The sequence below is a fragment of the Micromys minutus genome, assembly GCF_963924665.1.
Source record: "Micromys minutus genome assembly, chromosome: 1".
Taxonomy (NCBI): Eukaryota; Metazoa; Chordata; class Mammalia; order Rodentia; family Muridae; genus Micromys; species Micromys minutus.
Window position 1 is genome coordinate 115,507,508 of NC_137969.1, and position 72,089 is coordinate 115,579,596.

Here is a 72,089-nt window from a genome sequence, read left to right on the forward strand (position 1 = left end):
CGCCAATCACATACATACGCGCGTGCGAACACACAGACAGACACATACACATACATGGCGATACATACAGAGAACAGATTAAAAATAAATAAATGATAGGGACTGTGGAGGAGGAAAGAGTGGAAGAACCAGGACTGAAATACCATCCTCTGGGCACAACCAGACCGCTGCTTTCATGGAGTCTCGGCAGCTGTCCTTGCCTGCCACACAAGATCAAGCCAGCCAACACTCCAACAGGAGCGGGAGGGCTTCATACTGCCCCTTGAGGATCTATGGGCACTTAATTGTTTTTAAGGGAGCGAACAGTCATTTTTCTTTAAAGTTGTTCCCCCTGTTAGGTCAAGAGTGTTCTGCACACAGGAGCACATGAGAAGCACACATTGGATCTTATTATGGTTAATAAAACAGAAACTCCCACAACAACAAAGCCCACAATAACGGCTGGAGGGTCAGCAGCTAAGAGCACCTGGGTTTGAGGCCCAGCACCCACATGGTGGTTCCCATAGGTCTGTAAATCTAGTTCCAGAGAATCCAGAGCCCTCCAATGACCGCCATGGGCACAAGGTACACCCACAATGCACATACATACATGCAGGTGAATCATCATACATAGAAAGTAAACAAATAATTCTAAAACAAAAACACAGAACATGAAATTTGGGGGACAGATTTGGGGTAGATCTAAGGGAGTGAGTATGACCTTGTATGAAATTATCAAAAAGCTAATAGCCAGACAAGATGTGCTGCATGGCTTTAATCCCAGCCTACGGAGGCAGAGGCAGGTGAATCTCTGAGTTTGAGGACAGCCTGATCTACAGAATGAGTTTCAGGATAGCCAGGGCTACACAGAGAAGTTCTGCCTTGAACTGCCCTTTTCTCACCCCTCCCCCCAAAAATCTAATGAACCATTTTTAAAATTAATAAGTAAAATAAAAATTGTTGTCTCAAAAATTGAAGCTACAATGACTCTCAAACCAAGGACTGGATGAACTGCATACATAAAGGATGCTAGTGATGTGGAGTAAAAGCTGTGTGTGTGTGTGTGTGTGTGTGTGTGTGTGTGTGTGTATGAGTGTGTGTGTATGAGTATGTGTGTGTGTGAGTATGTGTGTGAGTGTCTGAGTGTGTGTGTTTTAAATGATAGTGGTGTTTTAAACATTTTTGCATGATTTCTTTTTTTTTTTTGTACAAGGTGTCTCTATGTAGCCCTGGCTGGTCTGGGGCTTGCTATGTAGATGAGGAGGCTAGCTTCAGACTTAGATCCACCTGTCTCTGTCTCTTAAGTGGTGGGATTAAAGGCCCATACCGGGCCTTGTTTTAGACATTTTGCTCTTATAAAACATTTTTTCTATTTGTTTATTTACAAGTTAGAATCCTGTCCCCCCTCCCCGCCCCCTTAGCAAAGATGAATAAAATTCTTCTGGGACCCTGGTTAATTGGTTGGAAAGAGGGGCCTGGTCCCCACCTCTCTCTTGCTTCCTCTGTTGTCCTATGATACTTCTGCAGTGCCGCCTGCCACACCGTGATGTGTGACAGCTAGAATCTGCATGTCCTCTACAGACTCACATTGTAAGTGCTTGGTGTCCAGCTGGTGATACTCTCTAGGGAGGTGGGGCTTAGTGATGGGGCCGGTCACAGGTAGTTATACCAGCCCCTGTTTCTGGCTTTGCTCTCTGTCCCCCTCATTGTCACGATGTGAGGGTCCTCTGCCAAATGCTCCCGAAGGCCATGAACTCTCCCATCTCTCCTTTTACAATGAACTGGAGCCAGAGGCCCCCCAAAACCTTTCCTCCTGTCTTAGGGTTTTACTGCTGTGAGCAGACACCATGACCAAGGCAACTCTTACAAAGGACAACATTTAACTGGGACTGGCTCACAGGTTCAGAGGTTCAGTCCATTATCAGCAGAGGGGGGAGGGTTGGCGGGAGCAGCTGGCAGCATCCAGGCAGGCGTGGTGCAGAAGGAGCTGAGAGTTCTACATCTTCATCTGAAGGCTGCTATCAGAATACTGACTTCTAGGCAGCTAGGATGAAGGTCTTAAAGCCCATGCCAAGGTGACACACTTACTCTGACAGGGCCACACCTTCTAATAGTGCCACTCCCTTGGCCGAGCTCATACAACCATCACACCTCCCTTTATTTGTTTCTGTCAGGTATTTGAAAAAAAAACTTGTCACAAGTTTTTTTGTTATAGCAACAAAAATGTGCAAATGTGGGGGAAGAAAGGGGTTAAGCTAAGGATGATGGGACATTGCCAGCATTGTCAGAGCAAAAAGACCTGGTTGACAGGGCTGGGGAAATGGCTCAGTGGTTGAGAGCACTGACTGCTCTTCCAGAGGTCCTGAGTTCAATTCCCAGCAACCACACGGTGGCTTACAACCCTCTGTGATGAGATCTGATGCCCTCTTCTGAGACAGCTACCATGTACTCATATACATAAATCGGGGTTTGTGTTTTATTTTGTTTTTTTTTTTTTTTTAAATAAAAAACTGAGTGACGAACACTCTGGTCACTAAGCACAGGTATTATCCACCAAAGAACAGAGAATATCTGGTACCAGCCTCTAATGTCATATGTATTTATATGTTGCATGTATCTATACAGCATTCTGTCAAATGTATCCCACCAGATGAAACAAACCTTGTTCATTCGATTCTTTCCTCTTTGGTTTTGTGTTCCAGACAAACTCTTGGCTATAATTGTCATTGCTACCTGGCAGTAAAGGTGGGTAGTCTGACCTGGGGACTGGATATTGAAAACAATTAGAAGAGTTTGTCTTGTGCTTTCATATCAGGGCCTTGGCTAACTCGGGCTCTTAGTGAGTTAGGTTAACATGAACTGATCCTCCAGCACCAGCACCCTGTAGATACTTTAGGTGGCAGAGTTTCCATAAGACTAAGCATTGAGCCTTAACCATTGCAAGCACATTTGCTCGGGACCCTGAGCTGGGTCTACCAACTTACTTTCCCTATGACTCTGTGTGAAAAAATATGTGACCAGATAGTCCGCCAGAGTGATCTCTACCCAGGAGCATGTTTGAAGGGCTCTCTGCAAGCTCCCCTTCAGCAGGCTCCCCATATAGACGTCCTACACCATATACAGAACTGAGCATATGACCTCCCTGTTTGTTCTCTTTGGGATAGCTCCAGTTAAGGGTTTGCCTTACTTGATTCATTGACCTGAAAGTTTTCTGTCTAAGTTCGCTTCTCTAGAGCTACACAGAATAAACTGATTCTAGTCACACAGAAACCTTTTGAATATGGCTGCTGCTGTTTCTGTACAAGCTGGGAGAATTCCTTACAAGGGGTCACTCTTTCTCCTTTAGCCACTTTAGTGTCACAGTGACTTTTATTGCCTCAGATGTAATTGTCTCGGAGGATCACTACCACTGTCTGCTAACCTAGGCCTAGTCCTGGAAGATTTTAGCTTCCATACAATCTAACCTAGGCCTAGCATGTTTCAGTCTCTGAGACTTGTTGCTGAATAAACTCACCCTTTCTAGCTCATTCTGAACTCTGGCTGACAGTCAACTCAGCTGTTCTGACTCGAGACTCCTCTCCGGGCTGACTGATTCAAACCGGCATCTTTCAGCTTTTGACTAAATTGTTGTGCTTGTATTCATACTAACTAACTAACTTTTGGCAATTGTTTGAATCTGGTTCCTTCTCATTCTCTGGCTCCTTCTGTCCTCACCTGTGTCTAGCTTGTTTTCTCTCTGCATCCTGTCTCTGAACAACTGTCCCAGTAAAGCTGCCAGCTTTCCCTTGTTGCTCTCTGTAAAGTAGACTCTCTTCTCTCTGTTCTCATGATAATTTGGGATATCCAATTCTGCCAAATCTTTCTCTGATTTGTCACTTTGTCTTCCACTTTCAAACATGGTGCTTTTGTCTACAAACTAACTTTACCTTCATTGGTTAGGACTAAAGGTGTGCGCTAAGGGTGTGTCTGTATTCTGGCCAGGGGAATTAAAGGTGTGTGCTAAGATTGAGCCACACCACAACTAGAAACAGACCCCCCCCCCCCAGTATACAACACAATTTCAGGGTTCACAGTGTGATCCAATGACCTGTAACATTTCAGGACTTTCCCTTTAACAGAAGAATCTGGGCATGTGGTTTATGTATTATAAGCAGAGGAATAATCAGCCTCAGATGAGAGAAGGATGCTTTCATCTCTTATTATGTGGCAACTGCCAGAACTGTAAAGGTTCTGAGAATTTACTTCCTCATACGATTGACAGTTCAGTCTGCTGTAATACATCTTGAGTGTGCTGGCTGGAGATATCAACACCCCAGGCTAGACAGAAAAGACACTTTAACACTCATAGTAACAGCCAGAAGGCCATCACTTTTAAACAGTGGCTCCTCAGGGCCTTGTGGCACCTCCACACTCAGAGGGTAAGGAGGTAAACAATCTCCAGCCTTTTATGGACTTCTGGCAAACCTGTACCCTTTGCGGGGGGGGGGGGGGGGTGGTGACATTGCTGTTATTATACAGGGCAGCAAGCAAATCAGGTCTTTGCTCTAGAGCAGTGGCTCTCAACCTTCCTGACCTGCAACCCTATAACCCTCATGCTGTGTAATCCCCAACCATACCACCATTTTGTTGCTACTTCCTAACTAACTTTGCTACTGTTGTAATGTAAATATCTGATCTGCAGGACATCTGACATGTGACCCCTTCGAAAGGGTCATTCAGTTTCCAAAGGGGTTGAGTCTCATGTGTTGAGAACCACTGCTCTTTTGGACAAACGTCCTTTAAAAAAGTGGCAAGCCAAGACAGTCAACCCCTCTGCTCAAAAGATGCACTGAAGCATTGGCACTACGGGGCTCCTCCTCTGGTCCCTCCAGCTTTTCCACTAGTCTCCACGTCACTGGACCAGTTATTTCACTCAATACTCCCAAGTTTACGGCACAGGACACCATGTGAGGAGAAAAGAAAGGGGGAGCAACGGTGACATCGGCCCATTATTTCTCTACTTCGTTCTTTTCATTCACATCTATGAAACAGTTTCCACTCCAAATGACACAGATTCCCAAACCCTACTCAAGCTCGAACTGCGTGACAAGTGTGTTGTATGGCACACAGGAGGTAAAAGTTTCAGGTGCCAAAGGACAAAATTATTAAAAGTCGCTCACCACAGTGGCACACATTGTGGTCCCAGCTACTTGGCAGGCTAGAGCATACCCCGTTCCTAGAAATTCAGTGCCAGCCTGAGCAGTGCATCTCCTGGGGAGCCAGGCCCCTTGTATATTGAGCTGGGCTGAGAGAGAGGGAGACACTGTGCATCTGGGTGCAGCCAAAATCATGGTTGGTGGTGAGTGCTCAGGCTAAGAAAACACCACACACACACACACACACACACACACACACACACACACAAAGAGCAGCTTTGGAAAATGGCTTCAATTTATTGGTAGGAACAAAGCTGTTGAATATTTAAACCTTTGGGGAGGGTGCCTGTATATCATTGGCTGAAGCTAGGATGTTGGGGACGCCTCATTTGCATGAGAAGAATTCCAGGTGCTCATGACCTCATGGGGGAAAGGAACTTTAACCTGGCTACTGCTGGCTACATGACCTCCTCTGGTTAGGGGCACAGGGTTTTGTACACTGGGACATGCAGGCCGGGGCTGGGGTCAGCAATCCTACTCCTCCTGATCTCAGGATGAGATTTCCAGGGTTTGGACATGTGTGGACCGCACTTTTGTTCCAGGCCTGCTCTTTTCACAGCTCTTCAGTCCCCCCACACTCCCAAACCCTAGGCTCAGTGGTATAGGCCATGTGGTCCATTCTAACATTAGTACTGATTATTACTGCCACTAGAGTAAAAAAGAGAGAAAGCAGCAGAAACATGCGTTTAGAGGAGGATACAGTAATTCCATGGGTGGAGGAGGCCATTATTCATAGTAAGGAAATATTAAATGGACCCTGGTTAACCTGGGCATTGTACTTCCAAAAGCAGCCTACTCAAGGAAACCTTGTGTTGGTTCTGGAAGTAGTGGTCCCTACACTGACATTATTGTCATCAGAGAACTCATTAGATGTGCAAGCCTTGGGAACCTGATTGGGCCTCTGCAGCTGGGCCTTCCAGGAAGGTTTCTGAGGTACACTGAACTTGATGAACTTAAGTCAGTGCACCTCCAAACTGATCACACACTCATCGTTTCCAAGTAAGGCCAATGCTGCAACTTCTCTGGACACTTTGAGTACTTTTGGGGGGCATGGTGGGGATAGAGGGAGCTTTCAGTGAGAAGGGCTTTGTAAGGAAGGCATTAAAGAAATACATGTAGCACAGAGGCATCCTTTTATTGTCACTGGTATCTTGAAGGACACCACGAGTAAGAACGTGATTTTTCTGGCTGGCTTGTGACCTGGTGTTCTGAGTGCATTCACTCAGATGTCCTTGCATGTCTATAACATGGTTGCTGAGTGCCACATGCCAGCCGTGGCTCCTGATTCCTCTTCCTGGACGGAGAAGCTGAGACTGGTCCACAGAGCTATTTCTATCCCAAGGTCACAGAGACCTCAGACGGATTGGGCTGGCACAGGTCTCTTGCAGCCTGGCCAGAGATCTTTCCTCTGGGGGGAGGAGGGGCCCAAGGCCATCTTCCTCAACAGTGAGGAGTGACAGAGCTTGTAAGATTAGCACCACTGTGCCTCCCCTGTAAAAACAGGACCTGCTCAATCTCCAGGCCCAGTGGGGAATAATAGGAATCTTTATCATCCTTTCCAACAGAGAGCATTTATTTAAAACCCTTGGCTAACTCACGAGGTGAGCTGGCCTGTTACACGCCATCACATGGTATGGAAACCGGTGATTAAATTTAGCAACCCACCTCGGTAAATTCAGACCGGGATGTTTTATAGGCCAGGCCAACCCAGGAGGAGCCAGGGCCTTTGTTCCCAAATCCAAAGGTCTCCAGAAAAAAAAAAAAAAAAAAGGCTCAAGAGAGCAATGCTGTGTTACTTGAACGAACATCTGTCCCCATCAGTAATGTGGCATCCTCCTGACTGTGCAGGGCCAAGAATGCCCCTTCGGTAACAACCCAGGGGATAATTGTTGGCCAGTGGTGCCACTGCCCAGAAATGGGGAGGCAATTGCTCCAAGGACAAGCTGTTTGTTTACTGACTCTAGGGACCAGAACCAGAAAGACTACATGAACTAAGGAGTCGTTTTCCCTATCTGGAAAAAAAATGTTGCAGTTGCTGTGCTAATCCACAGCCTGCTGGGTGAGTGGATGGTAAAGGATCGTCTAGTCAGTAAGCAGGGCTCTGGGTGTATGAGGAGTCGGGACTGCTAGTTTACAGGATGCAGTTAGAATGACGGCCAGATGTTCAGGGAAGTTTCTGTCTGCCTACCTGGGAGCTTTTCTGCTATATATACATATTAAAAAGGACATCTTCTTGTGATATTTTTGGAGTAAAAAACAAGCAAAAGAACATTTTTGTGTGCATTTTCAGAATCTTGTCTGCATGGTTTGGACGGCCCCAGCAAGAGAGAGGTTTCTTGTTTTTAGCTAAACATAGCCTGAGTTTCTGCCCTACATGTGTGTTAGTGTGGCCAGAGATTAGAACAAGCTTTGCTCACCTTCCCCATCTCCCCAGCCCAGGGTGTGCCTGGGAAATGGCATCTGCGCCACTGTAGTAAGCGCTAGGGATGCTCAGGGGCCCAACGCAAGTTCCACTTTCTGCTAGGAGGCTACTGTGGACTCGCAGGTAAGTAAGTCAGTGTCAATGCCACAGTTCCCTCCGCCTTGTGTCACCAGCACCTCCCAGAAAAAGAAATGAATGGCGCCTGAAACTTCAGCCCTGGGAGAAGAAAACGGCTGAGAATGGGAGTTCTTCCAGCTTGGGAGAGAAGGGGGAGTGGCTTTGCTCACTCCTGAATGTTTAACATCTTGGATTTCCAGGGCTATGGGCGATGGGGAGAGGGTACCAGTGCTTTGTTGGCAAGGCTGGGCTTCTCACACCATCATTCCTGGCAGCAAGTTCCCATCTCCCCTGCCTGATAAGGGTCCCCTCTTTATCTCTGACTCCCTTCCCTTTATGTCTTGTTTTTAACTCCTTTCTAGACACAACAGCAATGTCAGTAGGGACATCCTTTGACTGCACTGTGGCTTTTGAGTCGAATGCCACCTTGAGCCACTGTGCTGGTCCTTGTCTGTTTTCCCTTACTATGAGACAGGAATAATGGTGCCTCCTTTCCTCATCCTCGATGACCAAACAAGGTCAGAGCAGCCTGGAGAAACAGGCAGGCATAACCGTGTCTTTATCTTCACTGTTCTTTTGCCTCTTTCAGCTGTTCTCTGCGACATGGCTTGCATCTGTTTCCTACAGTGAGGCAGGTTGTAAGGAGGACTTATGATTGGTTCAACCAGGCAAGGTAAGGTGCTTTCTCTGGATTTAAAGAAAGAACAGTTTCATTTTTAATCTATGGTTAGCCAAGCCTTGCTAACCTTGGTAACCTTTGGCTTCTGACACTGGGAGTCCAGCTGTTTGGCCCTTATCTGTTATGAAGCCCTTTCCTTATAGATTAAAACCTTCTATCTTGGAAGGAACCTTCTGAAGACAGGATGTTTACAGGGAGGTGAAATACTACAGGGACCTCTTTATGACAGGAAGTAAACAACTCAAAATAGCTTCAGGAAGTCCCTGAAGCTGGGGGAGATTCACCAGGCTCCTCCTTCCCCAATAGTAAGTAAACGGTAAGGGCTGCTGAGAGTCACTCTCGTACAAGCCAAACTGCAAAGAGCCACCAAGCAGCTTGGGAGAAGCAAAGACCAGATGAGCTGCATGGAGGAGTCTCAGACCAACTCAGTCATCTAGAAGAGCAACTCTCCAGCCTTCTGAGCTGCCTGTAGTCTGTGCTGTGTGCTCTAGATCTCCAGCTTTTGTGACATGTCACCTATGCTAGGGGTCGGCTTTCGTGTCATAGCTATTGTTGAGTAATTTCCACTCCAGTAAGTAAACGCTCAACTAAACTTCTATAAATAACCCCGATACAACTCACTGGTTCCCTAAGCTGGACTTTGATGGTCTTCACACTTTGGTCCACTGTCCAGTTTCCATCTGGAGTGAGTAGATGTTTGTGTCTTCCTAGAAAAAGTCTACCACACAATAGTATCTCACATACTTGTCTAGTGGGTGATCAGCCTAATAAAGGGACTCAGAGGTGTAAACTACTTTGGCAGTTCACAGGTCGATAGTCAGACACACGTAAGCTTCCCGGGATGATCAGAACATTAGGCTTACATTCTGGGAGACCTGTGTCTGTGGGTCAGTCATGTAAAGCAAAAAATACCAGGACAGATAAAAAAGTAACAGAGATGCTCCCCTGAGCTGGGGCTGTTATAAGATTTGGGGGATTACCACCTGTACCCAAGAGAGGCCTGGCCACCCATTCTCAAGAAACTCAAGCTAATCTGAAAAGCCAAATTAATAGAGGAAATCAGAAGGAGGATACTTATTCAATATGGCTCCACTGGGAAGAGAGAAGAGATGCAGTAAGCCCCTCCGTAAGTCTGTCTTCAGGGGTCTGAAGTGAGGTCAAAGCATAAATAGAAGGCCAAGGATTTGCTGGTCAAGGTGTGGTTCTGCCCACCACTGACCCATCCCTGGGCTTCAGTCTAGTCCTCGAAGGTGGTTTCATGAGTTGTTAGAACTGTGTGAAATCTCTTTCTTAGACCATCTTCCCCCTTTACCTTGCCCATCACGAGAATCCTGTGATATTCCTATATGTTTAGAGCCTAATTCAGTGTCTGATATGGAGATTGAGAGACAGGGCTGGAATATCTTTTTAGAACATCCTCATTCTTAGCCAGGCCAGTTACAGGACCACCACAGCACCTGTACACATTGGACTGTGGGACTTTGCCTACATACTTGAGGTACCTGGAGAGCTGATATTTGCCTATTGCAAATTGTATTCCCCAGGGTTTGTTGCCTCTAAATTCTGGCTGGTTTAGCCTAGAGCTAGTGAGGCACCGGAGGATCATCTTGGGCCACAGTTTATTAGAAAGGAGGAACTGCGGAAACCACAAAATCAATCCAAATTAGCTGAGCAAGAAAAGCTCTTTTTTTGACTTAAAAAAAGTGAGGAAAAGAAAAAACCCAAGTGGTAGACCCAGAAGGTGTAGATTTGCCTCTCATTCATTGCCTGGAATCCTCATGAGAGACACAGGGTTCTAGTTCAAACACTGTTATGACTCCTTGCACGTCACGGAGGAAGCTGGCAGTTGTGACAGTCTGGGCTCATGGCTCCCTTGGTGAGCACTCCTGGTACCAGCAGCCCGATTCTGGGAGTCTTGGTTTCTTCATCTGTGCCCAGTGCTCACCAGTCCTCAGTGACAGCAGCTTGGATGGGCTCCTCCTGATCATGCCCACAGTCCTGCAAACTCAAGAAGCCTCTGCCCTGGAGCCATTTGGCTTCCAAAGCCTGAGCATTTGGTGATGAGAACTTTTTGGCTATTTCTTTGATCGTGGACAGGTCGTATCTCTTTGTATCCCTGCTTTTAATTCCTTTGGATATATACCCTGAAGTAGAATTAATGGCTTATGTGATACTTTTAAGTTCTCATTTACTTTTTACTTTTTATGTATGTATATGTTTTGACTGTATATATATATATATATATATATATATATATATATATATATATATATATATATATATATTATATGTGTGTGTGTGTGTGTGTGCACTACATGTGTGTAATGTCCACAATGGTCATGAGATGGGGTGGGATTGCTTGGAACTGGAGTTAGAGAGAGTTGTGCCAGGTAGGTGCCAGGAATTGAACTCTGGTCCCCTGCAAGAGCAACTGCTCTCAACTGCTGAGACATTTCTCTCTGTTTAACTTTTTGAAGACACTCCATACTGTTTTGCACAGGGTGTGCCCCGTCTAGATTCCCATGAATGGTACACAGAGGTTCAAATTTCCAGGGGTTTTTTACATTGATACTGTGCTTAATCTTCCTTTCTTCTTTTTCTCACTCCTTCCCTCCCTTTCTCCCTTGCTTTGTGTGCTCTCTGTCTCTTTGTACCTCTTTGTCTCTCTGTCTCCCTATCTCTGTCCTCTCCTCTGCCTCTCTCTTTTCACAAGGTCAATTAGCCCAGGCTAGCCTTCAGCTCATAGCTGAGGCTGACCCTGAACTCCTGACTCTCTTGCCTCCACTTCTCAAGTGTTGAGATCAAGGCCTGTACCACCAGGCTCAGATCCTCCCCCATCTTGTTGGGAGTGAAACATTCATTAATTTTTTTGCTTTAATATTACAATGTGTTTTGCATGTGGCATGAGCATTCTGTTGTACATGAGAGGTGCACCAGGCAACCCCAGTTTCCTTCTGTGTTCATCGAAGTCCCTTCTCTCCCTCTGCAGGCAGCAGCAACTTCAAGGGTTCTTCCTGAGGCAGCCCCCACTCAGATGTGTTTATGTCTGTGCATACAACCACAAGCAGGCGTTTGGAGGCGGTGTGCAGCCCCTTGCCCCTCGCCCCTCTGGTTTCTGGTCTGCTGTGGCATGAAAAAACCCCATGGTGTGTTCTCACTGCAGCGAAGTGAGCTATTCTGCCATGATAGGCTGAAACTCTGAGCCCAAATCCATCTCCCCTCCCGTACGTTTCAGACAGCTGTTGTCACAGCATCGTCACCATCATTAATACAGCCACAAAGAGAGCTTCAGCTTTCAGAAGCATCTGGGTTTCAGAATTGCAGGTAAGAGACTAGATCTGTAACACTTAGAGCATGACAGGGCTTGGAGGGTAGCATTTTACATCCTTATTTATTTATTTTTAGGATATAAATATATGGGGCTGGAAAGATGGCTCAGTGGTTAAGAGCACTGTCTCCTCATCCAAAGGACCCAAGTTCAATTTCCAGCACCCACGTGGCAGTTCACAACTGTCTAAAACTTCAGTTCCAGGGGTCTGACACCCTCATAGCAATGCACATCAAAATAAAACTATATAAGTTATTAAAAATGTATAAATATACTTAAACTGTATAGAAGCTTATTAAGTTGTATAGTCTTTGGGTTTGGCTAATTTGTGTTGTTTTTTTTTTAATTTGCAACTTTAATAAATAAATAATAATAGTAATAAATAAATAATAAGTAAAAAATAAATAAAATAGTAATAATGTTTCAAATGAGTAAAAATACTTAAAATTTTTCTTTTGTTAGTTTTCCTGTGTCTGTGTAAGTGTGTGTGTGTGTGTGTGTGTGTGTGTGTGTGTGACATGTGTTCTTGTACCTTTGGAAGCAAAAAAAAAAAAGAAGTCAGATTCCCTAGAGCTGGAGCTCCAGGCACTCTGGCATGAGTGTTGGGGACAGAACTAGGGCTCTCTAGAAGAGCCACAAGTCCTTCTAACCACGGAGCCGCCTATCTTTCCACATGGTGAGACAGAACAAACTGCTAGTCTGGGTCTCTCTTCCTCTTTAAGAGCCACGCATGCCACCCTGGGATCCCTATTCCCATGATGTCATTTGCGCTAACAGCCTCCCGGAGTCCCCACCTCCATACCTTGAACACATGAAACTGGAGGTTAACTTTCCAACCCTTGACATTTTGGGGACTACATTCAACCATAGTGTGTCTGAGGCACACACAATAGCAAGGAAGTTTTTGACTGTTGAGTCAATATGAATGGGTAGATGACCCAGACTTGACATTGTGTTAAGGACCTGTAGCTGTTCTAGGAGTGGAGAAGCTGCCAACCAAGAAGAGCCTTGAACTCCAAGGCCTTAACCCCCCCAGGGCAGCTCCACCTACATTGTCTGTGTTAGTTGATGGATTAGCTAGTGCTTTGTTACATTTAATTAGAAAGTAGATGCTAGAAACCGCTCTTACGCAGGGGCTCTCTCTCTTTCTCTCTCTCTCTCTCTCTCTCTGTGTGTGTGTGTGTGTGTGTGTGTGTGTCTGATCATTACTGTACCTTGAATGCTACGCTGACCAGGGGATAATCTTTCTCCAGTGTGCACTGCCTTAAGAGGATGCTGTGGCTATGCTAAACTCCAAGCCTAACCAGGCTTCAAGTAAAAAAAAAAAAAGTCTTGAGTCTGTTTCCCTCTCTTTATATGATGCTGAGGAGAGCTGGCTCTGGCTCTGTGAGTGCTCTTTTGGCTTGAAACCACCATAGTCATATCTGCTCTGGTCCAGGGTCTCCTTTGGGTTAGCTGCGATCCACTATCTCTAGTCAAGGTTGTCATGGTTTATCATGTTTGGCATGGTGGAAGAGGGAAGAGACTAAGAGAAGATACACAAACAGGGTCCATGTGACCCCAAGGAAGAGAACTGTTTGTGACCTGGTGTGCCATCAAAGCATGGCTGACTCACAAAGTCTGAGTGACTCCAGCTTCCTGCCTATTGTCTTCAGATGCCCAGAATGGTAGCCTGTCCCTCCCATCCTCACACAGCAGCTGGGTGCTGGCCTGGGGCTGCTTCTTTGTCGTGTGGGGTCCTTGCTGACTTGGCAGGAGCATGGTGGCTAGAGTAGTTTCACAAGGTGTGCCCATTATATACTCTGCAGAGCGTCAACCCGAATCATCAAAGATCACACTTTGATGCTGAACTTTGCTCATCCAATACCACTCCAGCCTGCTGATGTCCAAACCGGTACCCATCACCCAGCACCATCTTGACCATTCTGGAAGCTTCTCTGCAAAATCAGGAAACAAGTAATCCAGGTGGAAGAGAGGGAGGAGCCACAGTATCAGAGCTCAGTTCTCTTCCTGTTTGCTGAGCTTGCATGAGTTACCGAAAGCCAGTGGAAGGCATCTGCACTCTTTCTAATGATGACAGAAACTAGGCTAGGCTCGGCCGCCTCCACAGCACATAGAGATGCGCTGTGGTCGGACATGGATTACCGTAGAAAGAGTTCAGGGCTCAGTCCATCTAGTCCCAAACCAGTGCAGACTCAGCAGAAGTGAGCAGATGAGAGCTGGAGTATTCTGGGTTTGCTGAGGGCGGGATGGGGATGAGGAGAGGAAAGGGTAAGTTCTAGAATTTTCTAAGATGCTGGGTCAGCTCCCAGCCTGTCTGGGATGTAGCCTGAAGAGAAGGCTGGGTGATGAAGGAGGACATCTGGCTGTCAGGACACTATAGCGATGGGGTGGCCTTGGGTCAGTATGCTTGGTCAGCCTGGAGGAAAGGGGGAGGGGAGAAGAGGAAGAGGGGTGGGAAGGGCTAAGAGACACTGGCCAGTGAGGTCTATGTGTGTGAAAAGGGGCTTTGGGATTGATTTGTCTGCGAGGATGGGGCTCAGGCAAACAACCCCTGCCATGATGTCTGGGTCCCCTTTTGGTATTGGTCTGTGTTGTGGAGCAGATCCAGCCGGCCTTGCTCCTTCTGTGGATGTATTTTAAGCTCCCGGAACACTGGTATTCTGTGCCCACGTGGACTTACTCCCTGCAAGAGCCTGGCCCCTCTGTGCTGCCCCGCAAGGCAAGGTCACTCCAGGCTGGGGGTTTGTGCAATCCTCAAGTTTGACTGTAGGACAAAAGTCACACGTCCTCTAGTAGCTCTCATGATACCTGCTCTGAAAAGTCTCTAGCTGGTGGAGGCTGGCGCCATCCTGTCCAGGTCTCAGCTGTCAGCTCAGTGTGGGGGACACACACCCAGGACTGTCTGTCATCTGGCCAGGCTGTGGCCACAGCTGTGGTACTGAAGGGCTCCTGAGGCAGGGACCTGTACAGGGCGGCACTGAGCATCAGATCAGGACTCTTGGCAGGAGCCTGTGTGTCTCTGTGCTCACTTGCATAACACTTCCTGTGTGTGTTTCCTCAGTCGCAGCAACCGTCGGGGTCAGTGAGTGACCTTTAAAACCACCGAGAAGCCGCCACTTCTGGAGGTTGGGCTGTCACAGAGCGGCTCCTTCCTGCCACCCTTCTTCCTCCTAGGGCAGCTGCACACTAGAGGGCTGATGGAAAGAAAAGAAAACAACAGAAACCCCTAAAGTTTTAGGCCAAACATGGTGATCCTAACCTGTAATCCCAGCATCAGGGCATAGGGAGCAGGAGGAGGAGGCATTCAAAGCCAGCCTAGGCTACAGAGAAATCTGCCTTGAAAAAGCAATGTGTGTGTGTGTGTGTGTGTGTGTGTGTGTGTGTGTGTGTACAGGAATGTGTGTGTGTGTGTGGTGTGTGAGTGTGCATGAGTGTGTGTTGTGCATGTGTTGTGTGTGTATGTGAGTGAGTGAATGTGGGTTGTGTGTGTATGTGAGTGTGCATGAGTGAGTGTGTGTTGTGTATGTGTGTGTACACGAATTTGTGTGTGTGTGTGGTGTGTGTGTATGAGTATGTGTTGTGCATGTGTTGTGTGTGTATGTGAGTGAGTGAATGTGGGTTGTGTGTGTATGTGAGTGTGCATGAGTGAGTGTGTGTTGTGTATGTGTGTGTACACGAATTTGTGTGTGTGTGTGTATGTGGTGTGAGTGTGTATGTGTGTGTTGTGCATGTGTTGTGTGTGTATGTGAGTGTGCATGAGTGAGTGTGTGTGTTGTGTGTGTGTGTGTGTGTGTGAGAGACACTATCCATTTACCCATCGATGTATCTATAGTCCAGCTTCCATGAATTGTGCATTTGTGTGACTGTACATGGGAACGTCAGAGGACAACCTCAGTGTTGTGCACCTTACGGCTCAAGTGTTGCTTCCCTTGTTTTTTGGGTTTTGTTGTTGTGCTTATTTGTTTTTGTGTTTTAACACAGGGTCTTGCTATGTTGGCTTGACTGCCTTGGAACCAGGGTAGCCCAGAATCCACAGACAGCTGCCTGCACATGCTTCCCGCGCTGAGATTACAGGCATAGGCCAGCGCGCCTGGCTGCTCACTTTGTGTCTGGAATTCTCTCCCACTGGAGCTGGGTTCTCCCTGGGTCCACCAACCAGGCTGGTCACCAGCGAGCTGCAGGGCTCTGCACACCTCCTGAAAGTACAGGAGTAGCGTGTATCCCTGTCTTTTAACGTTTTTGAAAAGATTTACTTTTACTTATGAGTGTCTGTCATGTGCCTTGTCACGGTGTCAACAGAAGCCAGAAGGTGGCCTGGGATCCCCTGAAGCTTGAGTTGTAGGTAGTAGCGAGGCCCCTGGTGCGGGTGCTGGGAACTGAACTCAGGGCCCCTGGAAGAGCAGCGAGCTCTTCTAACCTCAGAGCCATTTCTTATTTGCTTGTTTTTAATCTTTTAAAAATGACATTTATTCATTTTTTGCATGTGTGTATATGTCACAATACACCTGAGAAAGGCAGAGGACAACCTGTAGAGTTCAGTCCTCACCTTCTATGAGGGTCCCAGGACCAGGAATTGAACTCATGTCCCCAGGCTTGCTTGCAAAGGCTTTTTACCCACTAAGCTGTATCAAGCACCCGAATCGATCACTTTTAAGTTTCACTTTCCCCTATTTTAAAGTTCATTTTATTATTGTTCACTTTAAAATTTTATATATGTTTAAGCCTTATTTTTTTCTATTTCAAAAGTATTATTTTTATTTATGTAGAACCTACTGGACAATTGGATGCCAACTGGATAATTTCAACTTCTATGATTTCTATGTTATTATTTAAGATTTTATTCTGCGTCGTTTTAAAATTTTATTTCAATCTAGTGCATTTGTTTGAAAATTATTTTACTTCTTTAAAAATTTACCTTATATTTCACCCCAGTTGCCGTATGCCTCTTTCGGCTCTCCATTTTCTGTCTTCACACCGCTCATCCAGGGATGTGAGGGCTTTGTATTACCCACTGCACACACCTGGCTCTAGTATTTTCCTTTGGAGCTGGAGGATCCATTTTCTCGTGCTCTCTCTGGTGACAGGTGGAACAGTGTGGTGACAGCAGCTGTGATTACCCAAGGGACCCCTTGAGAGTGGCTCTGTTGAGTTTCCTCATAGAGAAAACTGGGAAGGGATGTGATACTCTGACCTCAGAGTCCAGCCTCTCTGTCTCTCTGTTTGTCTTTCTGTCTCTGTCTATCTCTGTCTGTCTGTCTGTCTCTGTTTCTCTCTGTCTCTGTCTCTCTGTCTGTCTTTCTGTCTCTGTCTGTCTCTGTCTCTGTCTTTCTGTCTCTGTCTCTCTATCTGTCTCTGTCTGTCTGTCTGTCTGTCTCTCCCCCACTTCCTTTCAGCTGCTTGTAACCTGCACTAATTGCATGTGGTCTTTGGATGTAGAGAGGAAAGGTAAAGAAGATGTGACTCCATCTGTACAGCTATGGGGAAATTGTCCAATACCTGTGCGTATTTCAGAGAGGTCCTGTATGAAACCTCTCAGCCTTGTTCCTGTGAGCCCAATAAATGAAATGTCTCCAAGCCAGACTCCTGTAGAATTGTGACTTTGCCTGTGGTTGGTGCCCTATCTGTGGTGAGCGTAAGTTGGTTCACCTCTCCCCAGGCAAAGTTACTGCAGTGACTGGACCTAGGATGAAGGACTGAAGGACGGGGAACGCAGCACTCCTGTCCCTGGTGTCCTGGATCACTGAGCTCACAGCACACGTTGTTTAGTGTTTTTCAGCTGCTTCTAGATGACAAGGAAAGACATCTTTACTTACTCGGTTCAGACGCGTGTTGTGTCTCTGAGAAACCATGAGCCATGCGGGGTTGAGGGTGCAGAAGCCTAGGCAGACAGAGAGTGGGTCCTAGGATTCCAGGCCCAGTACCCAGGCCCACTGGGTGCGAAAGGGCTGGAGAAGTACCTTCCATTTCAGTCCTTCCGGTTTCAGCCGGCCTTCCCTGGCATGGTGAACAAGTTCCCACTCATCTCCTAGGGACAATTGCCCCCAGAATCTCCCATTAAGTCAAGGTTAGTCTTGAGTGCTTTCAGCAACCCCGCCCCCTTCCCCTCCTTTCTTCTATAGCCCATCTAAGCACTTGGGATGCAAAATAAAACCAGAAACCTGTAACCTTGATGCTCTCTGAAGCCTACCTGTTAGTAGGGGACATGGACATTAAAGAAGAAGATGGTTTAAAGAGAAACTATGTTAGGGAAGAGGAGAGTGTGGAAAAACTGGGAGAGCTGATGTTTCTGCTGGGGGGCGTGGTGTCTTAAAAGCCAGGGTAGGGGGAACTATTGGAGGAGAGCATCCAGACAAGGAGGGGGCAAGCCCCCAGTCTGGAGGTTGGAGTAGTGCCATGTGGATAGACAGAGGACCTGGAAGAGGATGGGCAAGGACTTCCAGCAGTCCAGACATGGCTCCGAGGGGCAAAGGAACCATTTTAGAATCTGGTGCAGAGGAGTAGGAGGAAGTACGAGGGCCTCGCAGTCTGGAGCAGAGAAACATGAGCTTGCGGAGCCATCTGGCTGTGCTCTGCTCTGCACCGGCCAGACAAGCTTGAGGGTTCCCAGTCGCAGGGTCCTGAGAGGGGCTTCCAGGTGAACTGAAACTGGCTGTGGCTAAAAGTGTCTACAAGGTGGAGTGTCAGACAATGGCAACACATACCCACAGGCCAGTGCGAAAGGACACAGGCAGTGTCATTCTCAGCCTGAGGTACACCGTCAGAATCTGGGAGACTGTGCTGAAAGTTTTAGGATCCAAAGCCACAGAGCCTTTGTGGAATCTCCTGTTCGAGGCAGCAGATTCAGACTCTGTCTAGTCGTTAAGGAGAGGCCAGCTGTCCTCTGTCTTGATGGAACCAGCCCCAGCTGATTGAAGGTGTGTGGCCACAGTCCACCCACATGTGCACTCTGTCCTTTGGCAACATCCTTGTTCTGAATGCTCCTTAATCCACTGAAGCTGACACTCGAAGTGAGCCCCCAGCAGACAGTGGGTCATACTGACCCCGATTCTAAGGGCATGGTGTGTCTAGCTTGCAGAAGGCCCTCGAGCATGTTTTACCTTCTGAATGAGCAAACGTTTCTTCTCCAGCAGCCAGTTCTGGCTCCCAAAGGGTGCCTGTCACAAGTCTTCCCATGGCTGAGAGGATGTCTAGCAGTAAGCATTGCTGGGAGCCAGTTCCCCAGCATGTTTTTATTTTTTTAGCTGTGGGTATGACATACACCAAACTGGCCTTCCCTTTGGCCACGGGGCAAACTACATGGTTCTCTGTCATTCAGAGGGAGGGCTGCAGGGTGCTTCCTAATGTATCACTTGGATCAGCCCTGTGCTCACACTGGATGGGAGGCATAGGTACAGTGTCGAGTTGCTGGGTAGGCTGTGAGGAGGTGGGGGGCGGACAGTTTGCTTCTGGGTCGACTGAGAGTGACAACTGCTGCTGAGGGTTGGAGCCCAAGCTTGGGGGTTCAAGGAATGGCAAGGTAAATGCAGTACTTGAAGACTTTGTGTTGAGGCCCGAAGATGACCTTGAGGGGTCTCTCATGTTTAGCTAGGGCAAACACACCGAGTTACAACATGACAAGCAGAGCCCAAAGGCCATCAGACACACAGTGTTGGACACAGGCAGCCAGGGAGGGAATGGTCCTCTTTTGGACTATCCACAAACCAAAATAGGGAGGCTGAAGATGCACCCCAACAGGGCTGGGGAGAGGGTCGTCGGGCTGTCCAGGTGCTCTCTGCACACAGCTGATCCGCAGCCCTGGTGTGAGCAATCTTCAGCCTCTTTTCTCAGAGAGCACAGTGAAAGGAAGAAGGCTGCAGAAATGCCTGGTGTGCTCAGGACCCCTTTTCCGGCTCATTTACAGAGCCAGGTCCCACTCTGAGACACCCTACATTCGCACTGTTTACCCTTGTGGCCGAATCTGCCACAAGTATTCTGAGACACACGTTTTCACCTTCTTCTTAGTAGAATAACCTGTATTTTTAGCATGCCCTTCTGGAACAAGGGCCTTTTTCCCCAGACTCTCAGAACTAGGTGTGTCTGTGGGCTAAATCTGTGACCGATGGACTAAAATTAGAGTATCATGCCCAACTTCTGGGAAGTAGTGTTTAAGACGAGGGATTCTTCTTCCTTCATGCTGAAGGCAGGAGTGTGAGTGTGATGGCTGGAGCCCAAGAACCATTATGCACCATGAGGCAGAAGCTCTGCATTAATGGGGCTTGGTGGCTTAAATAAGGATGGCCCCCATAGACTCATAAATTTGAATGATTAGTCATCAGAATGGCACTACTTGAAAAGAATTAGGAGGTATGGCCATGTTGAAGGAAGGGTGTCACTGAGGATGGGCTTTGAAGTTTCAAAAACCCACATCATTCTCTCTCTCTCTTTCTTTCTTCTCTCTCTCTCTCTCTCTCTCTCTCTCTCTCTCTCTCTCTCTCTCTCTCTCACACACACACACACACACACACACACACTCAGACAGCTACTTCTTCAGCTCCACATGTACCACCATTATCTCCACCTAATGATAATAAACTAAACCTCTGAGACTGTAAGCAAGCCCTTGATTAAATGCCTTCTTTTATAAAAGTTGTCTTGGTCATGGTGTCTCTACACAGAAATAGGACAGTGACTAAGGCATGGGGTCCAAACACTGTGAAAATCATGAAACGTTATTATTTTTCAAGTATGTGAAATACAGACTTGTATGTTTGGCAAAATATACTAGTTTTGGTTTTTGAAATATATAGATGAACCCTTTTCTAACTAATATCTAATGGACAGCAAACACATGTGCATGTATGTGCATGCATGCAAATGCCACACTCTGACTTCTACATACATGTGTACCCTCATATATAACATGTACACACAGACACAAAAATATAAATAAATGTTTAAAAATTGAATACTGCTGGAAATATGGTGTATTAGTTAGGGTTTCTATTCCTGCATAAAACATCATGACCAAGAAGCAAGTTGGGGAGGAAAGGGTTTACTCAGCTTATACTTCCACATTGCTGTTCATCACCAAAGGAAGTCAGGACTGGAACTCAAGCAGGTCAGGAAGCAGGAGCTGATGCAGAGGCCATGGAGGGATGTTACTTACTGGCTTGCTTCCCCTGGCTTGCTCAGCCTGCTTTCTTATAGAACCCAAGACCACCAGCTCAGGGATGGCACTACCCACAGTGGGCACCCCATTACTAATTGAGAAAATGCCTTTCAGCTGGATCTCATGAAGGTATTTCCTCAAGGGAGGCTCCTTTCTCTGTGATAACTCCAGCTTGTGTCAAGTTGACACACAAAAGCAGCCAGTACAAATGGCTTAGCAGTTAAGAGTATATACTGCTCCTGCAGAGAATCAGTGGGTCCCAACTACCTGTAACTCCATCTCCAGGGGATCTGATGCCCTCTTCCAGCCTCGTTGGGCTTGAGCGCTCACTGCAGAAATCCTGACTCAGACACGCACAATATTAAATATACAAAGCTTTCAAAACTGATTACTAAGAAGGACAGCATCAAAATAAAGAGTTAGACTTGAGTCAGGTTGCCTGACTTTGGTGTTGGCGCCAGCACTTCCTGGCTGTGCATTTTAAAACAGCTTTCTGAACCTCTCTCTTTGTCAGATATACCAGAGACTGGTATACCAGGAATGGTACTGGGAGCAATGGTGTACCTTTGACTGTTTGCTGTGCCCGCCCCCAAGAATTGCTTAGTTGGGGTAACTATTGCTGTGACAAAACACCATGACAATAAGCAACTTGGGGAGGAGTGGGTTTACTTGGCTTACATGTTTCAAATCACAGTCCACTGAGGAAAGCAATGGCAAGAATACAAATCAAACAGGAACCTGTTGTCAGAAGCTGATGCAGAGGCCATGGAGGGGCGCTGCTTATTGGCTTGCTCCTCATAGCTTACTCTGCCTGCTTTCTAATAGAAGCCAGGACCACTAGCCCAGGGTGGTACCACCCACAATGGGCTGGGCCCTCTCACATCAATCAATCACTAATTAAGAAAACACCCTACAGGTTTGCTGATGGCTTTATCTTATGGAGGTTTTCTTAATTGAGTCTCCCTCTTGTCGGATGACTTTAGCACGTGTCAATTTATCATAAAACAGAGATGAAATGAAAGAATATAACTATTTAAAGACATAATACGGGGACAGGGTCAGAACAAAGTGCATTGGCACATGTGCAAGAAGATATCATGGTGAAACTTACCACTTCATAAGCTTACCAAATAAAACAAAACAAAGCAACAAACAAAAAAAAAGCCTCATCAAAAAAAAAAATATGTTGATTGTGACCGATACAGAGAAGACCTGTGATATAAGCCAGCTGTTATCACTGCTTTAATCTGTCTTCTGTTTCTGTAACAAAATGCCTGAGACTGAGCATCTTAGAAAGAGATCTGAGACACATAATTGACCAGATCAAGGAAAAGGCTTATTTTTGTTTACAGGTTGAGAGTTTTCAGCTTACAGTTGTTTGGCTCCATTGCCATGGGCCTGTGGTGGGCATGTATGTGCCTGTAGACCCATTTTCATGGTAGTGAGAGAGCAAAGAAAGAGGGAAGGAATGAGGCTGAGGACATGCCTCAGCGGTGGAGCCTGGCATACCCAAGGTCCTGATTTCATCACCCCAGTCCTCCAGCAAATGCTCTTGGTTCTTGCTCTGTAAATAATTTCACCAGGCATGTGGTATGTGTTTGCAATCCCAGCATGTGGGATGCTGAGACATGTTCTGGTTCATTTTCATTGCTGTTATAGGATACCTTGACTAAAAGAAACTTAGGTGACAAAGAGGTTTGTTTCCATTTGTAAGTTCAGAGTTAAATCCCTTCACTATAAGGAAATCAAGACAGGAACTTAAACAACTAGTCATAGTTCATCTACACTCAAGACAAACAGTGAATTTGTGTGTGTTCATTTGTTTGCATTCTTGTGCTCAACTTGATTTCTCTACTCTTATATAGTTGAGGATCCTCTGCCTAAGGAATAATGCCACCCATAGTGGGATGGGTCTTCCTAAATCAATTGACTTAATTAAGATAATCTCTCCTAGACATGCCCATAAACCAACCTAATGTAGACATTGAGTTGTAGACATTCCCCATTGAGACTCTTTTGCCAAGTGACTCTAGGTTGTATCAAGTTGGTAATTAAAGCTTACAGTCAATACATTTCTTGAGCTGGAACACCCCCTTTTTCTACATATGTTAATGCATAGAGCTGATGATAAGCTTAGGAATGGTATACTTACTGTGGTCTGTTGCCTTGTGTGATCTGAGCATTGAGGGAATGCGGAATTTAGTTGTAACTTTTCCAGTACGTCTATCAAGAGGCCTGCTGCCTTCTTTGTCTTCTATGAAATTTCTGCTGCCAAGGAAGACAGGATTACAGTGTTGTCTGACAGATTGAGATGGTATGGTGTATTCTTGGTTATCAAAAACCTCGTGGAACATGGGGTTTTTACTAGGTGAATATTCACAATATGGGGAAATCATGGCACATACTACATAGTCTCAATTACCTAAGTGTATGCACACTTGCAGGATCTAGAATGCAACATCTAGCTGGGCTGCTTGTGCCTGGGTGACTCTGTTCTTGCCTTCTTGTGTTTTGTTTCCTATAATGCACATATTAAAAAATAAATGAAAGTTTCTTTAAAAACTTTTTTTTAAAGGCAGGAGAATTGTGAATTTGAGGTTGGTCTGGGTTACATTGCATGATTCTTTCTCAACAAAACAAGGAATTAATTGGAATAGGGGGAGAGGAAGGTTCTGGAGTATAGCCCTCTTCAAGAACATGCTACCTAAGACCCCTAAGACTTCCTTTCTTTAGCCCTTCTTCAAGAGGCCCCATCACTTTCCAGTAGCACCATGGGCTGGGAACCGAGCCTTCAACACAGGGCCTTTGGGGACATTTAAGAGCCACATGATGACAGGAGATATACCTCCTCACTGGTGGAGGCTGGAGTCCAGGACTTGTGCTCTGCAGAGGCCCTCAGGACAGTGACATCTTAGTGGGAATGCTCATAGAAGGCAGAGTTTCAGGGCATGCTGTTTTATAATGTCAATCTTGTGAGAACTAACTAGGATCCCTCAGGGATATCACCAATCTTTTCTGAGAGCATCAGAATCTAATCACTGAATTACTTCTTAAAGGTCCTACTCCATCTTAACACGGGCACACTCAGGATCAAGCTTTCGGACCCACCCATGCTATGCAAAACCCATGGTGTCATTCAGGAAACATTGTGTGCACCTTGGTATACCCACGTGGCCTCAGCATCCACTACTGGAAGGCTGTGCTCTGTTGTAGCCCCTTAATGAATGCCGTTAACATCGCAGGAGACAGAAAGAAACATATGAGCAGTCAATGTGCAGTGTTGTAGATTGTCCTGAAGCTGTTTGTGTTTTAATGTTAATTCCTCTTCCCCAAGAAGGGCTGCCCAGTCACATACTCAAGAGGTGACTCCATCTGAACCTTCTAATTTTAATTAGTAAAATAAAGGAAAGTTAGTGACTGGGCGGGGCGAGGGAGGTGGAGAGGGCTGAGAGGTTAGAGGAGGAAAGTGAAGATCGTGGCAACATGGAGTTTCTCAAGGACCAGCTAGACCCAGCTGGAATTGATTGACATTAAATAGTTATGAACATTAAGGATTTTATAGGTCTAATATCTCATATAGAAGGGAAGTTTGTGTCTCTGTCTATTTAATGTAATCTTGTTGTGTAGAGGGTTTGTGGATTGAGAATTGAATATATAAACCTGTATGAAAATCTGTAGAGTTGTATTTATGTAGGATTTGGGGGTAGGGAAACACCCCAGGAAAGAGGCAGAGAACAGGTGGTAGAAAATCGACAGGGAAGGGAGTTGTGTGGGCAAGTTGGGCCGTGGTTGCGGCTCAGACCAGGTGAGGTGCGTTTGGCTCCGAACTAAAACTGGGCCTGAGGAATGAGACCTCAGGACCGATAACGAGATAAAGCTTTATATTTTTCAATACTTACTACAACACAGTGTGTGCAGATGTGCAAGGCTTTCTTTAAGACACGGAGTGACGTTGTCTGGAGGAGGGCCCATCACCGGGATTTACCATACATCCTGAAACGGACATTGCTTCTCATTAGCCTTTCGGATGTACAGAGGCCACACTGCTGATCACTAAGCTTCAAGAAAGCACACCTCACCCCTACCTGGAGAGTCAGCACACCTCACCCCTACCTGGAGAGTCAGCACACCTCACCCCTACCTGGAGAGTCAGCACACCTCACCCCTACCTGGAGAGTCAGCACACCTCACCCCTACCTGGAGAGTCAGCACACCTCACCCCTACCTGGAGAGTCAGCACACCTCACCCCTACCTGGAGAGTCAGCACACCTCACCCCTACCTGGAGAGTCTGAGTCCTCTCATAAACGTCAGCCAGGTGTGGTAGGAATGCCAGGAGTTCACAGCAAAAATGTGAGCTGTGTAGCAACAGTCGATCAAAAAAGCCCACTAACCACGCCAAACAGCAAAATAAAACCTTAAGCTTTAATTTGGTCTGTTAATAAGACTACAGAACCAAAAAGGGAGGGGCCATGCCCAGTGTGCCTGGTGCTGGTCAGTGAACAGGTGTGTTTCCTCATCAATGTGGACATGCCTTTCGCATGCTTGGTTCTTAGAGTTGTGGGTGTCACAGGGTGAGTAAGAGTGTGCAAGGAAATTAAAGGTGGGGTGGCTCTTCTGGGAACTCATCCCTGGGGGTGTGTAACCAGTGGTGATTGGGATGCATATTCAGTTGCTCATGGTCGAATCATTTGTAGACAAATGATGTGGTTGTGCAAACATTCTAAGGATCCATATTAGGAAACCAGATGGACTATAGACATCCTGTGGTAGAATGTTATATGACAGAGAAAGGGGGAAACATCACTTTCTGTGTACCCATGGAGAAAGCTGCCCAGAAGTGTGCTGTTAAGCCAAAAGTCAAAAGCCTGTGTGTGTGTGTGTGTGTGTGTGTGTAGGAAAAGAGGGAAAGATCCAATACATATCCATTTTTACCTGTGCATTAGTTACTTTTCTTTTTGTTGGAACAAAATACTAGACAAAGCAGCTTAAAGCAGGAAGGGTTTTTTTTTTTTTTTTTTTTTTTTTTTTTTTTTTTTTTTGGTATCATGGTTTCAGAAGGATGTAGGTCCATCAGAGCAGGCAAGGCACAGAAGGACAGCTCCATTGTTGCAGAGACAGGTCATCATTTGTCCATGTTACCAACCAGGAAGCAGAGAGACCAAGCTGGAATAACTTTCAAAGACCCATCCTTGGTGACCAACTTTCTCCAGCCAGGCCCCACTACCTAAGAGTTCCACAGCCTTTAAAACAGCAAAGTAATCTGGGGGCTAAATGTTCAAAGCATGAACCTGAGGGAACACTGTAAACAGGAAGAAACCTATACTTGCAGGAAGGCTAGAAAGATTATCAAGGAAGGAAGAAGCCATCCTTCCTCAGCAGGAAGTAGACTAGGGAACAGGAAGTGGAGGAGATCAGCAAAGGCACACAATGCTCAATCAGTCCGTATCATCTGGGGCAGGTTAGGTATAAAATGTCCCCCAAAGGCCTAGATAAATATTTGGTCCCTGGATTATGAAACTGTTGGCAAGTGTTAGAGCCCAAAGACATTAAGAGGTAGGGTCTAGTGGGAGAAAGTTCACTAGGGGAGTGCCCTTCAATGGTTTCTTAGGGCCCTGTCCACCCCCTGTTATCTGGACACCCTGAAGTGAATAAGTGTTCTTTGCCACACAGTTGGAGGGTGTACCACATTGTCACAGACCCAGAGACTGTGAGCTAAAACCATGAACCGAAATAACCCTTTCCTCTTTATTCATTGACTAGCACAGGCGTTTCACCACAGTGTCTGTTGATAAGCCTGCCATCAGCTTGGCTCTCTCCACTGCTTGTCTACCTTGGCTTTTGAGACAGGGTCTTTCACTGAACCTAGGGCTCGACATTTCAGCCAGCAGCCCCTGGATCTCTGTCCCTTAGTGCTGGGATTGTGCCACCATGCCCTGCTTTCTATGTGAGGGCTAGAGATTCGAACCCAGGTCCTCACTCTTGAACGGCAGGCTCTTTACCCACTAAGCCGTATCTCTAGTCTGGTTGTCAGTTTCATGAGACAGGATATCATTGTGCAACCCAGGTTGATTTTGAACTACCTCAGCCTCGTGAGTTCGGGAATTACAGGTGTGCACTACTCCTGGCTCATCCTGGTGTTTTTCACTGCTGAGTATTTACTGGAAAACAAATTTCTTGAAAGTAAAGACCTGTGTCTTTGGCATGGACTGTGTGCAGACCTGATGCCAGATGGTCTGGAAGACTTGAGACTGCTCCAGGGGCATCCATGGAGCCTTCTTTAAATGGTGGGGCCCCGTGCCTTCTATGACCTTGTTCTGTTTCATGGCAGCTATTCCACAGCCCCCTTCTCCACTCCTCTGTCTCAGGACTCCCTTCCATTTCTCTTTAAGAAAACAAAGCCAGGGGCAGGAGAGATGGCTCATCAGTTCAAAGCACTGGCTGTTCTTGGCAGGCACGTTTCGTCTCTTCTCTGGACATGCCTGTTCGTATGCCTGAGTCTAGATTCTAGATTCAGTTCCCAGCACCCACTTGGTGCCTCACAACTGTCTATAACTCTAGTTTCAGGGAATGTGAGACACTCTGGTTTTTGTGGGCACCAGGTATACATGTGATGTACACACATGCAGACAAGACACTCATAATGTATAAAGTAAAAAAATAGATAAATCTTTAAGAAGAAAAGAAGGGAAGCCATTACTGGCCAGGGATGTGGGTCAGAGGCAGAGCACCTGCCCACGGCATGCCACCTTCGCTCTGCTCTGCCTGCAGTGCTGCTAAAGTAAATATAAGAAGTAAATAAATAAAAAGTCTGGCTTGGCACACAAATTACATATTAAAATAAAAACACGTAGCACAGGATAAAATTATGAATCATCAGTAGAAATCTGTGTTCACATGCACACAGGACCAAGCACAAGCTTGTACTTCCCCACCCACACAGCAGGCTCTGTGAGCACACAAAGAAAATCCTTTCTTCCTGCCTACGAAATGGGGCCATGTGACTGCTCACTCTGGAGCAGCGCTGTTGAAGAATGTTGTCAGCTTGCATGTACCCTCCTCATCACATATAACCGGACATCTCTAATCTTTTTATATCACAACTTTAAACACCTATAAGAATGGACATCTTGCCACATGATAAAGTGTTGACACTTTAAAGTCAAAATGTTATGCTGTTTTAAAATGGGGGCCAAAGGGTGCTCAAAGGATGTACTGGCTTGAAAGCCGTCACACTTTAAGTGACAGGGGCAAATTCTGTTGACATCAGACGTGTCTCCTCTCGGTTTCCCATCCCCATTCACTTCCCCAGCAGTCTTCATCCTGATGGGATCTGCATGTTTGCACTCAACAGCCCTGTGAGTCTTCTTGTCATCTTTCCCGAGCTATGCGTGTAAAGGGTAAGGGCAATATTTACTTCGTTTGCTGTGGCGAGTTATTACACTTTTTAAAAAAATGTGTTCTTTTGGGTTGAGGGAGCACAGCAGTTGATGGTACAAGAGCTATCAAAATTATAGACTCTAATTGGAGTAATATCTTAATAGTACCATTTGTTTAATAAGATGTTGAATCTCAAGGAAACCCTAAGATTATAACTGTGGGGCATTAACTAATGTTCTTAGAAAATGTCAGAAGCCATGGAAACTGCTCTGGTCACAGAGAAGCTTCCAGGAAGTTGACACTGTAAGGCTTGTGCTACTGACAACTCCCGTGTAGAGGGGTGCGTGAGTGGAGGGGTGTGTGCCAAGATCTGAGGGAGGGATGTGTGCTGGAGAGACCCTTCGTGGGTAAGACCACGTGCTGCTCTTTCAGAGGACCTGGGTCCAATTCCCAGCATCCATTTGGCAACAGCCTTCTGTAACTGTAGTTTTAGAGGCTCTGAGGCCATCTCTAGTCACTTGGGACACTGCTGCATACACGTGATACATGGTACAAACACAGGCAAAGCACTCATATACATAAAGTAAAAATAAGTAATTTTTTTTAAAGGAAAAACAGGAGGGGGTTTCCGGGTTGTTCGTCTGGGAGAGGGCTTGCCTGGAATGAACTGCACTGAACTGACTGAGCAAGCTCATAATACCAGCTCTCAGGAGGCAGAGGCAGGGTTCTGAGTTCAAGGCTACAGAAGAAGTTCTAAGACAGCCATGGCTACACGAGAAATCGTGTCTCAAAAACAAAAAACCCAAAACCCTTTCTTAAAACCTCCAACCGTTTGTTCTGCCTGCAGAGTGGTCTGGAACCAGAGCTCAGAATAATTGTTAGCAGAGAGACTCGATCTAGTAACTGAAGGGAGCAGATGCAGAGTCCAACAGCCAAACATTAGGTGGAGCTCAGGGAGTCCTGTGAAGGAGAGGGAGGAAGGATAGGAGGGGCCAAAGGGGCCAAAGACACCCTAAGAACACAGTCCGCAGAATCAACTGGTGGGGACCAATATATCAGAGATCAGAGAGCCTGTCAGGGTCTGACCAAGGTCCTTTGTCTATATGTTACGTCTGAGTAGCATGGTGTTCTTGGGAGACTTCCCAGTAGGAGTCGGGGTGAGTCTGAGTCTTTTGCCTGCTTTTGGGACCCGTTTCCTCCCATTGGGTTACCTCCTCCAGCCTTGACGTGATGGTTTGTGTCTGGTCGTGTAGATTTTGTTGTTGCTGTTGTCCGTTCGTTTTGTTTTTCGAGGCGGGGTTTCTCTTTGCAACCCTGATGGTCTGGGAATTCACTCTGTAGACCAGGCTGGCCTGGGCCTCCCTAGTGCTGGGACTCAAGGTGCGCAGTGCAGACACTGGTAGAGTTGCTGGGCTTCTTGTACCTGCTGTCCCGTGCTGGCTGGTGTCTCTCGGAGGCCTGCTCTTTTCTGCGGGAATGAGGAGTGGGGGTCGATGGGGGGGGGGAGGGAGATGGGGGTGGAAAGGAGAGGGAGGGGAAACTGCAATTGGGAAGTAATATATGAGAGAATAATAAAGATTTGTAGCCTGAAATAATTATTATAAATATTCCCCTTCATTTATGCTTAGCATTAACGCTTAGTAGAAGTGGCAACCTCCTTCCTTTGGTCCTGACTCTGATCATAATGAGTCATTTGCCCACTTGGCTACATAACGGAGTAGATAAATAGTTCCAGCCCAGACATTTCCTGGTCAGTAAATCAGCAAGTGCACAAAGAAGGAACTTCCCAAGCCAGGTGAGATGACAGAACCTTCATGTGTCCCCCAAGGATGTTGCTCCTTTGTGTGTGGTTCCAGCCTTGTGTTTTCTCAACATGGGGTAAAGAACCACCCCAGAAGCATAGGAGAGTCAAGAGGGGATGTTTGTCTTTTGCAGAGCCAGGGGAGGTTCTGGTGAACTCCAAGCTCCTTATTCAGCTGCACTAGGAAAGGGTGAATGAGGATGTGACCCTGGAAGCCTGTGTTCTTGAGGAGGACAGATGTGCCCTGGGAAGACTGTCCACATATGTCCCAGAAGAATTCCATGCCCAGAGAGCCAGAAGCCCTTCCCACTGAGAAGGGCCAAGTGAGTTAACAATACTGCACACTTTTGGGGGGGGGGTAAAGAAAAATGTTTTATCGTTGCATAAATTTGGCTTTCCGCATGGAATTGGTGACAACTGGCTGACAAATGTGGGGCCTTGCTTTGGGGTTATGTCTTGAAGGGTCACTGGCATGGCTTCATTAGAGATACTTTCTGGTCTACACATAGTCACAACCCAACACACCCATTGTAAATGGAGTGGAGGCAGAAAAAGGCTGCAGATTAGAGGCGAGCCTGGGGCTCACAGTGAGACTGTCTCAAAATCAACCAGCCTCTCACTCAGCAAACAAGCAGAAGCTGTTTCCTTCTGCACGATTTCAGTGTTGCTTCCTACTGTTCACTGATGGCTTCCTGGGGTTCTCGGTTCTCCCTGGTCTGAGACTCTGAAGAGCTTAGTTTGACTCATACATGAGTGAATGCCCATCATGGGTTCATGCCCACCAAATTCTACTGGTCATCTGGGATTCAAGGACAGAGGAATTGGACCTCAGGTCTTGATGATCAGAAAGACAATCATCCCTTCCCTTCTCTCTCTCCCCCCCCTTTTCCCCCTCCCGTCTCTCCCCCCCTTCCAGGCTGGGCTCTCAGTTGCTGCACAGCTAAGAATGACCTTGAACTTATGATTCCCCTGTCTCTGCTTTCCAAGAGTTCCAGTTATAGACACACACCATCATATTTTATTTTGCAGCATTGAGGACTGAACCCAGGACTTCATGCATGGCAGGCAAGCACTCTGCCAACCAAGCTACACTCCCGGTCTGAGACAGTGTTCTTGACACTTCAAAGTGTTTATCTGTAGGAGGAATCATGCGTGGGCGGAGAGACAACCGCTGCTCACAACCGAGTACTGTGCTTGTTGCTAGGTGAGACATCTAGGATTCATGTAGCCATGGAAGCCTTGTGTGCAGAATGCAGGAGCCCCAACACAGGAGACTTTCAGTCACTTCCTGCTAACTTTGTATAGCTTCCTCATTAGCTGTAGACTGTCTACTTCCAGTGTGGTTTTATGTGTGAGGCCAGCAAATTCCTGTTCTGTTCAAACTACTGTCATATTAGATTTACTGTCACGTACAACTCCGCCAATCCTAACTTAGCCACTTTCTAGCTTTCAGCCTCTCTTGAGATGGGACTGTGTTTCCTAGATTATAGCTCACTGCCTCATCAAACTTTTCATGCGGTCAGGCTTACAGAGTGTCTTAGTTTTATTTCCTATTGCTGTAATTCCACATTATTTAAAAGTAAAAAAGCAACTTAGGGTAGAAATTAACTATTTTAGAGCACAATTGCAGCTCAACCATGGCTGCCTACCAATGAACGGTCTGAGAATCATGTATTTGTTCTGTTCACAAGGCTGGATGTCTCTGCTAGTCTTCAGTATATGCCGGGAGATCAAGGAAGTCTGCGCTAATGCCAGTGAGCTCAGGGCTAGCAGGCCAAGAGCAAGCTTCCTTCCTTTGTCCTCTCCAGGCTGCCAGCAGGAGGTGTGGCCCAGGTTGACTGTGGCTCGCTCTTCCTATCTCAAAAGATCTGGATTAAAGGTGTAGGTGTGTCTTCCAACTTTGCAAGGTTTGGATTAAAACTGCGTCTTCCCACTTCAAATGATTTAAGGCAAAAAACAAAACAAAGCAAAACAAACAAACAAACAAACAAACAAAAACCCCCAAAAAGCCAAAAACACCCCACAATCAAAACCCTAAAAGGGGAACCCAGCTGCTTTGGTTTTAGTGAATTCCAGATGCAGTCAAGTTGATAGCCAAACGTAGGTGTCACAGATGAGTTTAAGGTCATACCTGTTTTGGCCCATCTGTTTTCACGCATGTGCAGTAGGCTGTAGAGATGGCAACAACTTCTCTCCTCCCCAAACCCGCCGGTTTTGTGTCACTTGCAGCAGTACAGAAGCAGAGCAGTGTGCAGAAGCCAAGTGACATCAGATCATCTGTCCTAGCCCCTGTGCATAATTAGTCTAGGTTATTTTAAGTTTGGAGCTTTCTTCTTTCTATCGTGATGTACACACAGCTCCTGTTTCTGGTCTAGTCTCTTCTCACCCTCTCCTGCCACCACACCCCTTCCTACTCCCTCGGAGGGAGGATACTCCGGTGGAGAATCATCATGGATGGCTCAATCATAAATCTGTGTGGATAAAAACAGTTATCTCGAAGTTTCAGCCACTCCGGAGGCTGAGAGACCTTGAGCACGTATCACTCCCGTCTCCTCCAAAGCCAACTCTGAACAAACAGAGGTACCACAGATGCAGGGACTATATGATGTGGTCACTCAGTTCTGAGTTTAGAGGCTTCACTGTGTCAGAAGCCTTAAAGAGCGTCTGTGCTTTCTGGGTCACTTGCATGTGTGGCTGACAGAATGCTGCGACCTTCTGAAGTTTAACTTACTTTGCATTTCTACAGAGAGCTTGCCAGTAGGTTGCATGCAGCAGTTAAAGCCTAGTTCCAAGAGAAGACTTCAGGGCAAGGTTAGAGTTTAGTGGTAGAGTGCTTGCCTAAGAAACCTTGAGGCCTTGAATTTGATCCCTAGCACGAAGCCCCACCCAGAGAAAAATGCATATGGGTCTATTTTCCTCCTTTGAGACTTATGAGGCACATTTGCATATTTTTTATAAATTTGCATATACCTGACACATATTTGCATCTATGTTCAGAAGGTTCTATTTCCAAACGAGGAGATGTGAGCCTCCTTGTAAAGACTGTCATTTGTATTGCTCCTCTTGGACTCATGTCGTTGGCTCGTGCTACGGCTGTACTCTTTCACAAGCTTGTCCTCCATTTCTCAGAAATGCTGACAAAAGTCACCACGGTTGTGAAACTCAGCCCTGAAGGACATCAGGAAAGGCTTCCTGTGAACTGGCAGCTAGTGTTTTAGGTGCTGTCTGTCGACATCGGGGTCCCCAGTGGGTCTATCATAGAGCCCCCTGAGGCACTACTAGTTACTATGTCATACCTTGAACTGTCTTAATGTCAAAGGCTATGCTTATGTTTACAGAGAAAAGATCATATCAAAAAGCTGTATTTTTATAGAAAGGGTTTTCATCTAAGGTCCCAGAATGTACATCTGTTATTCTCCAGTGTGGTCTTAGGGTGATTCACTGGGGCTTAAAGATGATGTTATCAACCTAACGATGCAATTTTATGGGGATGTGGACAAGTTGGGTCTCCTCCATGAGCCTGGATTTTCTCTAGGAAGAGGGTCATTAAGCCAAATGCCAGTGTTCTTCACCCCAGGCATCTGGAATTACCATTTTAATATTTACCGCATCCTTTTCTTCTCTGTATTATTTTCCTTACTCTCTAGCAGAAGTACCATTTTCTGCCTCAGTGTAACCCTGAGCAAAATCTCTCTGAAGCACATGTTTGATATGACTTTTGCTTACACATCACGAATTGCCGCGGTCTTCTGAAACACTTTTAGAAATAATTTATTTTTATTATGTTTGTGTGTGTGTGTGTGTGTGTGTGTGTGTGTGTGCACGAGAGTGTGCCTGCATGTGTGTTTGTGTGCACATGAAGACAAAAAGGGGAAAGGGATTAGATTACTTGAATTTGGAGTAGCCAACAGCTGTGAGCCTCCTGAACCTGGGTAGGCAGCAGCAACTATTGCTACTATAACAGGCATTTCCCAGCATGCCTTGCAGCCCAAGAGAACCAGATAATTATGTTTATTTTTACTCTTTGTGTGTATTGGTGTTTCACCTGCGTGCATATCTGTGCAACCATGTTTGTATGGTGATCAAGGAGGCCAGAAAAGAGCACTGGCTGTCCTGGAACTGGGGTTACAGGCAGTTGCTAGCCACAGTGGGTACTGGGAATGGAACCTGGGTCCTTTGGAGGATCCGCCTCTGTGCTTTACCACTGAGCCATCTTTCTAGCCTGATAATTATGTTTTGAACTACATTTGTTACAGACAAACCAAATGTTTGATGAGATTTCTAAGAACCCCAGCTTTGGTTTGACTCTGTTTCCCAACACTCATCTGACATTTTTTTAATGCCATGGTGACAGTGTCAGAAGGATTCTTTCCACTGTCACAGGAGTGAGTTCCTGATAAAAGGATAGTCTTCTGTCCTGCACGTGCTTGCCTGTCCTTCAGACTTGGGAAAGGCTGCACGAGGTCTTTGTCAGGTGTCAGCACCACGATCTTGCACTGCCCAGACTCCAAGGACAGAAGCCAAATAAATATCTGCTCTTTATAAATTTCCGATCTCTCTCCTGCCACTTCAGAGCCTGAGGAAAAGAGCTGTTATCTCCCCGGGATGGCAGAGCCAGGCACTAGGAGGATGGCAGAGTTTTAGGAACTACAGAATGATTACAAGAGTCCTCAACTTGTCTGTTGATTCCCTTTACGCAGAGAGAAATGAACCATGGTGTCAAGCCACTCCCTCTATGATTTTTTTGTCACTTTAAGCTGAACATAAGGCTAATGGTGGGTGAATCATTGGCATGGGGGAGGGGGTCTCCATGAGGCCAAAGCTGGTCGAGTTCTCATGAATTCTGTTAGCTGGTGTGTATTCTTATACTATACTAATCAGAAAATGCTGCATGAACAGTGGGCATCCAACCACTGAGATATCCAATCACTAGTCATTTGCCATCCTCTGGCAAGTATCTGCTGAGAACGGCAGAGGTTTTCTGCAGAGGTCTGATGACAGCAACATGTCTGACCTCTTCATCTGTTCTCAGTTTGTCTAAACTCCAAGAAAGTGGAAATACTGCAGCCTTAGCTTCCTTATTATCTAGTTGTGAATTTGGTTTTGCCACCGAGGATTAAACCCTGGTCTTGAATCCCTTTCGCAGTAGAGATAATAACTAGGGAAGATAGGAAGATAAGCATTCTGGTGCTCTCACACATAGTCATTAACCTAGCAGTCAGTTTTTCTCCTTGAAAGGTGGAAGCAGTTGGTGGGGCAGCAGGCCTGCAAACATTTAGAAACCACTGATTTAAAACAGCTACAGTCTATATCTTACATATTGGTAAAAGACAAGTGTGACCGCTTCGAATGAGTGAGGCTATCGAATTGAACTCTTCTCCTTATCTTTTCTTTTTAATCAGGAGGTTTAATTTTGGGGTTGTGGGCCACTAGCCCTCCAAGGTGGAGGAAACAGAAGCAAGGAGCAGGAGTCAGCTTCAGTGAGATACCTCTCCATTATTGTTCCAGGGGTAGGGTAAATAAGGGCTCTTAGGGGTATGGGTGGAGAGGGCTGGCTGGCCACAATACAGTACCTAATATCTCATGGGCAGAGTTGATTGGCCGTAACACAGTACCTGATATCACATGGGCAGAGTTGATTGGCCATAACACAGTACCTAATATCACATGGGCAGAGTTGATTGGCTGTAACACAGTATCTGATATCACATGGGCAGAGTTGATTGGCTGTAACACAGTACCTGATATCACATGGGCAGAGTTGATTGGCCGAAACGCAGGACCTAACTATCATGCAGGCAAAAAGCTAGAGTGGAACTTGTGTGCAGTCATGCAGCACTTGCAGAGAGCTCTGCACAAGGTCATCCTCCAAGCAAGGTCAGACATCTGTGCTCAGAGACACTCCAACCGAGGACAGGAAGAGGAAAGGACGCCCCCTGAGAAAGAGTCCGCCATGTTTGAGCTTGGAGAGCTGTCCGAATGTGGATTTTACCTAATAGCAGGGTTCTCCAACAGGCATGCACTAATCTTTTTTCTTTGCTTAATAGCTAGAGATCACAAACAGTGTAACTTTTAGCAAAGGAGTCTTATTTTGGTGTCTCTTTGGAAAGTTGAAGGCCAAGACATCACATTTGGTAGTGGCCTTCCTGTGGGCAGAGTTCTGAGGAAACACATGTCACCGAGGCAAGAGACAGAGAATGCAGGCGTGCATGGGTGTCACCTCTTCCTATAAGGTTACAGATTCTGTGTGGGTGCTAGTAATCAGACCAGGGTCCTCTGGAAGAGCAACTAGTGTTCTTAAGCGCTGATCCATCTTTTCAGCCCTGTGATAGGCCTTTTAAAGAGATGAAGTTAAAATAATACCATTAGGTTGGCTCACATTCTAGTTTTGGTTCAGCTTTTGATGAAGCACTGACAAAAAACAAGTTAGGGAAGGAAAGGGGGTTTGTTCTGTCTGTCTGTTTGTTTTATTATCATTAGGGGGAGAAATATCAGAGCAGAAACTCAAGGCAGGAACCTAGAGGCAGAAATCGAAGCAGTGTCCATGGAGGGGGCTGCTTATTAGCTTACTCTTTGTGGCTTGCTTTAACTTTTTCTTATATAACCCAGGACCATCTGTCCAGGGATGTCACTGTCTACAGTGAGCTGAGCCCTCACACATCAACCACGGATCAAGAAAACGACCCTAGAGACTTACCCACAGGCCAGTCCGTTGGAGACAAGTCCTCAATTGAGATGTCCCCTCCCCCAGAGTGTCAAGGTGGCAGCCACCAATCGCCATTACAGAACATGAAGGAATGAATATAACATCTGTTCTTGTAAAATGAGCAGACGGAGATACGGAAGAGACAGAGAGAAGACAGACAGGCCCTAGAGAGTGACTACACTCACAGTAAACTTACCGCCATGATCCCAGACCTCTTTCTGCTTTGAGAACAGAGAGCTCTGGCGTGTAAGCCACTCAGCCTTACTACAGCAGCTTTGTACACTCACACATGACACAAGGGGTCACAGTGCTGTGCAAGAAGATGTATCTGTCATATCTCTAAGTATATAAGAAGTAGAGCTGATCTACTCTGGCTACTATGTTCTGGAATCTATCCTGGATCACAGGGAGGGTGAAGCTAGGCTTCCCGTGGGCTTTGCCAGCTGCATGGCAGGGTTACTGAGACAGGCCTGTTTCTAAAAGACTGGCAATTGGACTTGAGGGCATTGGGGTAGCTTTGCGGGATTCTGTCCGAGCATTTCTGCTTTTGTGAACAAATACTTCTGCAGGCAGGCCGTTCATTCAAACTGTATTTTACTTATTGTGAAGAGTGGTATTTTGTGAGAACTCATTCCAATGTAATAAATTAACTGTTTCTGACTTACTCTTTAGAAAATATGAATGTTTAATTTTATGGGTATGGATTTTTTTGCCTGCATGGATATCTGTCTGGGACCTTTGTAGTCCATTGCATTCAGTAAGACTAGAGGTATAGAGATTGCAAGCTGACATGTAAATGTTGGTAATTGAACTTGGGCCTCTGGGAGAGTAGCAAGTGCTCTTAACTACTGAGCCATCTCTCCAGCTTGATTTTCTTCTTTTTTGACAGAGCTCTTTTATTTTACTTTTAGGGTCTCTCTCTCTCTCTCTCTCTCTCTCTCTCTGTGTGTGTGTGTGTGTGTGTGTGTGTGTGTGTGTGTGCTTGGAACCAGGCTAGCTGACCTTGAACTCGTCACTCTCAGCCTCCAGAAGGCTGAGATGACAGGAATGTGCCCTCATCCCTGGTTCATACTTGTTATCGGCACCAAATGAATGACTCCAAAGTTACTGTCCTCACAACTCCTAGAGAGCCCAGGCAAGTAGCCAGCTCTCCCAGCGTGATTTGTGGCATCATTAATTCTGAACATCTTCACAACCTTTTCCACCATGCGAGCCTCAGAGGGCAGCTTGGAATACAAGACCAAAGAAGAAGTGAATTGAAAAATGGTGAGCAAACGAGACCGCGAGGCTCTTGAACCCAGGTTGCTCCTGGAAGCCTTGGGACTGAAATCTTTGCACTCTGCTCCTGCCATGGCTGATTTAGACGGAGTAGCTGGCTAGCTTAGAAGGGACTGAGGTTGCTTTAGTGGATAAGACGGGAAGTAAGCAGGGTGGAGGGCAAAGGTTCATGGAAATGAGTTTAAGCCAGAAGCAAGGTGGGAGCCACGTGTTCTGTGGGTGATTATCTAGCTCGGGACAGGGTCTGGAGACAGTATACTTAGAAGAAAGGAAGAAATGCACAGAAAGAAAGGAGAGAGAGAGAGAGAGAGAATGTGGAGTAAAGGGAAAATGAATGAAAATTCTAGAAGACTCTACTAGCCCAGAACTACTTAAAGGAATAACACCTAAGAGTTATAGTTAGTTTGACAGCAGTTTTTGTACTTAGAGACCTGGGTCCCAGAAGCTGGTTGCTGAGGCAAAGCTAGGTGTGTGTGTGTGTGTGTGTGTGTGTGTGTGTGTGTGTGTGATCAGGACTGATCAGCTTCTCAAGGATCAGGGCTCAGATGTATGGCCTCAATGGCTCCTAGCAGAGAAGTTCCCAGAAAGTGAAGGTATGAGTTCATCTTAGAGGCTGGTGAGTGCACTGGGTAGGGTCCAAGTTTTGACCAAGCTGGACCCCCTTGCTCTCTGCAGAGGATGGAGCAAAACAAAGACGTACACCCCAGAATTGAGCCATGAGTGACAGCCCCTAAATTGTGCCAGGCAAGCAGTTCCTTCCTTACCTTTTAAGGGTCATGGGTTCCCTGCTTCTCTTGCTTTCTCAGAGGAATGGGCTGGTTTAGTGTGGTGTAGAGTTTGGATTTCAAATGTTACTGAACAACTGGGCTGAGTCTGCAGTAGGTGTTTAGTGACACATTTACTTTGAGAAGTCGAAGTATTACGAGTTTATGTTACTAGTTTTCAGTGGATCCTATGGGACCAAGATTACATGAACATCAATCACGAATCTAACCCATATGCTTTCGTCAATTTCTGTTCTAAAAGCCCATTTCTTAGATTTCAAAGAAAATGTATGCTAATGTTGATGGACGTTTATGTTAGAAATGGTATATTTTTATGGAATGATTTAAAGAGAATGAAAGGGCATCACAAATTAATTATTCATAGGAATGTCTGTGCAGCTTCCCAGGACAAAGCCAGCGACAGGTCTTCAGGAAAACAAACCTTGAAGGAGCAGGCAAGGGCTGACTGTGCTCTTTAAGGGATTCTTCCATTGGTTGCATGATAGCTAGACTATTTCCTTCCGTCACGGACCACCTCTCACTGCACATGAGGACTGCTTCACCCAAAGTGAGGTGTACTATATGCTAACAAGCATGCAAGAGTCATGACAGCACAACAATGACCTGGTGAGCTGGAGAAATAGCTCAGCAGCCCGTAGCACCGTGCTGTTCTTGGACCAGCAGGTAGTTCTCAACGGACATGGCAGCAGCTCACAGCTGCCTGTGACTCAAGCTCCAGGGGAGCAGATGCCTTCTGGACTTTGTAGTTCCTGGTACTCATGGTCACAGCTCCACACACGGACTCAGACAGAGACACAGACACAGACACACACACACACACACACACACACACACACACATACACACACGGGGTGGGGGAGAGACTGGAAACTTCTCACTGATAGCTCACTATACATTCAAATGATGTTGTTTATGTTATGTTGGGTAAATAAAATATGTTTCTAAAGTTGATTTCATCCTCATCCAGCAAACTTGAAATCACAAGCGTATGTGATGAGTACAGTTAGCCTTCTAACCTGTGAGTATTTAGGGATTCTACCACCTACTGATAAAAAGGATTCGGGGAAACCAAGTTGTCTGTACCGAACACACCAACTTTTTTTGTGTGTCTCTATTCCTTCAACACAACAGTGCAGCAACTGTCTTTACATTACAGTCACCATCAGAAGACATCTCAGAATGATCTGAGGCTAGAGGAGGCGGTGCATGTCTTAGATGCAAATGCTACTTCGTCTTATACAGTAAACCGTGGCCATAACATTGGGAGTTAGTTCACAGACACAGCTCCTCTCAGTGACGGCTGGTTGCTGGTTTTCCGTTGGGCTGAACTGGATATTGGCATACATTCCCACCAACTTTTTGTGGAAGCTTTACACAGACTTTTTATATATTCAATGTGGACACAGGTACTATAGCTGAGGACACTTTAAATGGTTTCTCAATTTATGGAGGTTTTTGGGGTTTTGCTGTTGCTTTTGGAAATGCTAGAATTTCTATTGTCTCAGCAAGCGCTTATTTTATTTTATTTTATTTTATGACCAACATCTTCCTAAGTAGCCCAGGCTGGCCTAAAACTTATAATCTTCCCACCTTAACCCCCCAGGTCCTGGTTACAGATAGTCCCTAGCGTGCCAGCCTCTAAAAGTAGCAGTTTAGCTAAGGGACTTGTCTGTATGGAAACTGAACATGAAGGCAGCAGGATTGTGGGTCAGGTATCCCCAGAGAAGAAGGAGAAAGATGCCCAGTGTCTGCAGAAAGGGGCAGTAAGGAATCATGTCTTAACTCCCTCTGCCACTTGAAGGAAGAAAAGAGACAAAGAGAAAAGCCTGCTGTGAACTGTAATGTCCTGGGGCTGGTCTGCAAGGTCTGAGAAACCAAGTGCAAATGAATGTATTGTAATTTAGACTCATAATTATAAGCAGACTTTTCTAAATATAATGGCCCCTAAGATCCTAAAGGTCAGAAGCTCATAGACTTAGAAAGGATGCTTAGAAAGTAAAAATAAGCAAAGAAAGGCTGGCCACTGGCCCTAAAGGCTGCTATGCCTCTGTATGGCTGAACGGGAACTCAGATGGCAGCTTAAGGTGGTCACCTCTCCCGGAGCCCAGAGTGAGCCTTTGCTCCTGTGCAGGGGTGAGTGAGGCACACAATGAACAGGTTCATTTTGCCAGACAGCAAATGATTTAAGCGCATTCGACAGTCTTTGTGATCTGATCTGCTGCAGCATTAGTAATGGAAGTATAAAACCGAGGGCGTCAGAAGTTGGGATGGAAAGTGCGGGTCAAGTTTTAACTCTGCATAACGTTTGGAGGACTTTCTTCCCAGAAGAGTTTGAGTTAGGATCCTCCTCTGAAACTTCCCTCTGGTAAGGGTGTTAAGTCAAACTGTTGCCCTGCCTCCACTGTAACAGTGAGAATACAAAGGAAATTCACCCTGCTTTTTGTTGTATCTAATATCTCACAGGGAGAATTCTCAGCCCATTTGTTCTCTGTTCTGACACCACATTGTAACTCCTGAGCCCTGTTTCAGTGTCATCTGCTTTACCTTGGTTCTTGATTATTATACTTTAATAATAATAATAATAATAATAATAATAATAATAATAATAATAATAATGTATTTTGTTAATTTCACTTCCCCAAGAAGGGCTGCCAAGAGGTAGCTTCATCTGAACCTGCCCATTTTAATTAGTAAAATAAACAAAAGCCAGTGACTGGGCAGGGCGAAGGGGTGATGAGGGTAGAGAGGTCTGAAGAGGTCAGAGGACAAAGGAGGGTCCTGGCAACATGGAGGTTACCAAGGACCAGCTAGACCCAGGTGACATTGATTGATGTTAAAAAGCTATGAACATTAAGGATTTTATAGGTCTAGTGTCTCATATAGAAGGGCAGTTTGTAGCTTTGTCTATTTGATGTAATCTTGTTGTGTAGAGGGTTTGTGGATTGAGAGTTGAATATATAAACTTGTATGAAAAGCAAAAAAAATAATAATAGTAATAAAGAAAATCTAGGCAAATTAGCTGGTACTTTCTAATTAAATTTTTTATTAGTTCTTTGAAAGTTTTGAGTCTCATACAATGTGTTTTGATTGTAGTCATTTTTCTGTTCCACATACCTTTTCTATCTACCCAATTTTGTGTTCTTTTTTTTTCATAACTCGTCACAACATGCCTTTATTAAGGGAAATGCTGAACACTATTTATTCTGCCAAATTTTGGATGATAATATTAAATATGACAAGTAGACATATTGTTAAATATAGACAGCAATTATTTCTTTCTAACACCTCTCGATTTAGGTGCTTAGGATGAAATGATTTATCAGCTATTCTGAGAGGGTAATGAGTGGGTAATTGTGACTACAAACACAATGAATTGTTATGCACAACATGGCCAAAAATGTTTTTAAGAAGTTTCTTAAGCTTTCTTTTTTTTTTTTTTAAAATTGAACAACTTTATTTTAAAAAACAAAAATAAATGTACCTATTTTAAAAGCATTTTTGCATAAGAGTATATGAATACATTTTTGTCAGTACTTGATTTTTTTAAAGGTTTGATAGTATGCCTTACATGATTTTTTGTTTTTGCTTTTGTTTTTCTTGAAATTCATATAGTCTGTAAATTGTTTCTGAGGTGTTCAAAGCTTTCTGGACTTAGTATCCAATTATAAGTGACTGCATATTATATCTGTTCTTTTGTGACTGGATTACCTCACTCAGGATGATATTCTCTAGATGCATCTATTTTCTTAAGAATTTCATAAAGTCATTGTTTCTGATAGTTGAGAGGTACTCCATTGTGGAAATATACCGCATTTTTTGTATCCATTCATCTACTGAAGGACATTTGGGTTCTTTCCAGCATCTGGTTATTATAAATACGTTTGCTATGAACATTGTGGTGCATGTGTCTTTGTTGTATGTTGGAGCATCTCTGGGGTATATATCCAGAAGTAGAGTAACTGGGTCTTCAGGTAGTACTATGTCCAATTTTCTGAGGAATCGCCAGACTGATTTCCAGAGTGGTTGTACCAGTTTACAACCCCACCAACAGTAGAGAAGTGTTCTGCTTTCTCCACATCCTTGCCAGCATCTGCTGTCATCTGAATTTTTGATCATAGCCATTCTGACTGGTGTGAGGTGGAATCTCAGGGTTGTTTTGATTTGCATTTCCCTGATGGCTAAAGATGTTGAGCACTTCTTTAGATGCTTCTCCGCTATTTGATATTCCTCAATTGAGAACTTTTTGTTTAGCTCTGTACCCCATTTTTAAATAGGATTATTTGATTCTCTGGTGTCTAACTTCTTGAGTTCTTTGTATATCTTGGATATTAGGCCTCTATCAGATGTGGTGCTGGTAAAGATCTTTTCTCACTCTGTTGGCTGTGTTTTGTTTTCTTGACAGTGTCTTTAGCCTTACAGAAACTTTGCAATCTCATTAAGTCTCATTTGTTGATATTTGACCTTAGAGCATGAGCCATTGGTGTTCTGTTTAGGAAATTTTCTCCTGTGCCTATGTGTTCTAAGGTTTTCCCTACTTCTCTTCTAATAGTTTCAGTGTACCTGGATTAATGTGGAGACCTTTGATCCACTTGCACTTGAGCTTTGTACAGGGAGATAAGAAAGGGTCTATTTTCATTCTTCTGCATGCTGAGTGCCAGTTGGACCAACACCATTTGTTGAAGAGGCTGTCCATTTTCCATTAAATGTTTACAGCTCCTTTGTCAAAAATCATGTGACCATATATGTGAGGGCTCATTTCTGGATCTTCTATTCTATTTCATTGATCCACATGCCTATCTCTGTACCAGCACCATGCAGTTTTTAACACAAGTGCTTTGTAATATAGCTTGAGGTCAGGGATGGTGATTCCCACATATGTTTTTTTGTTGTCGAGGATGGAATTTGCTATTCTAGGTCTTTTGTTATTCCAGATGAAATTGCACATTGCTCTTTCCAACTCTATGAAGAATTGGGTTGGAATTTTTATGAGGATTTCTTTGAATCTGTAGATTGCTTTTGGTAAGATGGCCATTTTTACAATGTTGATCCTTCCATTCCATGAGCATGGAAGATCTTTCCATTTTCTGAGATCTTCCTCGATTTTCTTCTTTAGAGATTTGAAGTTCTTGTCATACAGGTCATTCACTGCTTAGTTAGAGTCAAACCAAGGTATTTCATATTGTTTGTGACTATTGTAAAGGGTATCTTTTCCCTAATTTCTTTCTCTGCATGTTTGTCCTTTGAGTAGAAGAAGGCTACTGATTTGTTTGAGTTAATTTTATATCCAGCCACTTTGCTGAGTTTGTTTATAAGCTGTAGAAGTTCTCTGGTGAAATTTTTGGGGTAACTTACATACACTATTATGTCATCTGCAAACAGTGATGTTTTTACTTCTTCCTTTCCAATTTGTATCCCTTTGATTTCCTTTTGTTGTCTAATTGCTCCGGCCAGGACTTCCAGTACTATGTTGAATAGGTAGGGGGAGAGTGGGCAGCCTGGTCTAGTCCCTGATTTTAGTGGGATTGCTTCAAGTTTCTCATTGTTAAGTTTGATGTTGGCTATTGGTTTGCTGTATATTGCTTTCATTATGTTTAGGTATGGGCCTTGGATTCTTGTTCTTTCCAAGACTTTTAACATGAAGGGGTCTTGAATTTTGTCAAATGCTTTCTCAGCATCTAGTGAGATGACCATGTGGTTTTTTTTTTTTTTTTTTTTTTTTTTAAGTTTGTTTATATGGTGGATTACATTGGTGGATTTCCATATATATTAAACCATTCCTGCGTCCCAGGGATGAAGCCTACGTGATCATGGTGAATGACTGTTTTGATGTGTTCTTGGATTCGGTTTGCAAAAATTTTGTTGAGTATTTTAGCATCAATGTTCATAAGTGAGATTGGTCTGAAGCTCTCTTTCTTTGTAGGGTTTTTGTGTGGTTTAGGAACGAGGGTTATTGTAGCCTCGAAAAATTAGTTAGGTAGTGTTACATCTGACTCAATTTTTTGGAATAATTTAGAGAGTATTTGATTTAGGTCATCAATAAATGGCTGATAGAATTCTGCACTGAACCCATCTAGACATGGGCTTTTTTTTTGGTTGGGAGGCTTTTGATGACTGCTTCTATTTCTTTAGGTGTTAAGGGATTTTTAGATGGTTTACCTGGTCCTGGTTTAACTTTAGTATCTGGTATCTGTCTAGGAATTCATCCATTTCCTCCAGATTTTCCAGCTTTGTTGAGTATAGGCTTTTGTAGTAGGATCTAAAGATTTTTTGAATTTCCTCAGTTTCAGTTGTTATATCTCTACTTTCATTTCTGATTTTGTTAATTTGGATACTCTCTCTTTGCCCTCTAGTTAGTCTGGCTAAGGGTTTATTAATTTTGTTAATTTTTTTAAAGAACCAGCTCTTGATTTTGTAGATTCTTTGACTGGTTCTTTTTGTTTCTATTTTGTCAATTTCTGCTCTGAGTTTGATTATTTCTTGCCGTCTACTCCTCTTGGGTGTATTTGCTCCCTTTTGTTCTAGAGCTTTCAACTGTGCTGTCAAGTTGCTAGTGTATGCTCTCTCTAGTTTCTTTTTGGAAGCACTCAGTACTATGATTTTTCATCTCAGTGCTGCTTTCATTCCATCCCATAGGTTTAGGTATGCTGTGTTTCATGTTCATTAAATTCTAGAAAATCCTTACTTTTTTCTTTATTTCCTCTTTGACCATTCTATTGTTTAGTAGAGCATTGTTCAGTTTCCATGTCTATATGGACTTTTTGTTGTCTTTGTTGTTATTAAAGACGAGCCTTAGATGATGGTGATCTCATAGGATGCATGGGAGTATCTCAATCTTCTTTTTTTTTTTTAATCTCAATCTTCTTATATCTATTGAGGCCTGTTTTGAGACTGATTATATGGTCAATTTTTGAGAAGGTGCCATGAGGTGCTTAGAAGAAGGTGTATTCTTTTGTTTTAGGATGAAATGTTCTGTAGATGTTTATTAATTCCAATTGGTTCATAACCTCTGCTAGTTTCACTGTTTCCTTATTCAGTTTCTGTTTCCATGATCTGTCTATTGATGAGAGTGGGGTGTTGAGGTCTCTCGCTATTATTGTGTGGGGTGCAATGTATTTTTGAGCTTTACTAGGGTTTCTTTTATGAATATGGGTGCTCTTGTATTTGGAGCATATATGTTAAGGATTGAGAATTCCCCCTGACAAATTTTCCCTGTAATGAGTAAAAAGTGTCCTTCTTTATCTTTTTTGATAACTTTTGGTTGAAAATGTACTTTATGCGATATTAGAATGGCCATTCCAGCTTGCTTCTTGCGGCTGTTTGCTTGGAAGGTTTTTCCCCACCCTTTTACTCTGAGATAGTGTCTGTCTTTGTCTCTGAGATGAGTTTCCTGTATGCAGCAAAATGCTGGATTCTATCCAGTCTGATAGCCTATGTCTTTTTATTGGGGAATTGAATCCATTTATGTTAACAGATATTAAGTAATAGTGGTTGCTATTTCCTGCTATCATTGCTTTTGTAGTTTGAATTGTGCCTGTGTGTCTTTCTTCTTTTGGTTTTCTTGCTTAGGTATTTTCTTATTTTTACTAGGATGTAGTTTCCCTCCTTGTATTGGGTTTTCCACCTATAATTCGTTGTAGTGCTGGGTTTGTGGTCAGATATTGTGTAAATTTAGTTTTGTCCTGAAATATATTGGTCTCTCCATCTATGGTGATTGAGAATTTTGCTGGGTATAGCAGCTTGGGCTGACACTTGTGTTCTTTTAGGGTCTGCATGATGTCTGTCTAGGATCTTCTAGCTTTCATAGTCTCTGTTGAAAAATCGGGTGTGATTCTGATTGGTCTGCATTTATATGTTACATGACCTTTTTCCCTTACTGCTTTTAGTATTTTTTCTTTGCTTTGGACACTTGGCGTTTTGACTATTATGTGTTGGGAGGAATTTCTTTTCTGGTCCACTCTATTTGGAGTTCTGTAGGCTTCTTTTATGCTCATGGTCATTTCATTCTTAAGGGTAGGAATATTTTCTTCTACGATTTTGTTGAAGATATTTACTGTGCCCCTTAGTTGATATTCTTCGCCTTCTTCTATTCCTATTATCCTTAGGTTTGGTCTTCTCATTGTGTCCTGGATCTCCTGAATATTTTGGGTTAGGAGCTTTTTGGCTTTTCCATCTTCTCTGGCTGTTCTGTCTATGTTTTCCATGTTGTCTTTGGTCACTGAAATTCTCTCTTCCATCTCTTGTAGTCTGTTGGAGATGCTTGCATCTGTGACTACTGATTTCTTTTTTAGGTTTTCTACCTCTAGGGTTGTCTCTTTTAGTGTTTTCTTTATTGTTTCCATTTCCATTTTAAATTCCTTCTTCAATTTCTTCATCTCTTTGGTTCTGTTTTCCTCTAGTTCTTTGATTTCTTTGAGTGTTTTTCTTGTTTCCTCTTTAAAAGCTTGTACTTCTTTATGCTTTTCCTCCCGTTCCTGTTTAAGGATCTCTATCATCATCTTGAGGTATGTTTTTGGGTCTGAGTCTTCTTTTTCTGGAGTGTTTAGCATTCCGCTGTTTGCTGTGATGGGAAAGCTGGATTCTGGTGTTGCCAGGTTGTCTTGGTTTCCATTTCGTGAGTTCTTTCAATTTCCTCTTGCCATCTTGTTGTCTGTGATTACACGTGGTCTTGTCAGTGATTGGTTCCCGTCTTTCCCGTGTACCTTGCCTGTGTCCTTGGATCTCCACTGTTTCCGGTGGCAGATGGCCTGAGCGTTTGGTCTGCACACATGGGCCTCTGGGTGGAAACTGAGTCCCTACGGCAGAATTCCTGCTCCCCTGAACCAATGGGGGGATGCTTCCCGAGCTCTCGACCCAGACCTCTCTGTGCCCCGGCTACTCGAAGTGCAGTCTCACCAGGTCTGTGTCCCTGGATCTCCGCTGTTCCTGGTGGCCCCAATTTTGTGTTCTTAAAAAAAGGACAACACGTAAAGACCAATTTGTGTTTCCCAAGGAAGATATCCTTGGGTATGTGTCTTCCACTGGTGTATGGCTGACTTACCAAAGTCTATGCTCTTACGAACAACCATCACTCCTTCCCCCAGGAAATAACAATTACTGATTGCTTCATGCTTGGGATGTGATTAGATGCCCAGTTCTTCTCTCTGTATTAGGATTTGTCCTGGCTTGGTCTTGCATGTGTTGTGTGTATTTGGAGTGTCTTGCTGTGTCCAGAAGACAGTTGCCATTTAGTCATCTGCCACGTCAGGTTCTTAACTGTCTACCTCTTCTCCTAGAATGATCTCCGAGCCTTTAGGACACACACACACACACACACACACACACACACACACACACACACATCCTTTAGAGCTAAACATTCTGCAGTTTCATATTATCTGCAATTTCATATGTATTAATTACCATCTACTGCAAATAGAAGTTTCTCAGATGAGGGTTCTTCTGTGGGTGTAATCATAAGTCATTGGGGTTCAATATAATATTATGTCTATTAGCATCATGATTGTAGTAGTTCTCCCTTACGACATATGGCCTGTCTAAGCACCATTCTTGGCCTAACAATGGTGTCAGGTATGGGTTTCATCTAATCCAAAGAGGAAGTGGTTGTTTATGCCCATAATGGGCATGCCACTATTGCATGCCACTATTGAGCTAGTAGTGCTGTCGTGCTAGGACAGTCATCACTGCAGTTACCACTTATTTTGGGCAGAACAGCACTGAGAGTGTTAGGCTATTGGGTGTGAGAAGAGACATTACACAGTTGTTTGTTTGTTTTGAGAAAGATTTTTATATCAAAATGCAGAGTCTTCAGATCAGTGCAAGGCAATAAGAGTGTTATACTTCCTTTCTGTGATGCTTTTTATTGTAAGTTTACAAACAACAGAATTCAAGGCACTGAAGACTAAAAAATCCAAGGGCAAGGTACCAGAAGATTTGATAGTGGTAATGGATTATTCCTTATAGATGTCTGTTTCTGTGTGTGTGTGTGTGTGTGTGTGTGTGTGTGTGTGTTAAGAATATTTATTTTATTTTTATACTCAAGATTTTATTCCCCTCCCGGTCTACCCTTCTACTGGTCCATATCCCATACTTCCTCCCCACCAACCTTGTCTCCATGAGGATGTCCCTACCCCACCTACCCTGCCAGACCTCTAAACTCCCTGGCCCCTGTGATCTCTTGAGAGTTACATGCATCATCTCTGACTGAACCCAGACCCGGCAGTCCTCTGCTGTATATATGTTGGGGGACTCATATCAGCTGGTGTATGCTGCCTGGTTGGTAATCCAGTGTCTGATAGATCTCAGGGGTCCAGGTTAATTGAGACTGCTGGTCCTCCTCAGCTTCTTCCAGCTCTTCCCTAATTCAACCACAGGGGTCAGCAGCTTCTGTTGGTTGGTTCGGTACAAATACTTGCATCTGACTCTTTCAGCTGTTTGCTGAATCTTTCGGAGGGCAGTCATGATAGGTCCCTTTGGTGAGCACTCCATAGCCTTAGTAATGATGTCAGGCCTTTGGGCCTTCCATTGAGCTGGATGCCCTTTTGGCTCTTTCCCTGGACCTTCTTTTCCTTGGGTTCTTCTCCATTTCCGTCCCTGAAGTTTTTTCAGAAAGGAACAATTAATTATGGGTCAGAGTTTTGACTGTGGGATGGTAATTGCATCCCTCACTTGATTCCCTGTCTTTCTGCTGGAGGTGGGCTTTACAAGTGTGTTCTTTCTTAATGAAGAAAAGACAAATGGGCTCATTGATTCTAATTATTTATTGTTTATACATTATAAGGGCTTTAAAAGAGAAAATAAGAACCAACAAACAGAGCCTCTTGTAGTCCAGGCTGACTTCAACCTTGCCCAATGGCCTAAGACAAACTTTAACTTCTGGTCTTTCCGCTTCTATCTCCTAGTGCTGGCATTACATGTCTATGTCATTATATCCCGTGGTTTATGTGTGTATGTGTGTCCTTTGAGACAGAATGTAGCTCAACTGGCATCAAACACTTGATTTTTGCTGTCTTTGCTTCTTATATGGTGGGATCATAGGTATTTGCTGCCATGTCTTTCAGACTCATTTTTAAAACTTAAAATTGAAATTATCTATGTGTATACACACATATGCATATATTTTTTGTAGTATTGGAGACTGAGTCCAAGCTTTCCCTCAAGCTAGACATGTGCTTTGCCTAGCCCTTTAATTTTTTTCTAAGATTATTATTGGTCTACAGAAGTTGTAGGACCCTGTGATTCCACTGGGTCTAGTAATGGCTGCAGGAACATCCTTTGCTGATGAATGTTTGTGTGCTCAGATCTGCTAGAAAGTTCTTGATTCTTTCACTAGCTGCCACTCATAATGCATCATAATCAGTCCTTACAAATTTATCCCCTTGAAATTTCTCTTTATAGTTCAGGTAGTAGAGTCAGATTGCTTGGCTAAGGACCACTTGTAAATTATATACTTTAAGCAAGTCGTTCAATCTTCCTAAGTCTTGTCTGTTTAAATACTCACAATGTAGGGCTGTGTGAGGATGAAAAGAGAGATTCAACATAACTCCCTTAGCTCAGGTCTTGCATTCTATAAATCATGCTCAACTTTATCCTCTTTCTCCTGCAAACATCTTGTCATTTCATACAGAATAGTATTCTTAAAGGGTGATCCTGGAGGGCTCTGCATCCCTGGGAGGGGATGAGAAACATAGATTCTTCCTACCTCAGACCTTCACAGTTAGACTCTCGGGATGGTATCCACTAAGGTGTGCCGCAGGCTCTCTGTGCAAGTTAAAGGCCCAGGCTCCTGATCCCAGTTTCCTCCCCCCCTGAGATCTGCAGGCACACACCTAACCCTCTCCTCCTGCTGCCCCACCTCATTCCTGGGAACAGTTGCTCTGAGGTGTGGGAAGAGGCTGAGGTAGATTCTGAGCAAGGGCTGTTGACTCAGTACTTCCGGATGGATAGTGCCAGGGTGTGGAGGGTATTGGGGCCCATCCCTATCAATAGCACAGCCAACAGAAAAGGGAACTGACAGGAATTTCTGAGTATTCAGAACTGAAGGAAGGAAAGCCAAAGCGAATGTTGTGCAGGCATTTGGTTAGAGTCAAGGGGCAGGGTTGAGCCCCCAAATAAAGGTGAGATATCTCAGCTCTCAGGATGTCAGCTCGCCAGAGTGCTCCGTCACATGGACCCTTTCTGTCCCTCAACAACTCTTTCCCACAAGACACCCCAGAGTCTCTGAATGTCCTGGCTGAAGTACCTGGCTTCCTCTCGGGCTCTGCCGGGAAAAGACACCTTTCCCGTCAATCCTCCTGCAGACCTTCACCCTGACCACTACCCATTTTTGTCACAGCTAAAGTAGCTCTGTCTTTGCCTTACCTGGAAGCTGTGACTGCCCCGGGTCAGGTCTCTGTTTCCCTGCCTATTCACTGTTTACCAAGTACCCACTTATGGGTTAGGGACAGAGGCTCACAGGACCGTAGCCGGCAGCCTCTGCTCCTGGTCCCTGCCACTCTGACAATGCACCACTGTTTTCCTTCCTTCTGCTCTGTTTCTTAGAATTTGTACATTTTAAGCCTGACAGAAATTCGTTTAAATAACCAGCTATCCCTTGGGTCCATGGAGCTGGGACCTGACTGATTCTGGCCTTGGTGTCTGCTCTTAAGAGGACACTTGAGAGGAAGGAGAGAGGTGAGCTTTTCCACCCTGATGGGGGGCCTGCTGACTCTCTGATGAACTGTCTTTTTATTTGTAAGAAAGAGATTCAGAACTGGAGGAGGAAAGCCATTGAAACCACGTGATCCTCTGTGAGGACACAGAAACATACATGGGCATACTTGTGTTTAGTGAGTGCACTTGCACTACATTTGAGACCCAACTCTACCCTCAGAAGCTCTGTCAGCTTTGGCTATAATTCATCTTGGGATCAGAAGTGAAAGATGCTATCCTCATCCACCTCTGTGTGTGTATAGTTCATGGACCCTTGGGTCCATATGCTTTTGACTCAGTGATAGAATTCCAAGGCCCAGGGCAGTGCCTGGGATATAGGAAGTACCTCAAATAAGTGGACTTTAAATTTCCATTTCTAGTGGAAGAGTAGATGACAGGCTAGAAAAGATGCCAGTTGGGTTCAAATAGTGTGGGCAGTGGGTTTATGTCTTTGTAGATTTGCATTTGTCCAAAGCTCTGTTTACACCAAGTGCTTGAAACACTGTTTTAACTGAACTCAACACACCACACAGAGATTCTGGGGGACTGCATTCGAGAGTAGGAGGGGGACATTTTTTGTAAAGGACCACAGTATATATTTTCACTTTTGTAGACTACGCAGTCTAGAAACTACCATACGTCAGCTCTTATTACATGAGGTGGCCACAGACATTACAGAAATCAACAGGCATGGCTCTATGCCAATAAAACTTTATTTCTACAGCTGGGTGGGGGATCTGGTTCTAAAGGGTGACAAGGCACCTTGACTGTTATTCTTCAGACTTTGGTTTTCTTGGGTTTAAGAGATAAGCTTAGAGAACACTGAAAAACTCTCCTCCAATTGTGTACTCTGAAAAAAGAAATACATAACAAGATCTTAAAAGGCAGCAAGCAATCCTACACAATTGTGTGCTAAACTGAAGGTTACTTTTCAAAGCCACTGAGTTTGGGAGTGACCCACAAGGCAGTGGTAACCAGTGGTTAGACCGATGGAAGACAGCTGGTACCAGAAGTGGTCCCACAAACGAAAGCCTTCGGTTTGGTTACTGAGCAGCTGGCAACAAGTGTCACCCTATGTAGTGGCATGAAGCCTCACAATGCTATGTCTACTGCCTTTGGTGAGCTGGGACAGGGCGCAGGTGTTGGTGTGCAGGAGAAGCTAGGGGAGGAGCCTCACTAACAGTCCTTGAATCATTTTATCGGGATGTCGCTCACTTTCCTTATACAACAGACTAAAGGTTCTTGCTTTCTCTGTGCTCGAGGGACCAGACGTCTTAGAAGGACTTTGTACCCAGCACAGTGATAACTCCTCCATTTGCAAGTGGACAAGAAATCCAACTCTAACAGGCGAGTCAAAGAAGGAGATTTGCTGGCAGGGCGATGGAGCAGCGCACAGCCTGGTATGATTCACATGTGACTGTAGTCGGGTCTAAAATTATGGAACCCACTTATGAGATGCTGATTGGCTTACATCTGGGTCACATGTTCTTTGATTAGGTGTCGTGTCACTCTCCTCAAAGCAGATCAGCTGCTCCGGGGACTTGGGTATTCTGTGTCTATTCTGTGAACTGTTAGCCAAGAATAAGACCCTGGTCAGTGCAGAGCCCTCTCCTGCCAATCTTCAGTCTCATAGAGAAGCTGGATGAGAAGAAATGGTGGATGGATGGAAAAGTGAAGGAACCATACAGACACTCCACACACTGCCTTTGGGGGCACAGTTAGGAAGCAGCAAACCCAATAGGTCTGATCATTGGAATGGGTTCAATAGGTTTAGGAGAGGGGCCTCACTGAGTGAGGTGATCAGTTTTTAAGATCCACCCACCATAAATCGGAAGATCAAATGAACAGGAGAATTCTGATAGATTTCTACTGCAGCAGAGGGACAGGGACACTGTCTGATTGTGCATCCTGGACTCCATTACCTACAGAACTACAACCAGACCACTGCTCCACCTGCCATCTGTCCTCTTTCCAGCTTTGCCGCCACCTCTCTTCTGCACGCACTTTTCATTGGTCTTTCTGGAAAGTTGTTCGCCCTAAAACGCTCGTCCCACTTCTGTCCTTGGTCACACCGTTTCCTTCAGAAACACCTCTTCTGTCTGTTGCCACTTAGCAAGGACTGAAGCCTCATCCTCACGCCACTCCTGCTCTCTTCGAAGCCTTCCCTGACTTTCCTCCTTTTCTGCTCTTCAACCTTACACAGAAGGAATTGTTTCCTACCCCCTTCCCTCTTGTTGTCCTCCTCTTCCTCCTCCTTTCCCCCCTTTCTTCTCCTTCCCTTCTTCTTTTTCCTCTTCCTCCCTTCCCCCATTTCTTGTCTTCCTCCTCTCCCTCCTCTTTCTCTTCCTCTTCCTCCACTTTTTCTCCTCTTCCCCGCCCCCTTTTCCTTGTCTTCTTCCTCCTCTTTCTTCTTCCTTTACTTCCTCTTCCTCCTCCTTTCCCTTTTCCTCTTCTTTCCCCTCTTCCTCTCCTACCCCCTTTCCTCTCCTTGTCTTCCTCCTCTTCCTCCTCATCTCCCTCCTCCTCTTTCTCCCTTGCCCCTTTCCTCCTCTTCTGTTTACCTTTCCTCTGTCCTCTTTTCCAAGCTGCCCATCCTTGTAAAGTTCTCCTGAAACCCAGCTCTGTTTCCTGACACAACCTTGAAGTGTTAGTGCTGCAGCTGTGCTGACAGTCCCAGAGAGGCTGCTGGAAGACAAGAACTTTTAAAGTCCTAATAGGGAGCAGGAGCCGAAGAAACGGCACAGAGAACAGACTTCAAGGCCTCTCTGTTTCTGAGAGCGTCTTTGTTTCATGACTTGGCTCCTCCACAAAGGGAGGAGAGAAGCGAATGGCAGTAAAAAAGGAGTAGAGTAGGATTTAGGATGGGTGGAGATTTCTTTTTAAATAGGACAGAAAATAGAACAAAGTATTTGATTATCCAATAGCCACATGAGTAATATACTTTGATAGAAAGCAAGGGAAGATGGGTAATGATTGTACGTAACTCCATGGGTAAAATACCTTGATATGAGAAAACAAATACCTATCTCAATAAAGTGAGAGGGTAATAGAACTACAGATTGGAGAGGAGGAAGTGCTAATAGCTAGAGGGTTGGAATGATGCTGGTCCCCCAGCCCCACTCCCGGGCGTCAGATGAACAACAGCAAAATTAATCAGCCATTCAGATTTTAGCAACTTAGTTTTCAAAATTTAAAACTAACCATAGCATCCAAGGCCAGGTGGCTGGCGAGATGGGGATCTTGTCCAGAAATGTTTGGAAACAGCTCTACAGTGACTCTTTCCTCAGAATACTGACCCTCGTTCTAAGAAGTCAGGCTATGGTTTAGAAAGTAAGCCCACTGTAGGCATACAGTGTAGGTTTGTTTGAGGGTGGCAATGAGATAGAAGCCCGTGAAATCCTAGGGGACTCTGCACTGATATCGTGCTCTCAGAAAAAGAAGATCGGAGCTCTGGAAAGAGAAGGGCTTTTGTCATGCCAAAATAATGGGGGCAAGGGAAGAAGACTGCCTCACACGTGTGGAGTACGCTGTCACTTATGGACAGAGACAGGTGTGAAGGTAGCATTCTCATTATTAGCCAGGGGAACAGGATTTCAGTGAGGGAGGTGGCTTGCTGTTGACAGCCAGGCTCAGAGGACAAATTAAGTGGCCCAGTTGCTTAGGAGCCCTGGGCACCTCTTGTTCACACTCAGCTGTGCCCTACAATCCTGCTCACCCTGTCCTCCGGGCTCTAGAGCAGAGGTTCTCACCCTTCCTAAAGCTGTGACCCTTTAATACAGTTTCTCATGTTGGGGTGACTCCCCAACTATAAAATTACTTTTATTGCTACTTCATAACTCTAATTTTACTATTGTTATGAATTACAATGTAAATATCTGTTTTCTGATTGTCTTGGGTGACCCCTGTGAAAGGGTCATTTGATTCCCCAAAGGGGTCATGACCCAGAGTTTGAGAACCACTGTTCTAGGGTTCCAAGGAACACCCTTCCTGGAGAAGTCTGCCCTTAGGAGGGCATGTTCCAAAAGATGTCGACTTTGACCTTAGAAGAGAGATTAAAGCTACTGGGAGGTAGGATTTGCCATCCTGGTAATTGGAATGTAGTCCATGAGAGTTGAGAGCCCAGTATGTATGCCTCCTTGGCCTTGAAGAACCTAAGAGGTGTCTGTCTGACAGAGGGCAGTTGCTCAGCTCTGGGTGAGACTCAGAGAAGCCAGGAAGGTGTTGAACTAGACTCTTCCGACTCCCTCAAAAGCAGTAACAAAAATTTTAATTGAAGATTTAAACTGAAAACTAAAAACTTAACATCCCCAGATAAATTCATCTCAAATGGAGGCGCTATACCAAGCACACTGTAGGAAAAGAAAAAAAAAAAGCTGGTCATGGCTACTGTACCCTCAAGTGTCTCTTTCAACCGTGAGCTGCTGCTATCCTCTGGAGGTGAGGGGCAAGTCGTTCTCTCTCTCTCTCTCTCTCTCTCTCTCTCTCTCTCTCTCTCTCTCTTTTTCTGTGTGTGTGTGTGTGTGTGTGTGTGTGTGTGTGTGTGTGTAGTGGTAGTGGTTAAGTTTATTGGCTTTAAAACACCCGGTATGTATTTATTTACTCATATGAGTCTGCAGTATACCAGATGCTGAAAACCAATACAAAGTAATGCAGTGGTCTTTGCCTTCACGGAGATGGGCATTAAACAAAGCAAATTAGAACAGCAGCTGTGACAGACAATGCTGAGAATAAAGCCAGGAAGGAGGAAAGGCCAGAGTCTGCATTGGTATCTGCAGTGGCCAGGGAGGTCCTGAAAGGGGTAGTGTCTGACTTCAGATCTGGGAAATGGTGGGACCCGGCTTGGATTGAGGAAGAATTGCCAATCAATTGAAGAACAGTTTAGACACACAAGAATGTGGAGGGTGTTTAAGTACAGAGATTAGTCTGGAAACAAAAAAAAAAAAAAAAAAACATACCAAATGATGCCATTTGTGTGTAGTAGATGCCATTGTAACAAAACAAAACAAAAAACCCAAAAACAAAACAAAACAAAACAAAAAAACAGAACAAAAACAAACAAAAGGAGATGATCGGAGCTACAGGGATGAGCGGTACAGAGAGATACAGACTGTCTCAGGCATATTCTCTGTGCGACACTATAATGGTAGACCCCTGGATCTACCTATCACTGGACAAGTGTGTGCAAAGCAGGCGTGAGCCCTGGTGTTTACGGTGAACTTTGGGCGATGGTGATGTGTTTAGAACAGACTACCAGATGTAGCAGATGCTCTCTCTGGGGAGACTGCAGACAGGAAGCATGTCTGTGCACACAGGGTGGAAGAAAGCACATGGGAGCTGTCGGTACTTCTGTTTCGCTCTAAAATGACTGGTTTTCTCTATCAGGGCCATTAAGTAAAGCAACAGACAGGTAGGGTGGCGCATGCCTGTAAGGCCAATGCCTGTAAGGCCAATGCCTGTAAGGCCAAGGCAAGAGCATAATTGAGTTCAAGGTCAGCCTGGGCTACACAGCAGGTGTAAGAACTGCTTGGTCTGTGTATTGATCATGTGTTTCAAAAAACAAAGAAACAAAAATTTAAAACAAACTCTCCTATTCAACTCCCTACTTCTCAAGTATGCGCTGCAAGGGATAACTTCCAGGAAAGACGTGGAGAAGGGGTAGAGGGTGGGGCTTCATCACGAGGATGCCTTTTCTAAGCCATGAAAGCCTCAGCAGAGCAAGGCAGGTTACAGTCAGGACTAGAGTGGCACTCCACCTCAGTGGTCTCCCAGCTGAGCACCGTAGCCCAGATAGGTTGGCATGAGAGAACCATCAGCCGAGCCTGTCTTCAGCACAGTCTACAAACCCCTAAGGCTCCTTAAAGTCATCAAGTCATCAAAACCAAGGAGCACTGTCTAGGGAGCTGTCACTCCGGGAGGAGGCGACAGATATGAAATCACTCAGTGTAATGTACCCAGAAAGGAAAATGAAACAAACAAACAACAACAACAACAAAAAACCCAAAGAAATAAACAGGCAAAGAAAAAATCCAAGTAACAAAAAGCTAAGGTTGAAACTTGAGAGCTAAATAAAGCGGTCATCGACTAGAAACATATCAGTACTGGCTCATGAATCCCAACTAACGAAACACACTAGTCTAACACATTCATAAAAAGCAGCAGAGTATTAAAGCCTGTGGGAGCTACGTGCTATCCTCAATTTTTCTATCAGTGATAGCTTCTGAGAAATGTTCTATTAATAAAGTGTGCATTTATCTATCCTATGATGTAATAACAAAACCGGCACAAGCCTGGGAACTTTCCAATGAAACATTTTCTTTTTGCTTGCTGTTTGGAAGATCAAAAGCCCAGAGTTGGAGGTGACAATATCTGCCACTGGAGGATGCTCCTTCTTGCTGTCTCACTCCATGGCAGGCACCATGCAGGAGGGAAGTGGTCAGACAGCAAGACAAGAAATGGAACACCCTGTCTTTTTAACAACTTACATTCCTGACAGTTAACTATGTTCCCAGAACTGCATTAATCCCTTCCTGGGACAACATCCCTAATGTTCTAATGATTTTGGACTAATTGCTATCCCTCAAAGATCCCAGCTGTGGACTGCTCCACCAACATCCACACATTCCTGGGTTAAGATCTATCACCCGGTACATTTTTTCTTTCTTTTTTAGTTGCGGTATCATCAGCTTAATATGAAAGAAGGCATGGAAATTATTTACGTGATGAAATAGTTCACAATGTCAGTGGAATGGGCAGTTCATGTTACAGCATTTCAACAGTGACTGCAGTCCACATACTTTCCAAAAATATCGCCATCTGCAAATAAGAAATAATCCTTGTTGTCGAGAACAACTTCGGTGCCTCCACATTCTGGGAGAACTTTGTCTCCATCTTTCATACAAACTGGATGAATCTTCATCTCTCTTAATTTCTCAACCGATCTGATCCCACAGATACAAATGTTTCTTGAAACACCGTTCCTTGAGATTTTCTGGACAACGTCACCTTTGCTTATAGTTTTGGCTACACACCTGTCTTAGTCAGGGTTTCTATTCCTGTACAAAACATCATGACCAAGAAGCAAGTTGGGGAGGAAAGGGTTTATCCAGCTTATACTGTCTACATTGCTGTTCATCACCAAAGGAAATCAGGACAGGAACTCAAGCAGGTCAGGAAGCAGGAGCTGATGCAGAGGCCATGGAGGGATGTTACTTACTGGCTTGCTTCCCCTGGCTTGCTCAGTTTGCTTTCTTATAGAACCCAGGTCTACCAGGGATGGCACCACCCACAATGGGCTGGGCCCTCCTCCTTGATCACTAGTTGAGAAAATGCCTTACAGCTGGATCTCATGGAGGCATTTTCTCAAGGGAGGCTCCTTTCTCTGTGATAACTCCAGCTTGTGTCAAGTTGACACAAAACCAGCCAGTTCAGCTCCTTTCAGTTCTCTGTCAAAGAACAGGAGAAACTCTCTAAGAGCTTGCCCAGCAGTCTCAGAAGCTTAGCTATTGTCATCATAGCAGAAGGCCTGTGTGACCGGCAGTTCGGTGCTGGAGAGCCACTGAGAGCCACATTGTCATTCAGAAGCAGACAGAGCAATCTGTACAATTATTAAACATATTTTGACTTTGATTTTTTTCAAATGAAATGTCCGTGATGAGATTTTACCAACAAGCATGCCATAAGGATTTTAGTACTTGGTCCCTGGATCCTGGGGGTGTGATGTGCTAAGGATCGAAGGACAGGATTCGTTTTTTTGGAAATTGAGTTATCTCAAAGATAAAGCTGGGAAACAGCTCCTTCTCGCTCTAACCTTCCACAATGTGCTGCTGTTTTCTTTCTTCTTTGAGACAAAGTCTCTCTCTCTCTATGTGACCTCAAATTTACTATCCTCCTGCTTCAGCCTTCTGACTGCTGGGCTGATAGATACCCGTGGCTGGCAGTACTAAACTCAGATTTAGAGGAGGTTCATGTACTGTCTTCTGCAAATAGGAGTGGGCAGTGTACGTAGTGCCAAGAACTCCCTGGAAATGTGGGGGGTTCCATCTCTCCTTTGATCCTAGTGTGTTTGTATTTTCCCTGGGGAAGCCTGGAGAGCCTGTTCCTCCAACACATGCTAGTGGTTTAACAGTGTAGCGAAGAAGCATGCCAGCTTCCAGTGTCTTTGGAGGTGTAGGCTTAAGACCGTCATTTGGCCAAGAAGGTCGGGTGGATAGGAAATTCTGAACAATGTTCTGTTTCTCCTCAGTATAAATAAATCCTCTGCTTTATATGGCCACCTACTTTGTACAGATCCTTCTTTCCCAGAGTTCAACATTTTCCCACCAGCCTACCTTACCCATCACACCCCAGGCCATCCCACGCTATCCTTGGTCATGACATCTCACCCATTGCATCCCATAATATTTGCGCCATTTTTAAACTCTCACCTTTCAGGGCCAGCTTAGCTGTCCAGCTGAGACGTAAGTGAACGAATCAGGACTCCAGACTCCGCCAGTGGGTCATTTAGCCTTACTTTTCTTTCTCACCCTTCACTTAAGGCTGCCTTGTATAATGTTTTGGATCTCTGGTCTATTTGACAGTTACAGTGTTGACTTTATTCCCCCTTCCTCTTCCTGATTCTTTAAGACATTTTCTCTCTAAGTGCAAGTGGTTTCAAGAACTGTCATTTTGTGCGGCTGTCTGACGTGATGGGCAGGGTCAGGGGGTGGGGCGGGATCCTAGGAGAAAACAGAGAGGGCATCCTCCAGGGTTGGCAGATCTGGGCTGGCAGCCAGAAACAGATGAGTCCGTTTGAAAGGCCCTCCTCTCTCCACACCTGTCTTTCCCCAAGTGCTAACATTTCTTATGTCACAGTGTGAGTTGGGTAAAGCTGTGGTTTCTTCTACTTCCCTCCTGTAATTTCCAGACATGGTGGTTCTCCTCTGGACGGCTGACTTCGCTTATGATGCTCTTAGGTGAAACTAATTCCTACTTTGAAAGGGGATATTAAAAAGAAAGAAAGGAAAACAGAAAGTGTAAAGAACAAAACAAAACCCAAACCACCCAAGTGACTAAACAAACAAAAGACTGGACGTGGAGATCAAGTCGCTGTGGCCATGTGTGATTTTCTACAGACAGGGAGAATTAGAATGTGAGAAAGGATCACGCCCTTCCCATCCCCATCTTTCTTCACTCTCTTGCTCTCTCCCTCCTTCCTCCCTTCTCTTCCTCTCATTTTCCAGCTGACAGAATTGAGTATTTGTTCATCCTGGCAAACCCACTTCTGAGGAAAAGACTGGAGCAAAGCAATGTGAGATGTCTGGAACCCGTGAGAATGTGGACACGCTTCGATCCAGCCTTGAAACAGGATGAGGGAGAAGGCTTCCCTGCTCCTGGCCAGGGTCTAGGGTCTGGGGGGACTCGGCTGCCTCTCCCCTCCTCTGTCTGGCTCCTGGCCGTCTGGAATCCATTGTGTCTGCCTGAGCACCTGGCAGCTGGCATGAGCCCGCTGTCTGCAGCGCACAGGCCACGCTGTTGGGGATTAGATGAAGCATACGCCAGCCTATAAGATGCTTATGGCCCTTTCCAAGCCCAGGACCAGTCCAGCTCAAGAACAAGGCAATTAGATGAAGTCCCATGCTGGGAGCAAAGCTGTTTCCCGGCTGCAGGCTCTAAGTCCTCCCTCCCTCAGCCTCTCTTCTGCTCCAGTTTATCTATTTCCCTCCCCAGCCTTTTAGTTTACTCTTCCAGTTTTTTTTTTCTTTGTAGTGTATATGTGTACATGTTCTTGTGTGTTCATACATACACATGTGAAAGACAGACACTGTTTTTCCTCAATTGCTTTTCTACCTTACTTTTGTGTGTGTGTGTGTGTGTGTGCATGCATGTGTAGGTATGTTTTTGTGTGTGTGTGGGTGCACATGTATGTGAGTGCATGTTCACATGTGTGTACATGCATATGGATGCCCAGGATAGAAGTTGGGAATCATCCTCTATAGACATGTATTGCACCTTATTTATCAAGACGGGCTTTCTCAGTCAAGCACAGAGCTCACTAATATGGCTAGCAGCTTGCTCTGGGGATCCCTGGCTCCTCCTTTGGAGACGAGAATTACAGGTGGGAGGCCATACCAACCCAAGTATTTATGGGTTTACTAGGATGTGAACCGTATTCCTCATGCTTGTGTGGGGTGTTCAACCACAGAGCTACCTCTCCAGCCTTCCACCGTATTTTATTTATTTATGTATTTATGTATTTATTTGAGAGGTGGTCTCACTATGTAGCCATAGCTAACCTACTACCCACAATATAGACCAGATTAACTTCAAACTCAGAGATCCATCTGCTTCTGCTTCCTGAGTGCTGGGATTAGAAGTCGGGCCACCGTGCTTGGCTTTCGCCTTATTTTCTGAGACAAAGTCTCCTATGGAACCTAGAGCTGGATCCTGCTGTGGATCAGAACTCGGGGTCTTGTGCCTGAGTAATAAGCACTTACTGACTGAGCTGGATGCCCAGGTCTGTTCTCCTCCATCCATCTGCTCTCTGGACCCCTGTTTTCACGTGTCTCCTTTTCCTGAACCCTCTGCTCTCCTGTTCTCCGCGCATCCCTCTCTCCCCACCCTGTGTTCACTCTTCCTTTCTGTGCGGTCACTTTGTGCTGACTGCATTTTTCTTCACTTTCGTGTCAGTTTAAACGGACTGGAGCTCTCTCACAGAGGGGAAAAGCAAGTACCACAGTTGTAGGTCAGCACACACCTTCATATGTGCATGGGCAGGCAGGGCGGTACCCAGAAAGCCACGGAAACTGCCACTGATTGAGTACAGTTCAGACGTTATGGTGGTGAGCCCAACCCCTTTCTGTCTAGTTCTGGTGGTTCTTTGCTTTTACATGTTTTAGGGTGGTGGATAAAGTAGCTGTGGGTTTAGGGTGAAAAAAGCATTTCTGGTTTAATTCAAACATCTTTTTAAAACTAAGGTTCTTCTAGTTTTGGCACATACCAAGGTACCCGCCCAGCTCCACCACGGTTTCCAGTGCAGTTTGGGTGGAGCCTGAGAGTGTATGCCTGGCAGGTTCCCAGATGAGGCTGATGGGAATGGCCTAACATTGACCTTGAAGTTAGGAGCTAGTCTGAACTCTACCTCAAATAACAGTCAACATCTTCTACACCTTGACTCATGTACAGGCTGGGTGTATATGGAAGTGCTTAGGTAGCTAAACGCTGGCTCATTTCACAAAAGGATTTGCATTTAAATGAAAAGCTGTCCACCGAGTAAAAGTGTCATGGTATGAAAGGAATCCAGCTAAGGGGACACAAAGGTGGGCTTTGACCTAAATTATAGGACTTCAGTCAGGATAGTTGTCCTCTTTGAAGAATTATGTGAGCCATTCTTCCATTTCCTGGCTGACTACATCTTGTTGGTATTTTGAGTAAAGGACCTCTGAATGTTATTACTTGAATGTGAAAAACTGTATTAAAGGGTCACAGCATTAGAAAGTTTGAGAACCACTGTACTGAGGGGGGAGGTGGGCTTCAGTTCTATACTGCCTTGAGCCTGCACCAAGACTTTCTCAGGTAGGAAGGAACCATATGGAACTGTTTGGGAGATGGCTGAGGAAGTCAAGTTCTTAGCTTCTCTTGCCAAGGACTAAAGGAGTCATGCAGAGAAGTTGAGGCTTAGCACCATGCAAACAACCTATGAGAGGCTATTTGTGAAAGTGCAGTCTAGTTGCAGCAGAAGGCAGCAGTGTTTTAGAGATGCCAGGACCACCAAGAACAGCAGCAACAGTGGAGTACAGCCAGCGGGAGCCTAGAAGACAAGGTGTGTGCTACAAAGGACAGAGCTGGAGAAGTGACCCAAGCCCTTGGAGGAGCCCAGAAAGTTATGAGTGGATCCCAGACATTGCATGATTAGAGTTTGATTTTCCTTTTGATTATGACTGTGCCCTGATATTTTTTTCCTCTTGAAGTAAGAAAGTATTTTAGTGGAGCCCACAGTTAAGAGACTTTGAATTGTAAAAAGACTTTGAATTTTAAAAGAAATTGAATATTTTAAAGGGGTTGATAATTTAATGTGTAAGAATCTGTAAAGACTATGGAACTTTTAAAGTTATTTAGATCTTGGGGATAAATAAGAAAATAAGTAAGGATTGAGGCTTAATAGTGATGTGCTTGTGTGTCAAGATGACAAGGGGTCAATTGTACTGGCTACTTTTGTTTGTCAACTTAATACAAGCTGAAGTTATCACAGAGAAAGGAGCCCCCCTTGAGGAAAGGTCTTCATGAGATCCAGTTGTAAGGCATTTTCTAAATCAGTGATCAAGATGAGAGGGGTCAGCCCATTGTGGGTAGTGCCATCCTTGGGTTAGTAGACCTGGGTTCTATAAGAAAGCAAGCTGAGCAATCCAGGGGAAGCAAGCCAGTAAGCAGTATTCCTCCATGTCCTCTGCATCAGCTCCTGCCACCAAGTTCTTGCCCTGTGTGAGTTCCTGTCCTGACTTTCTTTAGTGATGAACAGCAATGTGGAAGTGTGAGCTGAATAAACCCTTTCCTCCCCAGCTTGCTTCTTGGTCATGGTGTTTTATGCAGAAATACAAACCCTGACTAAGACAGATTGTTATTAGCTCATTTGCCTTTCTGAAGCCACATTTTCTACTGTCACCCAGGTTCAGCAGGACATCTTTGCCAGGTCCTGCGGCATTTGCCTAGACCCATCTCTTCCACTCAAGGTTCTCCCACCCTCAGAGGGTTGCTAGTGGTAAGGGCTGGGAGTTCTGGAAGATAAAAGAAACAGGCTGGGCTCTCTATTCAGAGTTTTCAGGTTCTTGTGGGCATCAAGGAAAACAGACAGGAGACAAAGCCAGGGGTATGGAAAACGTTTGGTATGGAGCAAAGTTTCACAGTGAAGGGCAAGTTAAGACTTCTTAACAGAGAGAAGTAGCACTGTGTTTTTGATAGCTTGCTTTATGGACAAACTTAATGGTGGGAGGGAAAGGGAGGGTAGGATGTCTGTGTAGCTGTTTTCTCCAGATCTCAACATTCCCTCCTGAGAGAGGAAGGAGATTGACAAAGCTAAAAGGCTCACAAAACTTACAAGCCTCCACAAACCCAAAGACACGCATGACCTGGTCTCTCTCGGACATTGGGAGGTAGTAAACAGTTTCTGGGGTTGGGGGTGGGGTTTCTTCAGGGAGCTCCCTGCAGGTGTGCAGGGTCCAACAGTGAGATTTTCTCAGTCCTCACCCATGCTGGGGTGAGTTTTTAGTGAGGCAGTTCCCTTGAGTCAACTGTACTCCATCCATCACAAACCTGTGGCCTGGTAACCACAATGTGTTCCTCACTTCAAGTGAGACTGGGGTAGGGTTGTTTCCTTGGCCCGTCCTGGGTGCCCTATCTGGGATGAGGAGACATCTGTTCCCGTCTCTCTAGAAAAAGGCAAGCAGCATAAATAATTCCACAAATAGGGCTTACTAAGACTTGCTTCCCTTTCCTGTCCTTAGATGGGTTTCTCAGGTGGCTTCAGGCACAAGGCAGGAAGAGGCAGTTCTGCTAGACAAGCAGTATAGAGAACCGTCCTCTGAAACGAAGGAGAGCTGTAGTGGTCGTGTGAGCCATCGTTGGGGATGTGGTGCTGCCCCTCCTTGCATCTGCCGAGACCTACCTCGCTGTTTGCATCCTTTATCCACTGTTTATTGAGACACTCACCTAGATACCCACAAAAGAAAATCAACAGGGACAAAAACAAAAACAAAAAAACAGAAGGAACAAGCAAGCAGCAAGCTAGTCTGGGTGTTTCTTTTCTTTTAGACCCAGCCTGACTTTCCTGGTTCGTTAAAGATATGCTTAGCCAACAAAACAGCCACTTGGCATTTAGCTGCAGAAATCAAAAGGCTGAACAGTATGGAATTTCTTCTCGAGGGGACACTGAACAACTGAGTCAAATGACAGGGTCCATTTCCAGATGGAGCCGGGTTGCCTTCGGCTGGCAGGGTGCTTTGGGCTTTTTCAGGACCAACATCTGGATGCTCGGAGGTAGCGTTCCAGGGTCAAATCTGGACCACGCAGAAGGCACGCTTTGAGAATTTACTGTCTGAAGCGTCACCTGTTTTTTCATGGACTAAGCTGTTCCAAGGCTTTTCATATTGGTTGGAATGGCATGAATTTCATTTTCATGAAAGATAGATGAAATCTTAAACTGGGTACAAATTTAATCTCTCCCCCCTCGTATTAAAGTTCCTCATCATCTGCCCTTCCGTGTTCTCCCTCCTATTTCTTTTTTCTTTTCGTTTTTTGCTTATAAGAGGCTGTCCGAGATAGAATAACTGGTTTTTCCTGGAATGGTTAATACATAATAAAAAGAGCACCATTCACTAATAACAATTTGTTGATTGTTCCCTGAACCCCTGGGAGGTATGTGAGGACTGACTGAGATTCCTGTCTGGAGTAAGGGGAGTGCAACTGTGTGATAGGTCTTATGTCAAGGCCAAGTAGGAACTCAAAACGGAGGTATGCTGATCCTATAGAAAGCCAAGCTTCTTTCTGCCACACCCCCTCTGACTCAGGTGCCTGCTGAGTCTATTAGCACAAGGCCCTGCTTATCAAATAGTCTATACTAGTGTTTGCTCCTAGGTCAGTGAGGGCAGGAAACGGAAATAAGTCTGCTGGACACCTAGGAGAGCTGAAGACTTAGGACTTAGTAAGGAAGGGGATTGGGGGATTGTAAGGGGTATGTGGGGGTAGCTAGTAGGGAAGCTAGGGTGTGTACTGATTGGGAGCAATTAGGAAAATGAACTCAGCAAACACAAAGAGTAATTAAGGAAATCAGGAAAGGTCTTAAATTAGAAGTGGGATTACAGAATGTACCAGGGAAGGGAGATTTGATCTCAGAGTATCCTGTGTGCTAAGAGGCTTTAGGGGTTTGTTGAGAATGGGTTCAAGACATACTGAGAATTAGAGAATGGCACCAAATCAGGTTGCCCTGAAAGAGCTGTCTCTTGAAATGAGAGTTAAATAAAGGGTCATTTGACAGCTAATTTGGACCAGCAGTGGTTGTCACAGACAACAGCACATCAAGGGGAAAGCAAGAATTGGGGTAAGGACACCTCCTGGCCCAGAAGCAGAGGAGTGTGAGAATGGGTGTGCCACATTGCCACAGTGCCAGTTGGTGTCATGTTCTATATGAACTAAAGACCTCCTTGTGGTACAGTTGTGAAACATCCGCCATAGGCTCCTGAGTTTGGGAAGTTGGTCTCCAGATGGTGGCCCTCTTTTGGGAAGCTGTGGAACATATGGGAAGTAGGGGCCCTGGGGTATGGTGCCTGATTTTGTTTCTCTGTCGCTGTGATGAAACAATGACCAAGAAAGGGTTTCTTTACCTCACATTAAGAAAATCTAAGAAAGAAACACAGACATAGGAACCAAAGCTTGCTTTTTTCCCCAAAACTCAGAACTTCAAAGTCAAACAGTAGCCATGGCCCTGGAGCTTGGGTGGGGAGATCAATGGCCACTTTATCTCTTTACCCAAAAGGCAGATCACTAAGTAGAGCTGCGTGTTGCCCAGAATTGGTTTCACTGAGGGCACAGTGGGTTGCTAGTGGCTGAAAGTAGAAGCTGATTCCCCCATCTTATGGGGATAGGGTAGAGCGTGGAATAGGTATTTATTGGAAGAACACAGGCATTTGCAGAACTGAAGGAGACAGACCTCGGGCTTGGACAATCCAGGCAGAAGGAAACCAGTTCTCCACAACTTCACTAAAGAACTGAATTAACTTGCACTTTTTTTTCCAACTTAGATACGTGTGAGGAATTGAATCAGGTCTACTTCTCAGTTTGTGGGCCCTGTCCTCATAGGTTTGGGCAAAGCACATCTTATTTTGCTTCTTTTATTTGATCCTCACATCCCTTTTCTCTCCTTCCCAAAGAGAACCACTTTAAATAAATTTGATTTATGCCTTTGATTTAAATCCATACCCACGGATAGAAACCATGTGTTTGCGTTCAGTGTTTATATGCTTCTTTTCAGACTATCAAATGTGTCTAAAATTCTCTCTGTGGTGGTGTGGGCACACTTAGCTCGGTGGCTATGAGTTGCCAAAGTGGGTATACCCTTGCATGCAATTATTAACAGTAGTCTTTAGACCCATTTCCCTGGAGACGGTCACCTTGCTCTGTCTTCAGTTCTAGCTACACTGGTCACTGTAATAACACCCCTCATATGCATTCCTATTGTGCTGGGTGGGACTTTTCCTACAACAGGAGTCTTTTGCCCTCACTCTGAAGATGGGGAGGGAAAGGGAATAAGGACTAATTATCAGCCATGCCTACCCACAGCCCTTCCATAGAATCTAATAATGCATTAGGCAGAAGTGAGTTCTGGGGGTGGGTAGGTTTAATGTGACGCTTCTTATGATCAAGTGTATCTGGGGAAAAAATTACCTGCAGTATCTTCACCAGAATCAGAATCTGGGTTAAGGACACAGATAGATGGCTTTGGTGACATTAAACACCAAGATTTCTGAATGGGTGGTCTGCCTATCTCTTCTTGCTCTGTTCTTTTCTCTCTCTCTCTCTCTTTTTTTTAACCTTGTGGTCCTTGGGTTGGTACCTGAGAGCATCTCACTGTCTAGGCAAGTACTGTACCACCAAGTTACACGTCCAGTCCTTGGCTCTCTGTTCTCTCTACCAGCTCTTTGTTCTTAACGCCCAATGTCAAATTGGTTTCCACTTGCGACACTTTGTAACTGAGTTCTCTTTTTTTTCTTCAGGTAAAGGTTGACAGTTATTTTTAAGTTCTTGTCCCCATTTTGTCACTGTGACTCCATCCACTATTGCTCATTCTGCTTATTCTCCTCTGTTTTTATTTTTCATTCTGCATTCATGGTCTCTCAGGACAGCAGTTTCCAACTTGTGGGTCATGTCCCCTTTGGGGGGGGGATCAATGGATCCTTTTACAAGGATTACAGATATCCTGTATATCAGCTATTTACCTTACGATTCATAACTAGCAAAATTTCAATGTTGAAGTAGCAATAAAAAATAATTTTCTGGGTGGGGTCACCAACTACAACATGAGGAACTGTATTAAAGGGTCACAGCATTAGGAAGGTTGAGAAGCACTGTCTTAGGCTATCAAGTACCTAGGCTTTGTCATGATCCTCAGCAAAGGGAAAGTCAATCCTTAGACTGTGTCCTTCCCTGAACTGAGAGAAAATGTAAGTATGGGGTTTGAGAGACAGCAGAAATGCCCAGATGGAGTTGGGGGACCCTCCAGGACAGGGAAAGCCTCAGATGGCAGCCTCTATCATCTTTCCTGGGAGGTCCATTTTTAATCTTCCTGGGTTAGGGCAACCTAATGCTTGAAATGGGATTTAGGGGTCTTGAAAGACTGACACACAGAGAATGGGGAGTTTATCCATCTTCTCTGTCCTTTTGGAATCCCAAGGGGCTTGGGGCAGTAGTCTCTAGTCTGGCTCTTTCTCTGGGCTTCGTTTCCCAGGAAGAGGAGGTCTATGGACACTGAGAGCACCTAAGGACTGATGGAGAGAAGACCACATGAAGCAGGCATTCTCTCTCCCGAGTGCTCCCTCTTGGCTCCCTGCTCCTCCCACTCCTCTTCTTCTAAATGTACAGATTTTGTGTTACAGTATGATGTTTGGATAGATGTATGCATTTCACAGTAATCGAGTCAGGGTAAAGGACAGAATTGTCACCTCAAACATGTATCATTTCTTTTCGGTGAGGGTTTTGAGATCTTCCCTTCCAGCGACTCTGCTCTATACAGCACATTACTATCGATCATCCTCAGGTCCAGGTCTGGCTCCCAGACCATCTGCCTTTGGTGTTGCTTCCCTGTGCAGTCCTCCTTCAGGTTTCTACAGAGTTCCTCCCTGCTTCATAGCATTTTCAGACTGCTTAGGGGATGTTCAGGCTGAGCCCCGGCGGGAGGCAGAGGACACATAATCTGGCTTCAGTCTCCGTGATTTTCCTTTCTCATAGCACTGCTCCTTATTTCAAGAGGGAGAGTCTGGGTCACATGACCACCCCTTCAGCTTGGTTGGGTAGCAGGAAGACCAGTAAGACAATGAGTTGGGCCTCCTGATGGCTTAGGCCTGTAGATCCAGCTATTTGAGAAGTTAAAGGAGGCTTGGAAGTTCCAGGCCAGCCTGGGCTACAGAGTGAAATCAGAGCCAGCTGAGGCAACATGGTGAGAATTTGTCTCAAAATTTAAAACCCCCCAAAGAGGACAGGGGGTGGATACTTTAGTGGTAAAGAATACATTCAACATACAGAATTGCAAAACATACAATAAGAAGATCAAAAACCTAACCCAGGCAATGGCTGGGCAGGGCAGCACTTAGCAGTGGGTTTCTTACTGTTCAGTTGCAGTCCCATCTCTAGCCACCGTGCAACTATTCCAGGAAAATAAGGACTTCAAGCCTTGAACGTTCTTAGGATGACTTGCTTTTTCCATGCCAGCACTCCATCACCTGTTCCAGTGGAGGCTTGATGGGGAGGGGCTGTGGAGGGGACAGAGGGGCTATTTCACTATCTATCCTGGGGAGCTACAGCAGCTCAAATGGTGTGCAGAGCGACTGTGATGCTCACAGCTGGGGCCTGCTGGGGTCTCCTGCCTTCCAGTTCGGCTCTTCCCAGGGGTCTGGCTCTCTGCACATAGACCAGACCCTCGTCTTTAAAAGTTGTCTAATTTCGTCTTCATCTAGAGTGAGCAGCCAGTGCAGCAGTCAGTGCGGCTTCCCACTCACATGCAATCTCATGAGAAAGAACTCATAGCCTTCGAGTTTTTGCTGGGCCAGCCTGGGACAGTGACATTTTCTTTTCTTCCATCTCTTCTGTGAGAGGCACATCAGCATAGGCACAGAGTGATTTCTACCCTCTGCAAGAAAAAACCAAGGCCCTCTTTGGGGAAGTTCCTGTGTTCTGTGCTCTTTGGGTTTTGGAAGAAGAGGGCCCCTCGCATCCTGAAACCTCACAGGAGGGTCTGAGGCTGTGTTTCTGAGGAACTATGGGTTATGTGCCTAGGAGGCCATCAAAGCCACCTGCAAAGGACGATCCATGGGTACCTTGGTTAGGTCCCCATTGGCCAGGATCTTGAGGCCTGGTGTAGGTCAGACAGTGAGCTCAATTTTACGGTCTTGGGAAAGAGTCATGTCTGGATCTACTTGTGGTTTGTGGGAGGATGGCTTTGGGGAACCCCTCTGCAGCCTGTCCCAGGCGACAAGGCATAAATGACACTGAGCAACAAAGAAGAAATATGGGTGGCCATCCATATTCATTCCACGGGGTGAAAAAATGAAGTAAGAAACAGCAATGACTGCTCTCAGGTGTGGTGGGGGAGAAGGTTTATCATAGATATGAGGGAGGGCATAACCAGAGGCAGGGACATCTGAGTCCGGAGTGACTTGACCCTGAGCCATGTGAGGAGAGGGGGAGGGGAGAGCCAGACTAAGAGGCCAGGAGGGTAAAGGGTAGATGAAAGGCCAAGTAACCTAAATGGTTGGATTATATCACTGGAGAGTGGGCAGCCTGGCCCCTCCCTGGGCTGGAAAAGTAGGGTAGGGGGAAAGGTATGCCAGCCATACCAGGTGACAGGTAGAAGCAGGGATGTTGGGAGAACTTAGCAGCCCAGTCCACTTTGATATGCTAAATAGAAACTTTAGTCTTTTGTCCTGGGTTTGAGACCTAACACTCACATCTAAGGATTTGACCTCCCAAGTTCAATCAAGCACCAGAAGAAAGTATTCTTAAAATATCATGTCATTACCAAGTGTGTACAGACGTTTCTTTTTGTTGTTCCCAGGGCATTGCAGCTTAATTTGCTATACAATATCTACCTTTTATTGGGTACTATAAGTCATCAAGAAACGTATTAAAGGACACAGAAGAATGTGTGCCAGTCCACTGCAAATAGCATCGCATCTGATATAAGGGCCATGAGCAACCGCTGTTTGGGTATTCTCTTCAAAGGGTGTCTGTAGTAAGGAACCCTGGGAATATCTCTTGGTTCTGGGATAAAGGGTTGTAAAGACTGTCTAACACTGGTTGTTTTAATCGACCTTATCAAGTTGGGGCTACAGTTAGGATTGAAGCTAATTAAGGAAGTTGAATAAGATGCTTGTTAGACCTCAGGCGTCAGGGAATAAGAATTTGTATCATCTAGACGTGATATCAAAGGGTTCGGGAGGATATGAGTCAGTTCTGTGCTAACATCCTTTCACCTTATATATTTTTGGATGTATATAAACATCCTATTTTATGTATATTTAGAAAAATGTCAGCCTCAAGGGGAAGCACTCCCTATGGAGGCATTGTACCCAGAAGTAATCAGCTCTGAGGATGCTGTATGCTGAAAATATGTATTTCCCTCCTCCTTTATACAGAAAAGAAAAGGAAGCAAGAAAAATTAAATTAAGAAAACTGTCTTGTTACAGGACAGGAGTTCAGAATAAACAAAAGAAATGACTCCAGTAAAGGGGTATTAGGACAGTCACTGAACAGAAAGAAAGACTAGAGAAGGCTGAAGAGTCTATCCAAGGTTGATCTCAGTTTAGGGGGGCACAGAATCCACTGGCTACTCCAACCCCTCCGGA